The sequence below is a fragment of the Podarcis tiliguerta genome, assembly GCF_965153285.1.
Source record: "Podarcis tiliguerta genome assembly, chromosome: 8".
Classification (NCBI taxonomy): Eukaryota; Metazoa; Chordata; class Lepidosauria; order Squamata; family Lacertidae; genus Podarcis; species Podarcis tiliguerta.
In genome coordinates this window covers 69,166,570-69,227,517 of record NC_139541.1, presented here as the reverse complement: position 1 = coordinate 69,227,517, position 60,948 = coordinate 69,166,570, and the positions used below count along the sequence as shown (strand labels likewise).

The 60,948-nt window shown below is 46.5% G+C and overlaps 1 protein-coding gene across 1 annotated transcript; it reads right to left on the bottom strand.

The window, feature by feature from the left end:
- Positions 1-5,164: 5,164 nt before the first annotated feature.
- On the bottom strand, positions 5,165-44,128 carry LOC310684165 (IgGFc-binding protein-like). Its single transcript, XM_083454669.1, has 19 exons — positions 44,056-44,128; positions 38,360-38,410; positions 35,034-36,251; positions 33,445-34,124; positions 31,538-32,105; positions 29,059-29,636; positions 26,914-27,493; positions 24,553-24,752; positions 23,598-23,739; positions 23,042-23,370; positions 19,927-20,500; positions 18,491-19,092; positions 17,312-17,876; positions 15,142-15,719; positions 12,425-12,995; positions 10,790-10,989; positions 8,419-8,799; positions 6,665-6,991; positions 5,165-5,382 (listed from the first exon to the last, which is right to left on the bottom strand). Exons 2-18 carry the CDS (start codon positions 38,406-38,408, stop codon positions 6,701-6,703), a joined length of 8,106 nt encoding a protein of 2,701 aa, XP_083310795.1. The 5' UTR covers positions 38,409-38,410; positions 44,056-44,128; the 3' UTR covers positions 5,165-5,382; positions 6,665-6,700.
- Positions 44,129-60,948: the final 16,820 nt, after the last annotated feature.

Below are 60,948 nucleotides of genomic sequence, written 5' to 3'. Positions count from 1 at the left end.
TACATTTTCCAATTCTGGTTTCACTCATTACAAAAATACATTAAAATTTAGGTTAAAATAAAAAGGGAGAAAGTTTCTCATTACGAGTCTTCAGACAACCCTGCTAGTGATGTTAAATTGCTTAGAGTAATCTTTCAAATATCGTATAAATTTACTCGAGTCCTTTTGGAATACTTGATCATGCTGGTTTCGAATTTTTCCTGACAGCTTCACCAGTTCCGCAAAGTCCATCATCTTCCCCTGCCACTCTTCTTTCGTTGGTACTTCTTGTTGTTTCCATTTTGGGGCTAAAAGAATTCTTGCCGCTGTTGTTGCATACATAAACTGTCTTTTTATCTTCCCTTGGTATGTCTTCACCCACTATACAGTGGTACCTCAGGTTAAGTACTTAATTCGTTTCGGAGGTTCGTACTTAACCTGAAACTGTTCTTAACCTGAAACACCACTTTAGCTAATGGGGCCTCCTGTTGCTGCTGCGCCGCCCGATTTATGTTCTCATCCTGAAGCAAAGTTCTTAACCCGAGATACCATTTCTGGGTTAGCGGAGTCTGTAACCTGAAGCGTATGTAACCTGAAGCATTTGTAAACTGAGGTACCACTGTATAGCAAAGGTACCTGCATAATGTAACCTGAGGTACCACTGTACCCAATACAAAGGCTTCTGGTTTCTTAACAAAAGTATTTTTAAACATTTTCTTTAACTCATTATCTATCATTTCCCAGAAAGCCTTTACCTCTTTGCAAGTTCACCTCACGTGGTAAAAGATACCTTCCTTTTCTTTACATTTCAAGCACTCAATAGTTCTTGTCCTATACATTTTAGCAAGTTTAGATATCTAAATGTTGTGGTTCTAGGGGTTGCTCGTGCGTAAATCGGCACCACACCTGCGTGGGTTGCCTGAGTGAACCCTTTCTGTCTGGACAGCCACTCACCCGTGGGTGTCTCAATCGCTGGCAGTATCCGTCAGTGGGCGTTTCTTGAACTTCTTCCAGCATAAAAGTTCTTTGACGCCTAGTCTCTGCCTACTCTCCCTGCGCGGAAGCCTTCTGCGCAGGGAGGGTGTGGGCATCGGAGGACCTGTGCTCTCCCCGCTGGTCCCCGGCGAGGAGTCTTGGAGCCACCTCGCCGATTCCCCCATCTGCCCCCCTTCTCCACTGGTGCTACGCTGATTTCCTTCCCCAGAGGATGTGCTGCTTCGCTCCCTCCCGGGACGCTCTCCGGAATCCCTCTGAAGCCCTCCCTCTCCCTCTGGCTCCGATGGCAGTTCCCTGACACTAAACTACAAGTGTTATTCCAATCCTACTAATGACTTTAACTGTTTACAATGGTTTTTAAGATAGATTATAAATTTTCCCATTCCTTTTTAAAATTTTGGTCCTCCTGATTTCTGATTCTTCTGGTCATTTTCGCCATTTCAGCATAATACTCCCGTTCAGTGGTAGAGCACCTGCACCTGCTTTGCATGCAGAAGGTTCCAGGTTCAATCCCCGCCATCTCCAGGTGAGGCTGGCAATGTCCCCTGCCTGAAACATTGGAGAGGTGCTGGGTCTCCAGTTGTCTGAGGACCACAATCCCCAGCTGGATATCCAAGTTTGGGAAACTCTGAAACACTGAGCTAAATGGACTAGTCTGGTTTTTTTCCTTCCAAAAATATATATCCCGAGTCTGTTGATGCTTCTCTGATACATAGTGAAGGGAAAGTTGTGGCTCCCCAGATGTTGTTGGACTCCATCAGCCCCCGCCGGTATGGGCAACAGCCAGGGATGATGGGAGTTGTAGTCCAAGAACACTTGGAAGGCCACAGGTTCTCCATCCCTGTGATAGGAAAAGTAGTTTACCAGGGATAGAGGTATTTAGCAAAGGGAGGACTCATCTACATTTACCTTTAGTCCCGTGCTTCCTAGGCAAAGGTCTCACACTCTGTGCCTGAGCATCTACTGGCTAAAAACACTGTGAGGTGCAGGGCCGGATTTAGGTTTGATGAAGCCCTAAGCTACTTAATGGGGCCCTTTATATGTCCAGTTGTCCTTTGTCGACAACAAATGGTCACTGGTTTTTTGTGTTGAATATATGCTATACGGTAATTTATGGACCTAATAGGTCTCTAAAGCCATTTGCACATGTTGCCATGCAAACAGTCCATGCAGAATGTAGGCACCCCTATAGATAGAAAGGAGCAAACCAGTGATATTTTAGGGAGCAGGCTAGCAGGCGGGGCCCATTACTTACATCATAGGAGCCTACACAACACAAAAGACTGTTGCTGTGTGTGGGTTTTATTTTATTTGTTTTGTATCTTATGTTTTGGAAATGTACATCCAGGTTTGTTTCCTTTAAAAAGTTTTGGGGGTCCCCAAGAGAGTGGGGCCCTAAGCTATAGCTTGTACGTAAATCCAGCACTGGTGAGGTGGAACAGCCACCCGAGCTCCTTTGACAGAAATCCCTTAGAAGAGTAGCCATCCTCTCATAGAATTACAGAATCGTTTCCCTATAGGAGGGCTAGAGACTTTTAAAAAAAGAAAAGAAAAGAAAGAAAGCACACAGTTTGAGGCCTCTGCCCAGGGCCACCAGTTAAAACCTTCGCAGGCACCCTGGTTCCTACAAGCATCAGGTTGGCAAACCCTTCAAAAGGCTGTGGGTCTGCAGGATATCAGGCTGGGGCCTCTCATAGTTCTGGGGACTCACTGGGGGAAGTCATGCATTTCAAATAGCTCAGTTGGTTAGAGCATGGTGCTGATAACACCAAGGTTGCAGGTTCAGTCCCCGTAAGGGACAGCTGCATGTTCCTGTATTACAGGGGGTTGGACTAGATGACCCCCAGGTTCCCTTCCATCTCTATGATTCTATGAAATGTGTGTTAAGTGAACTTCAAATGAATGACATGGTGCATGTGGCCATAGTGCTACCTTTGAAGGTGACCCGGAAACTACAACTAATCCAGAATGCAGCAGCCAGACTGGTGACTGGGAGCGGCCGCCGAGACCATATAACACCGGTCTTGAAAGACCTACATTGGCTCCCAGTATGTTTCCAAGCACAATTCAAAGTGTTGGTGGTGATCTTTAAAGCCCTAAACGGCCTCAGCCCAGTATACCTGAAGGACCGTCTCCACCCCCATCGTTCTGCCCGGACACTGAGGTCCAGCACCGAGGGCCTTCTGGCAGTTCCCTCACTGCGAGAAGCCAAGTTACAGGGAACCAGACAGAGGGCCTTCTCGGTAGTGGCGCCCTCTCTGTGGAACGCCCTCCCACCAGATGTCAAAGAGAACAACAACTACCAGACTTTTAGAAGACATCTGAAGGCAGCCCTGTTTAGGGAAGCTTTCAATGTTTGATGTATCACAGTATTTTAATATTCTTTTGGAAGCCGCCCAGAGTGGCTGGGGAAACCCAGCCAGATGGGCGGGGTATAAATAATAAATTATTATTATTATTATTATTATTATTATTATTATTATTATTGGAGCACACACATCTGTAAATGTCATCCACCCAAGTGACCATGGCCAACTCAGTCCCTAGATTGAGCTGAGTCTCAGCCGCCCATTCCAAACCAACAGATTTCGGTGAGGTTCTTGCCAAGTTAAACAAAAAAGTGTGGAAGCCAAATTTCATGGGTTTGCGTAAGAGGAGGTTCAGGATTCCGCTGGACTGATCCCAGAGTAGGAGTCTCAAGCCTGTATGGACCATTACATACCCCAGAGCCAACATTTGTTCATCATTATTTGCAAGAAGGGGAGTGGAAACAGATGGTGCCCTGAGGGAACAGCTGACGAATAGTGGTCTCCGTTGAACAGAACAAAATAATTTATAATAATTGTGGAAACGAAAGGAAAATGTGAGCAAAGGGGAAGAAATGAATGAAGTGGGACGGTATTTGGGAGACTTAAAGAGATGGATATGAGTATTAATGCACCACTGCTATGAGATGCAGGGGGCGCTGTGGTGTAAACCACTGAGCCTTGGGCTTCGAATCCCTGCGACGTGGTGAGCTCCCATTGCTCGGTCCCTGCTCCTGCCAACCTAGCAGTTCGAAAGCACGCCCAAAAGTGCAAGTAGATAAATAGGTACCGCTCTGGCAGGAAGGTAGAATCATAGAATCATAGAATCATAGAGTTGGAAGAGACCACAAGGGCCATCGAGTCCAACCCCCTGCCAAGCAGGAAACACCATCAGAGCACTCCTGACATATGGTTGTCAAGCCTCTGCTTAAAGACCTCCAAAGAAGGAGACTCCACCACACTCCTTGGCAGCAAATTCCATTTCAGTGCACTGAAATGCCATTTACAGATGTGTGTGTTATAATAATAATAATAATAATGGCATTTCAGTGCGCTGCTCTGGTTTCTCCAGAAGCGGCTTAGTCATGCTGGCCACATGACCCGGAAAAAGTGTCTGCAGAAAAACGTCAGCTCCCTCGCTCAGTAAAGTGAGATGAGCGCCGCAACCCAGAGTCGTTTGTGACTGGACTTAACTGTCACCTTTTACCTTTTTTTATTTTGAAACTGCGATACGTACTGTTGTATGTACAGTGGTACCTCGGGTTACAGACGCTTCAGGTTACAGACTCCGCTAACCTGGAAGTAGTACTTCGGGTTAAGAACTTTGCTTCAGGATACGAACAGAAATCGTGTTCCGGCGGCACGGCAGCAGCAGGAGGCCCCATTAGCCAAAGTGGTGCTTCAGGTTAAGAACAGTTTCAGGTTAAGAACGGACCTCTGGAACGAATTAAGTACTTAACCCGAGGTACCACTGTATTTGTATATGTGCTGCTTATTTTAGGGAAACTAGCATATTTTTATATTGCTTTATTTATATTTTATATTATTTTATATTATTTTATATTATATTATTTTATATTATTTTATATTTTATATTGCTTTTATATAAAGCAATGTTTTGTGGGACACACCTTTTCTGCTTCATTTATACCGTTCTGTTCCATTTGGAACAGTTTGTTTCGCAAATAATTGTAGCGGTTTTGTCTCTTTTTACAACTGTGCATTGTAGTCTTATGGTGAAGAGTAGTCCAACAAGCTCTGTGGACTTAAGGTGGAAGAACACTGCTCTAGATCATATTGCTTCCTTGCCTTCTTGCTTGAACATCACCATGAGTTTCCTACCATCTCTGCATATTCCCATATTTAAAATCATGCCGACAAAGTTTGAAAAAAAAAAAAAGCTTTATTGAATCTTAAGCAAAAGTGCCATCATTTTATTAGGCAGTCAAAGTAAACTTGATAACAGGTTGAGCAACATTGAACTGTGAAGCCAGGGAATATGCCACACCAAGGAATTTTGCCTGAGAACTTAAATGCGAAGTTTCTCCCAGAAGCAGCATAGGGAGGGGTTCATTTTGCTTCAGGTACCTTTTAGGCCTCACTAGAAAAGAAAATTGTGAAGAAGGCAATGTGAGTGTATTTATGTCTCAGTGAGAATCTTCCCAATGCTTCCCGCAGCACTGTAGCATTTTATTTAACCCGTAACGGCTCAATTTGCAATGACTTTGCTCTCTGAGTGTAATTAATCAACTACTCCTGGTTTTACAACTTGCTTATTGCTACCAGATGCTATTTTTTCTGTCTGTAGGGAATAACTGCCTGCCTGCCATCCAGCCTGCTCTCTGGGGAAAGGGCTGCATGACAGGAGCTGCCTTGTCCTCCTGGCCTGGACACTGTCACCTTCTCTGCTCCTAGAATTGATCTGGGATGGAAGGATGCTTCCAGGGAGAGCTGCTCTTTTTAAAAGACAAGAACTTAGGAAACTCCAAGACCTGTAACTCGAAGAGTTGAGTCTGCGTTTGAGTTTTCCATCCTTCCTCTTATTCCTGGTTTCACCCCTTTTGTGCCATGACCTTTTAGACTGCAAGTCTGCAGGCAGGGATTTAATAGCCAATTTTTGAAAACTGCTCTGAGTGTCTTTTTAGTTAATGAGCAACTTTCTATGGCCTTACTGCTGCTAAAAGACTGATACTGATACATTGGAAAGATAATACAGCGGTCCCTTAGTTGACGAACAGCTTAGTTGTCGAACAAATGGGCTCCCAAATGCTGCAAACTCAGAAGTGAGTGTTCTGGTTTGCGAACATTTTTCAGAAGCCAAACATCCGACACAGCTTCTGCTTAAGTGCAGGAAGCTCCTGCAGCCAATCAGAAGCCGCAACTTGGTTTCTGAACAGTTTCAGAAGTCAAACAGACTCCCGGAACAGATTAAGTTCGAGAACCAAGGTACCAGTGTACCATGCTCCCCTTTGAATGAAGAAGAGTTTGGATTTGATATCCTGCTTTATCACTACCCTAAGAAGTCTCAAAGCGGCTCACAATCTCCTTTCCCTTCCTTCCCCACAACAAACACCCTGTGAGGTGAGTGAGGCTGAGAGACTTCAGAGAAGTGTGACTAGGCTAAGGTCACCCAGCAGGTGCATGTGGAGGAGCGGGGAATCGAACCCGGTTCACCAGATTACGAGACTACCGCTCTTAACCACTACACCACATTGGCTCATGAAGGATAGAAGATATGACCACACTTGCAACATGCAAATGGATTGCTTTTAGACATAGAGTATGTATGAATATATACAATGATATTTGAAATCCATTTATTAAAAAAGCAAAATGACTTCTTAATAGGTATATATACTTGTTAGAATAATTGCAACACTTACATGTCCGCTTTGGTCAAAGACCTTTCTCAGAGCCACTCACTTAGCACAGAATTCCTCCTCCTTCCAGACAGCAATGACCTCAGACAAGCTCCTTGCTACCTTCCCACTGGGCAGCTTCAGGTCATCAGCGCGATTTCCATTGAAGTTCCCACAGGAGGCACAGAGCTTTGCTGCCAGGCTTTTACAGACTTGCATCTTCATTTCCCCACGAGGTCCGAGCAGAATTTTTACTTCAGAGGCCAAGTGAATAGTTATCCCGTCTTGAGAGAGGCTCACGTGGGCATCTTCAGAGACCTTTGCTGGGAGCGTAATTTTGCGCCCATTAGCCTGAAGTGCAGAAAAGGAGGGAGAAAGTTTTGGGTTAATCGGTGGAGTAGGGGAGGGAAACCTTTTCAGTCTGAGGGCCACAATCCCTTATGGGGGGGCCACATGCCAGTGGTGGGTGGTAAAAGGTACTCCTGCCCGTACGGGCCAGTCTTACCAGACTCTAGGGTTGTGCGCTCATCTCACTCTATAGGCCGGGAGCCAGCACTGTCCGCAGACACTTCCGGGTCACGTGGCCAGCGTGACAAGCTGCATCTGGCGAGCCAGCGCAGCACACGGAGCGCCGTTTACCTTCCCGCTGGTAAGCGGTCCCTATTTATCTGCTTGCACCCAGAGGTGCTTTCAAACTGCTAGGTTGGCAGGCGCTGGGACCGAACGGCGGGAGCGCACCCCGCCACGGGGATTCGAACTGCCAACCATGCGATCGGCAAGTCCTAGGCGCTGAGGTTTTACCCACAGCGCCACCCGCGTCCCTGTGGTGGGTGGGACCAGAGGCAAAAGAGCCGAGGCAATGAATGGCTGCACACTTATCTTTGTATAAAAGGTAAAGGGACCCCTGACCATTAGGTCCAGTCGTGACCGACTCTGGGGTTGCGGCGCTCATCTCGCTTTACTGGCCGAGGGAGCCGGCGTACAGCTTCCGGGTCATGTGGCCAGCATGACTAAGCCGCTTCTGGTGAACCAGAGCAGCACACGGAAACACCGTTTACCTTCCCGCCAGAGCGGTACCTATTTATCTACTTGCACTTTGACGTGCTTTCGAACTGCTAGGTTGGCAGGAGCTGGGACCAAACAACAGGAGCTCACCCCATCGCGGGGATTCGAACCGCCGACCTTCTGATCGACAAGTCCTAGGCTCTGTGGTTTAACCCACAGCGTAGGCTATAATTATGTTAATTATGGTTTTTTTATATGTTGGAAGCAGTCCAGAGTAGCTTGGGGAACTCAGTCAGTCAGACAGGGTATAAATAATAAAATGATTATGATGATGATTGAATATGATGTCCCTTCTCTATTACCCATCTAGGCAACCAATATGCATTATTCCTGCTGAAGGGCTATGATAAGAGGTGTGGCCAAGGAAGGGGGAATGACCCAGGAAGAGTCCCATGCACCAGATAGAGAGGACTGGATGGCCTCAGTTTACCCTCCCCTGCTTTGGTCAATGTGGTGATCTCTGGATGCTGCTCAACTACAATTCCCAGCGTCTCTCACCTTGGCCAGGATGGCTAGTTGCTTAAAGAAGCCTGTTGCTCTGTTGGTGAAAGCCTAGCAAGGCATTGCACTTGGGCAGCACACATTAAAGCAGAAAGTATTGGGCTGACGTCTACTCAGGGTAGATCCACTGAAATGAATGGACCTAAGTTAGTCCTGTCCATTGTGCGTGACTAACATTGGACACGAACCAGGATCCTGCACCAGGAACTTACCCATGCCTCCTTGTTCGGTTTTACAGTGAGAAACAGGCATTTGAAAAATACATGTATCGTTGTCACCGCTGGCAAATCCCAGCCGTTGTGTTTGTTGACAACTGCCACGATCTTGAACCAAGACGGGTCACTGCCATTGCAAAGGGTTGCAACCTCGTAAGCCCCTAGATATAGAATTTTCCCAGAGACACCGTCAAAGGAAGTCAAGTGTGCTCCAGGGATGACGGCACACTCTCCATTCTGCCTTATGCAACCATGCACACCGTTATGGAGGGCACAGATTTCTCCTTGCTGGCAACTGTTTTCTGCACAAACCAGTTGGCCTGATGGGCGGCAGGTGCATTTTTTCAAGCAGTCTTCTGAGACAATATTCTCTCCAGCCTGCAAGATTTACAGCCCAAGAGAGAGGGAGGGGAGAAAAAAGAATTAAAATTTAAATGCAAATGTTTTAAAATATTATTATTATTAATTCAACATGTACAAGCCTGAGTACTTAGAATTACCTCTATAAAGCTACAATCCAGCACACCAGTGCTGCATAAATGATAAATCGACAGTAAAATGGATATTGAAATAGGTCACATTTTGTACTTTAATGCATTTACTCATACTATTTTCGCATAAACTCTACGCCATGCTAATCAATGGATGTGAAACTGACATAGACCAGAAATAGATAGATATATCTATCCCTGTTAACAGCTGAGACATTCAATGGGGCAGAGAATAGGGAAGAATCTAATCTGGATTCTTCGAAGGGTCCAGATTTATATGCCACAGTGTGCTGCATATAACATTATCAGGATCACACAAAGACCCAGAAGCCTTTCAGATTTTTCTGTCCCCTTGTCAAACTCCAAAATGGAAGCAAAGAACACCCCCTCCCCAAATACAGTGGGCAGGTGTAGACTCAGTCCATCCATCCTCTCACTAACTCCTTTGTGCTCAACATGTTTGGAGGTGAAACCCTGTTCTTGAGGGGTCAAATAAAGCTTTGTTATACAGCTGAGGTTATATAGCTCTGTTGGAGCACAGCCTGGACAAGGAATAGAGTGCCCATCTCTCCTCCTTTGCAGTCCTCTGTTTGAAGGCATACTCTATTTGAAGGCCAGTCTACTGTCCAGTATAAAGAATCATAAAAAGGGAAAACAGGAGTTATTGCCCATCAACAGTTCAGTGCAGATCAGTGGTGTGCTGTCAGTGGACTAGGCTAGTCTCTTAAATGTTCTCCTGCCACCTCCTTCCTGAGTCCCGGGAAGTTTCTGCCCAGCTTAGGGAGGGAGGCATGATGCTCACCTGCGCTATGTCTCCCCCCACATCACCCTCACAAGCTGGCACCTCTGGCCCTAACTGTCCCCCTAAGAAAAAATTCACCACATGCCATGGGTGCAGATCACCTGGTCGCAGCCTCTCCCACTCTGGCGCAATGTATTGTATTCCTACTCAAATGATACTAATTATTTCAGATGTTAAGTTTTCTTGTGTCCATCATCTCCAAGGATTTTCACACAGCCAGTTGCTTATTACAGGTTCCACCTCTTGGCTCCTCAACTCCCCAAGGAGGAAAGTGCTTTTCTTATCAAAGGTTCTCTGCTGTGATGTGCAGGCCTTCTTGGTTACCTTTGTTATAACCTCAGGTCTCCCTCGCCACCCATCTCTTTCTCCTTCCCAGCTGTTCCTCTCACATCTGCTTCCCTCAGCCTCCCTCCTTGGCCTCTGCAACAGCCAGCTTTCTCTCGCTGTCCTCCCTCTCTCCTTTAGTACTCTGCCCCATCAGTTTTGCTGGGCCAGAGGCTGCTTCCCTCTATTCTTATTGTATCTCCTTTGCTCCACAGTCTTGGCCTTTATCAGCAACTCTTCCTCCTTTTCGTCTCTCTGTGTTTTGCTGCTGCTGTCAGCATCACCAGCTGTCCTTTACGAGGCTGAGGTGGGTGTGAGAAGGTGACAACCACACCTTTGACATGGTGTGCTCCTTCAAGCCTCTCACTTACAAGCATGCATATACATTCGCTTATGTTACTGTTGCGAAAATTTGAGTTCAGCACAAAGCAATGCATGAGTGGTAATCCGATGGAGGGAAGAGATACTAGCCCTTGCAGACTCACTAAGGGCTCATGTAGACTTCTGCTTGTCCCTTGCCTAGATGTTTTCCACTTGTCCTGTGCTTTCCACGTTGTTTTGCCTTTGCCTCATCTCTTCCCCTTGGAAAACCCTTTCTATAATGCTAAATTGGAGCAATCTGCAGAAAACCTACCGTAATTGCCATTTGTTCCTGGTGGAAAGCGGCAGGGCAAAGGGAAGTATGGGTGAGCTCCTAAAGTGGCCCACACATACGCACAGACACAACAGTTTCCACAAGTGCTGGACTTACCTTGATGTAGCGCCCATCATGCACGCAGCCACAGTTCTCCATTGCCACGCACCTGTCACCATCAAACAGGTAGCCACTGTCACACTGACAACCTTCAAAGCATTTCTTTGAGCATTGGCCCGGAGTGGACAAGCTGGTGCAGGTGGAACCACAGGTCCTTGTACACAACTCGTAGTGGCTGTTGGGTGGGCAAGTGAGAGCTGAAAAGAAGGAGAGAGAGGACCAGGGGTTATAGGAGGCAGGAACAGTCCAGGTATAGCTAACCATTCTTAAAATCTGAAGCATTTCATCCATATAGGAACCCCTCCACTCACCGTTCCATCTCTGGCTGCTTTACTGTCCCGAATCAGGGCTTATTTTTAAGGGCAGCAATAAAAGGACATAGGGGCTGCATCGTCAAAATGAGGACTGGAGAAGCAGGCCAGATCTCTATTTTCTCCAACCCCGCAGGACAACTTTGACAGGTGAGTGGGACCACCTACCTGCCCATCATCTGATGTCATAATGATGTCAGGTGCTTCACACGTGTCAAAGTTGAAAGAGCTTGCAAAGCACTTTGCCTAGTGTGTCCCAAACACTCAACAATCTGCAAATTGACACGGGACTGGGAAGCACACAGTGCTTCCAGCTGGTGGTGGAGCATTTGGAAAGCACTTGCACAAAGCGATTTGTACCGGTAAGTTCTGTGCTCAGTGCTTCTCAAATGCCAGGCACAAAGTGCAAAGCTTGCAAAGCACTTCTAAAGCTCCTGGAAAACCATGACTCAGATAGCAGTGCCTGCAAAGCCCCTTTTGGCCAAGCCTCATTCTTACCTGTGCCACACCTGACATCATAGCTGATATCAGGTCTATGCAGGGCAAGTGGGTGTAGTTTAACCAAAATGGCATAATAGGCCAAATGGAGCAGTGTGGAGGGTCTCATTTCTCACCCTGATCTAAATGCCAGGCCCTTCAAGTGTCCCTATTTTCCAGGGACAGTCCCGGATTTACAGAAGCCATCCCGGTTTCTGATATGATCCCAGAATGCCTTGCTTTTCTTTAGGACATCCCTATTTTCATCCCTATTTTCATTGGAGGGAATGGAGTTATGTGACCGCCAAGCCAAGGAGATAAGTAACTATACAACCTTTAGAAGACATCTGAAGGCAGCCCTGTATAAGGAAGTTTTTTAAAAGTTTAATGTTTTATTGTGTTTTTATATATGTTGGAAGCCACGTTGAGTGGCTGGAGCAACCCAGGGAGATGGGTGGGGTATAAATAATAAAATTATTGTTATTATTATTATTATGGAGCAGGATATCCCTATTTTCATTGGAGAAATGTTGGAGAATATGAAATGCTGATTTAAATGTTGACCATGTTCTCCCACTGTGCTCCTCCCAATGGCATATATCAAAGTGGCTGTCAGTTCTGATACAGTGGAGTAGCCAATATGGTACCCTACAGTTGGTTTTGGACTCCAGTTCCCATCAGCCCAAGTCAACATGGTCAATGGCCAGAGTTGTTGGGAGCTGTAGTCCAGCAGCATATGCAGGGCAACATCTTGTCTAATATTGCGGAATGAATATTTTAAGCATCAGTGCGAGTGGGTGGAATAAAAAAGAAGGTGGTACTTCAGGTTGCTGTGCAAACTTACGGCAGAAGTTGTTTGTTCTCCAGGCTCCAATTGTAGCTCCTGCAGCCTGACATACAGTGACATAGGCCTGGATGCTCCTACAGAGAGTTTCTCTGGCACCATTGGCTGCACACATGTCATACAGACAGTGGTTGAAGAATTCGGCAGGGTCCACCACGGAGTGACAGCTCCTGAAGGGGCCGGATTTGGCTTGGATCATTCCGCAGGAACTCTCCGGTCGGTACGGCGCTGTCTTGGCTGCATCACAGACGGGGCATTTATCTCCACAACCATCAGAGCATCTGGCCCCATCAATGGGAACCTTCCAAGAGGCCCCAAACTCGATCACATTCTGGGTGCTTTTCCCCGTAGGTAGAGTAAAGTCATCGGTCCTGTCACTGTTGAAGTTACCACATAGGCCAGTGACATGTCCCTGGTAGTTACTGGGGACAGACACCAAGATGTACGAAAAGGTATCAAAAAGGACTTTGAGACCAAAGTCAGACTGGACAATGATATTGTTTCCTTCCTGGTTGGCCCAGAGTTTCCCATCCTTTGTCTTCATGGGCAGCGTGTAGAGCTGTCCATCCACCTGCATTAACCACAGAGAAGGTGACCATGTAAGGTGACAGTTTTAAATTACTATTATTTATTATTAAATGGATTTATCAACCACATTTTTTTGGGGGGGGGGGATATCTCCTAACACAGTTTTTGAACTAAGGTGTCTGCAGGCTGCTACTATTTTGCAAGAGGGATTCAAACATATGCCAGAAATTTAAGTTTGCTTAATTGAAGCAGATTAAAGTACCTTTCTCCCCAGGGCAAGAAATCCACTTTTTTTAAAAAATGGACTTTTTTCAGGTAGGAAAATGATGGGGAAATCCACTGAAATGTGTGGAATGAGCAAATGTTTAACAGGAAGATGTGAAAATGCCCCTCAAGCAAATTAGGATGAATACTCGGTGACATATGACCTGCCTGGAAACAAATCAGAACAAATGCTCAGTGAAGATCAGACATAGTCTAGCCACCGCACAAGACTGTATGAGAAAATCAGGATGGATGATGCGCCTTTGGTCAGGGCGCAGCCTGACTCCCTCCTCTGGCAACCTGCACAGAATTTTGCTTAACGGTTGCCATTAATTTGATTTTAATTAATTTTTATAATGAAATGTTTTTAGAATGTTGGATTATTTGATTATTTGATTGTTGTTAGCCACCCTGAGCCCAGCTTCGGCTGGGGAGGGCGGGATATAAATAAAATTTATTATTATTATTATTATTATTATTATTATTAAGGAGGTCATCTGAAGGAACCCTGTATCAACACAATATTGATGCATCAAGTATGACTATATCAAATATATCAAAGCACAATATCAAAACCCCTTTTAAATGTTTCCTTCAACAAAACCATTAAAAGCGAGCATGAAACATACAATAATAATAATCCAGCACTACTCTAATATTTCAGAGCCAGGCCATATAATACCATTACTACAGCCCAAGTCATAATTTGTTAGCTACTAGAGACTACAGTCAAAAGGGAAATCCTTAAGGTCTATTTGAAAGAGCTGAGGGATGGAGCTTGCCTGTTCTCACTCAGGATCAAATCCCACAGCTATTGTCGAATTGCATGAACACATGTGCAAAATCCATGCAGCCATACCCTCAGTGTCTCCACTTAGCAGGAGCAACAGCTACAGAATACCAAGGGGAAAGCAGAGAGAGGTTTTCCTCTCTTACCCTTCTCCCCTCCCCACCACACTTGCTTACAGTGTGATGGGGCAGAAATTTGGTCTTCTTTGCATTTGAATGGCGAACTCCTGAATTTGCACCTCCCAAAAACAATACATGAAGTGAAATGCAGCTCCTCTAAGAAATGATGAATTCTCCAGATTTTACAATGCAGTTCTCCAACCAATGCATGTATACAAAAACATATATATTTGGGGAAAATGTTCATAAATGCAATTTACTGGCCAGAATAACATATGAAAATACATTCTGTTGGGCAACGTTACTTGCCAAAATGTATGTTATTTATTTTATTATTTAAAGAAGTTATAAACCGCTTAATAGTTTAAAAATCTTTGAGCAATCGAGACTGTGTATCATTAAATGTTGATGGATTTCTATGAGGATTTTTTAAATTAAAAAAATCACATATTGCTGCAGAAATCTGGAGAACTGAACTTGGGGGAAATGAGAAATGGAGAGAAAACAAAATTAGCAGGTTAGTCAATATCTACTGATAGGGAACGGGATGCGGGTGGCACTGTGGGTTAAACCACAGAGCCTAGGACTTGCCGATCAGAAGGTCGGCGGTTCGAATCCCCGTGACGGGGTGAGCTCCTGTTGCTCGGTCCCTGCTCCTGCCAACCTAGCAGTTCAAAAGCACGTCAAAGTGCAAGTAGATAAATAGGTACCGCTCGCTCTGGCGGGAAGGTAAACGGCGTTTTGTGTGCTGCTCTAGTTCGCCAGAAGCGGCTTAGTCATGCTGGCCACATGACCCGGAAGCTATACGCCGGCTCCCTCAGCCAATAAAGCGAGATGAGCACCGCAACCCCAGAGTCAGTCATGACTGGACTTAACGGCCAGGGGTCCCTTTACCTTTTTACTGATAGGGAACAGGTGACAATGGGAGATGAAGTTCTCCCCAGGGCTCTTGAAACTGTAGGTAAACTTTGTCACCATTTCTACCATGAAGAGACAAAACCTGGAACAGGACTTACCTTGAGCTTCCATTTCATCGCCCTCTCAATGACAGCGGTGTATCCATGAAAAGAGACTATAAGCGTCTTGGTCAGTGACCTGTCATTCTCCACCAACACTGAGAAGTTTGCCAGCTGAGAATTCTTCCCTTGCAATTTAGCTAAAGTATAAGTGCAGGTTCCTTGGAAGTTGTAGGCCCGTCCATCAAAGGTTACGTAGTGGGAGCCCAAAGCCAAACTGCATTTCCCGCACCCTACCGCATGGCAGCCTGGGACACCATCCTTCACCCTACATTTTTCGTGGGGCCCACAGGAGATTTTCTGGCACTTGACAGCTCCATTGTCTGCACATTGGCATCGTTCCTGGCAAGAGGAACCAGGGTAGAAAACCTCTCCCTTCTTGTAGTAATTGCCCTGGTGCTCACAGCCACAACTGCCAACAGGGACACACTGGTCCCCACTCAAGACAAACCCAGGCTTGCAATAGCATCCTTCCTTGCAGGACGTCACACACCCCTCAGGAGCCGAGAGACCACGGCAAGTGGCGGGGCAGCCATTTCCGCAGAGCTCGTAGCGAGAGTTGGGTGAGCAGGCAAGGCCTGGAAGAAAGGACAAAAACAGAATGTGGAGAATTTCAAGCTAGCATTTAAGTTATTTTGGCAGACACCTGGTTCTTTGGACACCTGGAGTTGAATATATCTGTTGTGCTCTGTTGCAGATTCTGTCTACAGAGTGACATCTGCTGGTTAGAGCAGATCCTAGTCTGACTAAAAAACAGCTTTCTCATATGGCAAGCTTGCGACTTTGTGCATTTAACTTGTGCACATTCAGCTTTATGCTCTTGGCAAATAAGAATAAATAAATGAAACGGGGGAGGAAAGGGGCCGGGGTTCCAGGAAGAATGACTTTGGCAATCCCACATGCCATTAATAATGTTTGTTTGTTTGTTTGTTTGTTTGTTTGTTATTTATGCCCCGCCCATCCAAATGTGTTTTGATTATACACAATTTGACTTTTGGTGCGATCCCCAGAATGTAATCCCTGCATAAGTTGTGGGCTTACTGTATTTCCCATGTTACTGGAGTAGTTGAAACAACATACAGTGGTGCCTTGCAAGACGAAATTAATTCGTTCTGCGAGTTTTTTCATCTTGTGAATTTTTTCGTCTTGCGAAGCACCACTGTGCATTGACGGTTTCCCATAGGAATGCATTGACGGTTTTTAAAAAAAGGTGCAAGATGTTTTCGTCTTGCGAAGCAAGCCCATAGGGAAATTCGTCTTGTGGAGCAACAACAAAAACGAAAAACTCTTTCGTCCTGCGAGTTTTTCGTCTTGCGAGGCATTTGTCTTGCGAGGTACCACTGTAGATGTCTGTCTGTGCAAATACTACTATTACTACCTGGCTTTGTCCTGCAGCACCTAAAATTGCTGAACAATACCAAGCACAGATGTTAAAGATGTAACACCATTCATAATGTCTGGATGGATCAGACTAAGATCGATAGTGCTGCCCAGCTGTTCGCTGGAATCAAGACTAAAAATTGGACAGATGTGAACCAGGGGCATGAATGATCAGGGTTGAAATGAAATTGATGTGGAGATCAGTAAATTCAAAACACTTGAAATCTAATGTCAAATTTCTTATATGACCTTTTGAACAGAGTGGATCTTTCAGGTGGATCTGAATTCTGAAGTGGTCTGTACATGCCAGGGCATAAATGTTGACTGACAAGTCCAGAGGATCAAACAAACTAAAAAATATTCCAAGTAGTCTTTGAAATCTATACACTACGGGTTGCATCCAACTAAGTTGTACTCAAAGTTTCCCCACTGAAATGAATGGACCTGAGGTAGAATTTCCGATATTTATAGTTAGTCTGCTCTGAGCATGACTCAAGTTAGTACTGAAATAAAAACATTTGGAGAGAGGAGGAATTTTACTTCCAAGCCTCAAATTTTACACTTGTCAAGGTTTTGTGCAATTTCTTTTCAGCTCATGCACCTTTACATTTGGCACACAACTCCCTACAGCAAAACATGGTAGGGGTGAAAGGTACTCAGTTTAATCCCGAGTATATCCAGCTACAACTAGGAAAGGGCCCCTGTCTGAGATGCTAGAGAATGCTCTGACTTGGCATTAGGTTGCTCCTCATATTCCTATGCTAAAGCAGCACCAGGAGGTGATACTTACTGCAGAAATTGTTAGATCTCCATGGTTCAATCACAGCTCCCAAGTCCTGACACGCTGCCACATAAACAGCGATGGCATCACAGAGAATGCTGTGCCGGCCACGATACTGGCAGACGTCAAAGATGCAATCAGTGAAGTAGGGTGTTGGGTCGATGAGCTGATGGCATTGCCTGAATGGTCCGTCCTTTTTGACGAGGATCCCACAGAATCGGTCACCCTTATAGGGGAGTTTCTGTGCCTCTTCACATGGTGGGCAATTCTCTGTGCAACCTGGTGTACAACCAGGGACCTCTGCCACCTTCCAGCTCTCTGCAAATTGGGATATGCTAGACGTTTGTCTCCCATCCTTCATGATGAAGTCATCATTGGGGTTCAAGTTGTTGTTGCCACAGAGGCCACCAACGGCATTGGCGTATGCACTGGGTACAGTGACTCTGGCATAGCTGTTCCAGTCGAAGGTGACAATCAGGCCAAAATCAGTCTTGATGAAGCCATGAACACCACTGATATAAGCCTTTATCTTGTCTCCTTGGTAGAAAGGCAGGTTCACAAAAATGCCATTAACCTGGAATGTGATGCAAAGGAACCATCACCACTGCTGTAGTAAGTATCCAACACTGGTGAACACCAGTCGTCCAAATAAGTAGACACAGTTAAATTAATGAGCATGACTGAATTATATGCATTAATTTCAATGGGTATATTTTGAGCAAAACCATCAATGCTGTCAAAATGCAAGAGCTACTTGAAAGAGTGTTTACATAAGAAAATTTTATTTTGATGTTGCAGCACCTGCACTTTGAAACCTCCCGCCCCCTGACATCAGGTAGGTAACTTTACTGTATCCTTTTTGGTGCTGGTTTAAAACAATTTGGCTTAGGCAAACTTAGTAAGAAGCATAGATGCCGACTTGCTATAAATTCACTTAAGTATACTATTAATTTTAAGTATTTTTAAAACAGTGTTAATCACTTGTATCTAACTGTTCCAATATTTCATGTAAACCACCCAGAGGTTTCATTACAATCAAGTGGTGTGTAACTTCTGTGAAATAAATGAAACGTTTACAACATTGGCAAGCCCCACACTCCACCCTCAGAGCCACAGGCACCATTTAAAAGGATCCTGTGATGACCCAAGGAACCAACACAATGATCCAACTATTGCCCGTATCAGTACCTGAATTCTTTGTGGATACTCCTGGCTCAACATGATGGTTGCATTGTAGACTTTCAGAGTCACCACCTTGGTGTAGGAAACATCTGTGTTGCTGCTCCGGTGGTTGTTCTCCACACTGACAGTGAAAGGCTTGAGAGTCGGGTCCTTAGAGGAAAGCCCAGCCAGCTGGTAGATGCAGGTGCCCATGAAGTCAAATTTCTTCCCATCAAAGGTGGTATAGTGAGGGTCCCCAGTTGCTATGCATGTAGCAGAAACACTGGGGTGACAGCCCCGGACACCGTTGACCACAGTGCACTGTTCACTGGCTTTGCAGCCAGCTGGTTTGCACACCACGATGCCCAGGGTGGGATCACATGTGCAGCGGGAACCACAGGTCTCATCAGCCCAGAATTCTTCTCTAGGTTTGTAGTAGAGCCCATTGTAGGTGCAGCCACAGCTCCCGACAGGCACACACTTGTCGACGCTGAGGACGTAGCCATCGTTGCACTGGCAGGTTTCCACACATGGCTGTTTGCAGGCAGAGGGAGCCTTGCGGTCGGCGCAGCTGGCGGGGCAGGCATTGCCACAGAACTCATAGTGGCTATTCTGAGGGCACGGCAAGGCTGTAAGGAGGAGAAGAACAGCAGGAGTCTAACAACTGATAGAATGTGCTAAAGCTTCACATTGGCAAAAGCTGATGTAATTAATGTTAGACGTACAGGTACTTTGGAAATTTATGGATGAAACAAAGCTGCTCTTTGGTGTGGTAGAGGGTACCAGCATAAAATAAGATTCAGCTGTCAGTGTTGTCAGCTTCTGTATATATACATGTTAAACAGAATGGGGAACAAGATGGAACCCTGTGGGACACCACAGGCAACTCCCATGGCGCTGAACAGAAGCCTCCCATGACTACTTTCTTGAAATGGCCCCAGAGATAGGAGCAGAAACACTGAAGTACAGTGCCACTAAACCTCCCCCTCCCTGTTATGCTGCAGAAGGATCCCAGAGTCAACAGTATGGAAAGTCACTGAGATATCAAAATCAAGGAGAATGAGCAGGATTGCACTCCCTGCATTCAGTGCCATGACCTGGCCTGAAGCCAAACCAGAATGGTTCCAAGTAATCAGCTTCCTCCAACATGCATGAAGCTAGACCGACGCTACCTCCCCAAGCACCTTGCCCAGAAAGGAGATATTTGCTACTGGCTGATAGACATTGTAGAACCTACTTCTGGTACCTCGCCCTTCTCCAGTGTAGCATTAATCGCTCCTTGGACCCACCCGGTCAATCCCTTATGGCTTGTTTGAAGAAGCCAAGATGGGCAAGAGCGAAGGAGGCAGGTGGTCAGCTGTGCTTCTTCAAACAGCATGTCCATATCCACAGGCTGCAATAATCTATAGGCCTTACTGAGACGACTAAGCTACTGTGTTTCTGTATAGAGGAAGAGCACTCACCACAGCCAGAGGTTGTCCTCCAATCGTATATGGTGGCCCCTGATTTCCTACAGGTTTTAGCATAGGCCTCCAAGGCCTGGCAAAGCATGTTCTTGGCTCCTCCATTGAGACACACGTCATAAATACAGCTGTCAAAGAAGTCATCTGGATTCACTTTGGCATGGCATTCTCTGAAGGGCCCTCCTGAAGTTTTGCTGATCAGCCCACAGTAATCTTCCTTTCCATACCGCTCCCTCTTGCTCCCATCACATGTTGGGCAATTCCCTTGGCAGTGATCCCAACAAAAGGGGTCCCCGTCTTTGACTTTCCAGCTGCTGGCCCAGCTTTCGATGGAGGAAGCCTTTGTGCCATTGGGGTAGGCCATGTCATCTGCAGGGTTTTGATTGAAGTTTCCACACAGTCCGCAAATGGCCCCATAGTAACTACTGGGGATTGTGATAAGCAGATACCAGTTATAGTCATATGATACTTGGAGGCCGAAATCTGTTTGCAGGATAGCAGAGGAACCACTCTGGTACAGCTTGATCTTACCATCTTCAAGGGTCAGCGGCAGGCTGGTAACAATGTCATTTAACTAGAGGCAGAATGGCAAGACAGAACACACACAGGAATTATTGGAGGCTTTTTGGAAACCATGCCATACAATCCCACAAAGCTTTAGGTTGCAGTTCTAACTGCACATACCTGGGAGTAAGCCCCATTGAATTCAATATGACTCATATCTGAGTAGATTTGTTTAGAATTGTGTTGTTTGATGTTAAAGTTGTCATGGGGACCAGTAGCAGTATATGCAGTAGCAGGGCTTACTTGACCTCCCATTGCCAGCATCACTGTGGCTTATCAGGAAGGGGAGGGTCAATGGATTAGTGAGGCTACAGTAAGGCAAACACACCAATGGTGCCAATCCAGTGCTCCTGCTGGTGCATTTTCATTGCACTGAGCTTGCTGTGGTCTCAGCCCTCCCATGAAGCCACAGTGACAGGAGATTAGGTCAGTGATGCTGCCCCATCCCACTGACCAATACTGGATTTAGTATTGAACAGAACAGCCTATTTTCAGGAGAGTTTTGACAACCCCTTTGGGTTCTTCTTCTTCTTCTGAGATGTCATCTTCTAAGATGACACTGTTCTATATCTGTAAAAGGTTGGAGTGGGATATTTAACATCAAAGTTGGCTGTTTGTAGGTTGTATTCCTAAAAGAGAGACAGACAGATAGACAGAGACACACAGACAACAGATAAACAGAGAAAGAGAATAGTTCCCTGTATGGAAGGAATTACCCTTCATAATCTAAATCAGGGAACTCTGCCAAATCCAGCCTGGATGTTTTTCTTATTTAATTGGCTTGGCATTGTGCCTTTGTATTGGACTACATTTGTACTTGCTGGTGGTTGACATCATCCTGATTCATGTTTGCTGAGCTGAGTCACAGCCACCTTCTAGTTCATTGACGTCTCTGTTAGCGATGGCTCATTTCATCCCAAGAGACCATGACTTATTTACATGATCAAACAACATTACGCACAACAAGGCCTTGTTTAAACACAGGCTGGGAAATCTGCAAGCATGAGGAACCTGTAGGCCACCCAGATGTTCTTGGACTACAGCTCCCATCAGCCCCAGACAGCATGGCCAATAGTCAAGGAGGATGGGAGTTGTAGTCCAGCAATACTTGGAGGGACACAGGTTGCCTATCCCTGACCTAACCTATTGATTGCAGGTGACTCACAAGGTGACTCAGGTGACTCACAAGGAACTGAGACCTTTGCTAACTACCACTATCCATTGTTCTGCTTCGCATGACCAATTATCTATTTTTGGTAGCTTAAACTGTTCAATGGTCCTTGGGAACATTACTTGGCAAGCCAGACAAGTCAAGTGAACACTTCTGGTTTGGCAGTGCATTCACATAAGGGGGTCCATAACCAAGCCAACTCCAAAAGTACTAACAGTTGCTCATAATCCAGCTTGAACCCATGAGCTCAAGACAAGGATTCAAGTTTTGTGTGTATTTGTGCACCATTCAGTTTTCACTTTGCAGAATTTACGGCCTAGGACCCTCGTACCTACGGGACCGCCTCTCCTGGTATGCCCCACAGAGAAACCTACGGTCTGCAAATAAAAACATCCTGAAGGTCCCAGGCCTCAGAGAGGTTAGGCTGGCCTCAACTAGAGCCAGGGCTTTCTCGGCTGTGGCTCCAATCTGGTGGAACGCTCTGTCACAAGAGACTAGGGCCCTGCGGGACCTGACATCTTTCCGCAGGGCCTGCAAGACAGAGTTGTTCCACCAGGCCTTTGGTCAGGGCCCAGCCTGACTCCCTCCTCTGGCAACCTGCACAGAATTTTGCTTAACGGTTGCCATTAATTTGATTTTAATTAATTTTTATAATGGAATGTTTTTAGAATGTTGGATTATTTGATTGTTTGATTATTTAATTGTTGTTAGCCGCCCTGAGCCTAGCTTCGGCTGGGGAGGGCGGGATATAAATAAAATTATTATTATTATTATTATTATTATTATAGCATCATTATTCAGTGTAATGCAAAGTTGTGTGTTGGCGATTACCACATTTTTCTGAATTGTATAGATATCTGAATTATTGACACTGGCCTGCAACCATTGGCCTCTATTCCCCCTCCTTATTGTTTTTGTTCTACATTAGCCCAATATTAAGGGACGCGGGTGGTGCTGTGGGTTAAACTAAGGGGCTAGGGCTTGCCGATCAGAAGGTCGTGGTTTGAATCCCCGCAGCGGGGTGAGCTCCCGTTGCTTGGTCCCTGCTCCTGCCAACCTAGCAGTTCGAAAGCACGCCGAAGTGCAAGTAGATAAATAGCTATTGCTCCGGCGGGAAGGTAAATGGCGTTTCAGTGTGCTGCTCTGGTTCACCAGAAGCGGCTTAGTCATGCTGGCCACATGACCCGGAAGCTGTATGCCGGCTCCCTCAGCCAATAAAGCGAGATGAGCGCCGCAACCCCAGAGTCATCCGCGACTGGACCTAATGTTCAGGGGTCCCTTTACCTTTTAGCCCAATATTGGGCTTTCAAAGTGCTGTATATCGGAATGAATTCCATTACACTCAGTAGGGTCATTCCCCCCCCTGACTATTTGACATACCCGGATTCTTCCAGTTTCCTGTTTGTGGATGGAGATCTTGTACCCATAGACGTAGATGTTGGTCAGACGCACGTAGGACACAGCCTGGTTGCCCCTGTTGTCGTTCTTCTCATCGATAGTGAAAGGCACCAGCGTAGCATCGTTCCCACAGTACTTGGCAATAGTGTAAGAGCAGGTGCCCATGAAATCAAACTTCAAGGTGTCAAAGGTGTGATAGTGTGGGTCCCCCCAGCCCCAGCAGCTTCCTGAGAAGTCTGGGATACATTTGGCTTGGCCATTCTCAATCCTGCATGTTTCCTTTTCTCGGCACTTCAGGGATTTACATGGATCTGAAAAGGAAGGAGGAAATATGAGAAAGTGCTAAATGCTATTTGGGGATGGCAACTATCAGTGGAGAGGTGGAGCTAAGTTTTAGGCATGGCGAAAGACAACAGAACATCTTCTTGCCAGTATATCTGTGCCATGAACAACGTTCAGGGCTGATGTAAATTGTAGTTCAACAACATCTGGAGGGCCACAGGTTGCCCATCACTCTATTGAACGAATCTTTCCTTACCCTTATTTACACATCTCATGACGCCATCTATGGTTTCACAGTTCTCGTTTGCTGCACAGCTATGGGCTTCGCAGATAGCCCCCTGGCCTGGGATGCAATGGCAGCTCTCCTGGCATAGATTTTGCAGAACCTTTTCGTTGGGCTGATGGGAAATTTGGAAAAAAATAAAATGTAGTAGTGATAGAATATGGGCAGAATCAAATCTACAGATGTAGGTGTGTATTGCTGATAGTATCCACTAGGGCTGTACAAAGACCACCCACGGAATGGGAAGAACTGCCCTGTGTGTCCCCAGGGGCCAACCAGGTGTCCTCTGGTGTCAGGGACTGGAATGAAGAGACGGAGGAGTGGTGGAGATCGCCTCCCCCATCTCCTGTAGCTGACAGGGGAGAGAGAGACAGTATTGAATTACAGCCAAGCTATGAGGGAGATAACGAAGCACAGACTGGTGAGCAGCCAAGCTATATGGAGTAAGGAGAAGTAAGAGGGGAGATAGAGCAGCCAGCGAACACTTCAATAGACAGCATAGAGGACCCTCCGTCCCCTAAAATGCAACAGTCGTTAAGGGTACAAGAGCAATGTACGCAGAGACCTTTGGCAACAGGAGGCTTCCGTAGGGACCGATGCTGTTGAGCAAGGGGGAAGGAGGAGGAGCCAGAGTGAGCAACTCAATCATGGAGGAAAGACTGGAATGCTTTGTCTGTTACCGCAGTGACTGAATAAATCATAAGTAAAAGCTTCCTTGTTTCCTCCTGGCACCTTGAAACCATCGGGATTGGAGGGAGAGAATTCCTCAGGCCTGACATCTGGCTGCTTTCTTCCTAAGCCCTCCTGGCTGTTCACCTCTTTGGAGCTTTGTAGGCTACATGACATGTCCTGCCTCTCCTAAACTATCCTGCTGGAGGATTTGATTTGAAAAGGAAGGGAGGTAGATAAGGTTCGGAAAGCCACCTACCTTGAAGTAGCGTCCATTCTTTAAGCACCCACAGTCTTTTGCAGAGACGCAGCCAACACCATTAAAGAAAAAGCCATCATTACACTGGCAGCCCTCAGCACAGGTCTCCGGACATTTCGTAGAGTCTGTGATCTTGGCACAGGAGGTGGCGCAGAGCTGGGCACAAATTTCATAGTGACTGTTGGCGGGGCAGCGCAGAGCTAAATTGGAATAGAAGAAAAACACTCATCTTAGGCAAAAAGATACCCAGCAATACTTAAGGTGACTGGGAAGCTGGAGAATGAAGTCAGAAAGTGTGACTAATAAACTACAGAAAACACAGCCCTGCTGTGCACCCTGCTTGAGTGTTTCTGCCTGGCTAGAATTATTGTTAATTATTAAAAATTCTTATATTAATTAATAAATTAATTTTGTGCACTGCCCTATACCTGCAGGGTGAGCCACAAGATAAAATCATAATATAAAACACAAAATGCATGATAAAAAGAAGAACAAGAACAAGCTAATAAAGCCACTTCCGAGCTTGAGAGGAGGTGGGGTTGCGGGCTTCACGCCCTCCCCACGTCCGTGGGGACTGGCTACCAGCCTCCACGCCATTGAGGGAATCCTTGGCCGCGTCATCTCCCTAGCCAGCCAATTGGCTGGCCTGGGGGAGGCGTGGTTTGTGCTATTTAGCATCAGCTAAATCTCCCTCTTTTGCTGCTGTAGCTCCTCTGGTTTCCCACCCACCCGCCCTTTAGGTTTCACAAGACCTTGCTATGGACTTTGGTTGGTCGCCATTAAGGGTAGGAATTTTTCCACTTGGCAAATTGGCACCAGCCACTTGGTTTTTTCGCCTACCTCGTAGCAAATCGTCACAACTTCCTGGGATTGGCAGTTAGGCATTGGTAGGGGTATTGTTATGTAGATGAGGGGGGAGGAAGCGCCATCACCTCCCCTGGATTGCGAAGGGTAGTCCGGTAAAGGATTCCGGGGGGCCGTGGCCTGTCCGAAGCCTATGGAGGTGAGAGCCTAAGGCATGCCCCCAAGAGGTGACCCTGGGGGAGTTCCTAGTTGATGTGCATCAGCAGGACTCCCCCTACTGGCGGTTAACCCTTCCTGGTCTTCAAGCAAACAGGCTGAAGCCGAATAGTCGGTAGGACCAATGCCTAAGCCAATACCGCTCATCACCTGTAACCAATAAAGTTGTGGCCGTTTTTAGCCCATTCACCTAAATACTTGTGTCATGTGTCGTTTCCACCGGGGGGAGGCGGGAACTCGCCATGCAATGCCCCCTTCTAAGGGCATTGGATGTCAATCAGCCAAAGGCCTAGTTAAAAAGTAACATTTTTGCCTGATTCCTAAAGGTGTATAATTAAGGCAAAAGGCAAACCTCCCTGGGGAGACCATTCCATAAATGGGGTGCCACTGCAGAAAAGGCCCATTTTCGTGTTGCCACCCTCTGGACCACTCATGGAAAATGTATCCTTGAACTCAAATAATGTCTCTTGCTTGAAGGGGTGCATTTGTGTATGCGTGTATATTAGCCTACTGTGCAATGGTACAAATTACATGAAATGTTCCACCCCTGGAAGGTTACATGACACCATAATATAGTCAATTATAGAGGCTCCTACGTTTGATATGAATGTGAATTCCCCAACTTTCTCCCCTTTGGTGCGACCATTCAATATGACCAGGTCCAGCTTGTTAGACAAGCGCAACAGGCACAGGCCTGCATAGTTGCAACCCTTCTCTTTTGAGTGCCTGATTTGTACAGAATGGGCTTCCTCTAAGATGGGTGATGATTCGCGGAAGACTGGCCAATTCTAGCATTTAAGTCGCCTGCCACTATCACTAAGGCTGCAAGGAACTGATTCATCAGTTTGTCAATGTACGATTCCAGCCTAGACCAGATGTTTTTTATCAACTGCTTTCCTCTTTGAGGAGGAAGATATACTGTACATTAATTAGTACCAGGCTATAGAATCTACATCTCATTAACAGGGCTATGGCCAGGTGGTTCAGTGGCTCCAACTTTTCTAGGTTCGCCCTCAGCCCCTGGAAGGTTTCCTACAAGGTTTCCTACTAGAGAATGGCACTTGAGCTGAAAAATTCTCCCCATCACTGCCTTACACTGCTGGCTCTGACAGGAACTCATTCCTAGCCATTCTCAGCACTCTTAGCAAAGTACGGTTGCCAGGGTTTCCTGGGGGAGGTCATAACTATCAAAGTAGCATATGAGGATTTGAAATGTATTGGGTGCATTTGACCACACACACTTTGGACTGTGTCCCAAAGCCATAGGGAGTCAGATCAGACCCTGCTCTCCTTTCACCTCTCCAGTTAAAAGCACAGCACTGCTCAGTCCCCAGTACTTACGACAGAAGGAAGGGCTCCTCCAGGGCTTGACAGAGACCTTGGCCACTTGGCAGGCAGACACATAGCTTTGGACGCTGTCACACAACACCTTGCTGTCCCCGCCACCCAGGCACAGATCGTAGACGCAGTTGCTGAAGTATAGCCTGGGATCAACCTTTCCGTGGCAAGCGCTGAAGGGGCCATCAGATGCAGTGAGGATCCCACAGTAGTGGCGCTGTTTGAAGACCTCCCTTTTCTTTTCCTCGCAGACTGGGCAGTCGCTTCCAGAGCATCCATCTGAGCAAGATTCAACTGCCCCACGGACCTTAACTTTCCAAGCAGCGCCAAACACAGCTACGTCAGAGGCTGTCTTGCCATTGGGGAGCAGGAAGTCATCCTCCTTCTTCCCGTTGTAGTTCCCACACAGGCCTTCCACTTGGTTCTGGTAGGTGCTTGGGACTGTGACTTTTATGTCATAAACCAGGTCGTAGTTCACAATGAGACCAAAGTCAGTTTCTATCAAGACTTCGGTGCCATGCTGATAGACTCTGATCCGGTCAGCAGAAACAGTTATGGGGAGATTGTAGAACAGGCCATTCACCTGGGAGACAGAAACAGAACACCCCCCGGTTGAGTAGGGCTGGCTTCTTGCAGAAATGTTGAAAGAATGTTCATGAAGCATATGCAGGGACCCTATTTTATCCCACTACTCTGATATATTAGTCCAGGCATAGGCAAACTCGGCCCTCCAGATGTTTTGGGACTACAACTCCCATCATCCCTAGCTAACAGGACCAATGGTCAGGGATGATGGGAGTTGTAGTCCCAAAACATCTGGAGGGCCAAGTTTGCCTGTGCCTGTATTAGTCCCTTTCTGGGTGTTATAGACATGAGAGGAAGAGACTTTGTGTGTATGAGCTTACTGACAAATCAGGGGGCAATAAATATCTCTGATAACAAGGAGAGATTGAAGATCTATATTGAGAACTAGGGCAAGAGAGAATCAAAGGAACCTTACCTGATGTTTGAAGTGGTTATCAAAGGACACAATGGAAGTGGGAGGGTTCTGCTCTGAATCACGCCAGTCAGGTGCAAAGCCCAGGAGACTCCAGAGGGCAGCCCCACCATTTCCTTCTTAGAAGACGAGCAGTGCCTCCTACTCACCAAGAGGCCACTGTAGAGGACCATGGGGTGGGGGTTTCTGAGGATGCATCAGATCTGGCCTTCAAGGAGTGTGCAGCAGCTGTTGTTGCTTCTGCAACAGCAGCAGCAGGCAATGCATTTTTGAAGGCCAGATGTGCTGCCCCTATGAATCCTGCCACCTGAGGCCTTCCCTCATGGGTGAGCTTGCCCTGGGTATTGGACTCCAACTCCTCTCAGCCTTAGCCTGCAGAGTCAATTGTCAGGGATAACAGGAGTTGGTCCCATCTGGAGGGACACAGGTTCCCCATCTCTGCTTTAAGTGCTCTGCCCATTCATAAATTTACCAGAGACAGAATCGCAAGACTTTCCCCTCTCATACATGGATAGCTCCCAGTGCCAATCTGATCTTCTGCATAAGCGTACAATCACACAGAAGCCCAGATTTCATTATTCATTCCTCTTCAAGAAAGGAGGGTAAGAATCATGCAAACAGAATGCTATTCACATGGTGGAAGGGAGGGGCTCACGGTGCTCTTTCCTATGATACTCAATTGGGAATACTGAGGCAGGAGATAAATTGGGTTTGGTTTTCATTTTTATGGAAATCTACGTAATTTGTGCTTCCAGAAACCACAAACAAAACAAAACACCTTTCTGAATTTTGCAATGCAGTTTTCAAACCAAATGTGTACTAAAATACGTACAAGTGACCTTTAATGCATACTTTTAAAGCTTCTTATTAGTGAAAACAACATATGAAATGCATCGTGGTAGGGAAAATTGATTGCGACAAAATGTATATTAAACAAATCTGCATACAAAACTTTGCATGTTAAGAGAACTTCGCAATAACGCAGACAGCTGAACTTAGGACTGGAAAAATTAGAAACTGAGAGGAACAGAAATTGGCAGATGTTTTCATGACTAATTGAATGAATGAACAAAGACAATGCCTTAATGGAAACAGGGGGTGGGGATAAGTAAAGATTTAAAGATTGTCCTCCCCTTTTAGCATGGACTCACCTGCACTTGACCGTCCCTGTTCTGTAGTAATGTGAGTGTCACGCTGTAGACCCTGACCGAGACCATCTTGGTGACAGATGCCTTTCCATCCGCCCAGGCCTCATTTTCCACATTGACAATAAAGGGCTTCAAACCTCGGCTGCTTCCGCTGGCCCTAGCCAAGGTATAGGTGCAGGTGCCTTGGAAGTCAAAGGCCAGTCCATCGAAGGAGAGATAGTGAGGGTCACCTGAAGCAGAACAGGTGGCGCTGCCAACTGGGTGGCATTTCCGAACGCCATCTGACAACCGGCATTCCTGATTGGGGCCACAGGAGAATGCAACGCAGCGCACACTCCCCCCAGTTTGGCATGTGCAACGCTCCTGACACGAGGGGTTAAACGTATCTCCTGCCTGGTAGTATTGGCCTTGGTGGAGACAACCGCACTGGAATTCTGGGATGCATCGATCACCACTCAGCACGAAGTCCTTGTTGCACACGCAGTCTTCCTGGCACTTAGTGGGACATGGGGCTGCAACACAGGTCTTGGCGCAGCCACTAGCGCAGAGCTCGTAGTGGCTATTTGGAGCACAAGAAAGACCTACCAAATCGAAGCAAGGTGGTAAAACACTGGCAGGAAGAACATGGCTGAAAAAGCAAAGTTGACCTGCTAAAAGAGGTTATGGGCGGAGGGACATAAGGAGAGCCCTGCTGTATCTCAAAAAGGCTTCCAGCGTTCCGTTCTATTCTCAAAGTGGCCAATCAGATGACAATGGGAAGTCCACAAGTAGGACAGAAGCACAATAGCAGTATCCTACTTGTAATTCCCCTGCAGGGGTGCCAACTTCAATAAAATATTGGGGGAGGGCAGGTAAGCCCAACCCCACATAACTGATCACAGGTTGTGGTGCCTGCACACCATTTGAATGGCAATTACTGGGGGGGGGGCGTTCCCCTTCAAATATTTTATTGGGGGCCATGGAGGGACTTTGGACTTAGAAGAGGCACCGCGTTCTACCCAACATCATATGCTCATGATGTCAAAAGTGTGATCTCACAGGCACTGGGAAGAGGCTGTGAGGCCTGATTAGGCCTGCCACCACTGTGTGGAGCCCCAGGAGGGCCTGACCCCTCAAGATGGGAGGGGCGGTGGCTCAGCCCGGTCCCCACATATTTTGTGTGGGGAGGAGATGTTCTCAACCCTATAGAGTTGGCATCTATGGCTCCTAGGAGTTGGCTCTTGTGTTCCCAGCATTGTATGGACAGTTTGAAGGCAGATTCCAGGCTGTGAACTAGTCTTTGACCTATTACTCTCATCTGGGTCCATGCCCCACAAAACACATTTACATTCCCCCCCCCCCCTTTTGATGATAGCATGTGCAATTCTTCATAGTGAGTGCCTCTACCGATTTACCAAAGTCCCCTGCTCCTTTGCAGCTGATCACTGAAGAAGTGAATGTTTGGCCAGGGGGTCAGGTGGGGCAATCAGGAGCCCCTGGGGCACAGGCAAGGCAGAATTACTTGCTTGGCTTGCCAATACTGCATAAGCAACGCTGTCCTGTCCTGTCCTGTCCAGGCCATGCCATGCCACTGGCCACTACTAGGGTCATTGCTACATCCCACCCATCTGCTTCAAGGCAGATCATCAGCAGGGAGATTTTTGGACATAAGGTTTTACCCAAAATGGCACAGAAACAAAGTTAGTACAGTGGTACCTCAGGTTAAGTACTGTATTTTTCGCTCTATAGGGCGCACTGGCCCATAGGGCGCACCTTGTTTTTTTTTGGGGGGGGGGGATTAAAAAAAATATTCCCCCCCCGCCACGGGGCTGGGGAGGCGAAAGCCTGAGCTTCCCCGACCCCAGCCCCCAGAACAGGCTGCTATCCGCAAGCCTTGCGAGACCGGCGGGAACTCCCGCTGGGCTCGCAAGGCTTGCGGACATCTGCGCGAAGCACGGGGCATGCTCCAGAGCGCAACCCTGTGCTTTGGGCTGCAGGCTGTTGCCCGCAAGCCTTGTGAGCCTGGCGGGCACTCACTCTCCAGCAAGCCTTGCGAGCCCGACGCCTCTCGCTCTCCAGGCTTCAGCGAAAGCCTGCATTCGCCCCATAGGACACACACACATTTTTTGGGAGGGGGAAAAGTGTGTCCTATAGGGCGGAAAATACGGTACTTACTTCGTCCCGGAGGTCCGTTCTTAACCTGAAACTGCTCTTAACCTGAAGCACCACTTTAGCTAATGGGGCCTCCCACTGCCGCCACGCCACCGGAGCCCAATTTCTGTTCTCACCCTGAAGCAAAGTTCTTAACATGAAGCACTATTTCTGGGTTAGAGGAGTGTGTAACCTTAAGCATATGTAACCTGAAGCGTATGTAACCTGAGGTACCACTGTATATATATTTCAGAAGCAAAAGCAGTGTTGGTAACTTTGTGTGTCATTTCAGATAAATTACCATGTTCTCTGAAGATCTGAGGAATTTAAAAAAACAGCTCTGGGCACTTACTGCAGAAGGTGTCCGATCTCCAAGGATAGAGGGTCACCCCAGCTGCCTGGCACGCTGAAGCATAGCTGGCAATGACCTGGCAGATCACAGCTTGTTGGCCATCAAAGAAGCAATAATTGTATACACAGTCTTGGAAGTATCCTTCTGGATCCACTTTGCTGTGACATTCTCTGAAGGGGCCGCTCTTGGCTAGGATGAGCCCACACTCCTTGTTGAGGCTCCGTTGACGCTTCTCGATGGTCAGCCGTGCAGGGCACTCTACCTTGCCCCCCTCACTGCAGCCTGGCACCTCCCGCACTTTCCAGCTCTGACCAAAGGCGGATGGGCTTGGAGCCACTGTGCCATCTTTCATGGTCAGATCATCCTGCTTATTGCCATTGAAGTTCCCACAGAGACCACACAGGGTGCCTTCATAGCTGCTGGGCACAGTCACAGTGGTGCGGCTTTGCCAGTCAAAGGTGACGGTGATCTTGAAGTCTGTCTGGACCACTGCCTCTTGCCCTTTCTTGTATATGGAGATTCTGCCGTTGCCGATGCTGAAGGGCAGGTTGGTCAGCAATCCATTCACCTAGAGCCCATTTTAAAAGGGGAACATTTCAGAAGTGCCTTTGTGCCTTGCCAGTTAGCTCAGTTGGTTAGAGTGTGGTACTGATAATGCCAAGGTCACGGGTTTGATCCCCGTATGGGTGCGTATTCCAGCACTGCAGGGAGTTGGGCTAGATCAGTGTTTCTCAACCTGTGGGTCCCCAGATGTTGTTCTACTGCAACTCCCATCATTCCTAGCCAGCATGACCAGTGGTCAGGGATGATGAGAGTTGTAGTCCAACAACATCTGGGGACCCACAGGTTGAGAACCGCTGGACTAGATGATCCATGGAGTCCCTTCCAACTCTTTGATTCTGTGATACTGATGTATCTGTAGCAGCTTTGCTTAGCCTTATGCATTCAGAACTCCTATCACCTCTGATCCTTGGGAGATCAATACCATCTGGAAGGCATAAGGCTAACCAAGGCTGCTCCAGAGCACAGAGGTCAACAGCAAAACGTATCATTTGGGGTAGGAAAAATTCAACTCTTATAGTCCATCCCCCTACAGTGCAGGATTTTTTTGTCCAACGTAATACTTCATTAAAAAAAAAATACTGCTGGAAAATAGATTTCATATACCCTATTTTTTGCTCTATAGGACGCACCGGACCATAGGAGGGGGAAAACAGGGGGGGGGGGAATTGTCCCCCTTTCTGCTCAGCGCCCCTTCAGCGAAGCAGCAGGAGAAACGGAGCCCCTTCCATTTCTCCTCCCGCTTCACTGAAGGGGCGCTGCGCAGCTCTCCCTCTCTGTGCAACGCCCCTTCAGCAAAGCAAAGCCTGGAGAGCAAGAGGGATTGGTGTGCACCGACCCCTCTCGCTCTCCAGGCTTCAGGTGGGTACAGAGCAATGTCAGGAAAGGATATACCCTGGGGAGATGTATGGCAGGGCAGGGGGTGCACTGTTGGGAGAGTCCTGAGGGCCAGGAAGACTTGGAGGGCTGCATTTGGTTCCCCACCTCAATGATTGGGCATTTGAAACATGCCACAGAGTGTGTGTGGAGTAGACCACACAGATGGAAACACTGAAGAGATGCAAAATTATCTTTGCATGGTTTAGTAAGAAAACTCCTCTAACATACATCTTACATAGTGTCCATAATCATCACCCATCCATCCACCAGGGCAGAGTAAGCTACATACTGCACATTATACATCATCCACAATTGCTGACACAGCTAATTACAGTGACTTATCAGCACCTGCTACACTTCTACACAGCTGTAAAAACTAGGTCAGGACCCTGGCTTTTAAAGTGGCACACATCCTGTGATACAATAACGAACCCTAACATTTAAACAAACTATTCAACAAAACTCACCATGACTTTTGCAGGGTTGTCTCTGCTGATCACAATGGATGCCCCATCAACCTTCACTTCTACAAGCCGGGTAAAGGACACAGACTGGCTGCCTCGACGGTCATTTTGGACAAGCACCTGGAAGTCAACCAAGCCCCTCCGCTTCTCACACAGCGCAGCAAACTGATACACGCAGGTGCCTATGAAGTCAAACTTCTGGCCATCAAAGCTAAGGTAGTGGGGGCCACCGAAAGCAGAGCAGGTGGCATTCCTGGTAGGAGAAATGGTGGTGGTTGGGGAACTCGGGGTTGTGGGGGTTGTGGGGGCAGGATTGCTGGGGGGAGGCTGTATGAAAGGATAACAGTCCTGGACTCCATTCTGCACCTCACACCGCTCCCAGCTTCTGCAGCTTGTTGCCCAACACCTCACATCTCTGGTTTTTCCATCACAGACACAGCGCTTTGTGCATGTCTTGTCTGCCCAGAACTGATCACCAGGGGAGAAGGCGTCCCCCTCGAACACACACCCACAGACCGTAGTGGGAATGCATTCCCCTTCATCCAGCACAAAGCCCTTATTGCATTGGCAGCCCCCCACACAAGGCAACGAGGAACAGTCCTTGGGCCCAACTGCATCGCTGCAGGTGGCCGGGCATGGAGACCCACAGGCTTCATAATGGCTGTTCTCAGGACAGGATTTTGCTGTCAAAAGAGAGAAGATCCCAGTTAACGGTGCAAGATCAAACTATTAAAAGATAGTCCTCGACAGTGCTCTGAATTCTTTTAGCCTAACACGGGTGGCGCTGTGGGTTAAACCACAGAGCCTAGGGCTTGCTGATCAGAAGGTTGGTGGTTTGAATCCCCGTGACGGGGTGAGCTCCCGTTGCTCTGTCCCTGCTCCTGCGAACCTAGCAGTTCAAAAGCACATCAAAGTGCAAGTAGATAAAAAGGTATCTACTCTATCTCTGGCGGGAAGGTAAATGGCATTTCCGTGCGCTGCTCTGGTTTGCCAGAAGCGGCTAAGTCATGCTGGCCACATGACCCGGAAGCTGTACGCAGGCTCCCTCAGCCAGTAAAGCGAGATGAGCGCTGCAGCCCCAGAGTCGGTCACGACTGAACCTAATGGTCACGGGTCTCTTCATTTTTACCCTCCCAAACATAGCCTCATATGCATCTTCCTGAGTTGCTTGGAGGAAGTCTTCTATGCAGATGTGCTAATATACCCTCCCTTTGCCTTCCTTGCCCATATAACTCAATTCCTCTTCTGCTGCAACATGGAAATGGCCATAAAGATAAATAAGAGCAACTTTTCCTGCTGCTGCTGCTACTACTACAACCACCTATATCAGGAATGAGGAACCTGTGCCTTGCCAGATGTTGCTGGACTACAATTCCCATCATTCCTCACTATGGGTCATGTTGACTGGAGATCATGGGAGTTGAACCGCAACCAGAGAGCCACCGGGTCTCCATTCCTGATTTATACAGTAAATTTTGCCTATAATCATGTTCCATGGGGGAAAAAAGAGCACATTCTGTTCTCAAGTACAGAGAAGATAATCAAACTACTCATTCATAGCACAAATTATATGTGCAACTTAGGATACTTACCACAAGAGCAAAGGGCCACAGAGCCATAGCCATCGGCAGATGCACCTCCAAGGATGAAGAGCCCAAAAGGAGCGCTGGGATGCTCTACAGAGAGGGCACTGGCTTCTTTGCCCAAGCTAACTTGACTGAAAGAATACTCTGTTCCAGAGATGCGTGTCCACTTGGCATTTGCAATGGCTCTCTTCTCTAATGTGATCCCATTTGAATCTAAGGTTTTTGCTACGATGACAGCAAAATTATCAAACGCCTTAATCCCATCAATGTGATATGATGTGCAATAGCTTTTTAAAGCAGGAACATTGATGAGGAAAGGGTCATAGTTCTTGCTGTTACCAGAAAAGAAGAAAAGGACCTGGATTCCTGCATTGGCAGAGAAGAAATAGGACTGAGATGGCTGCATTTGAAACTGGATGACTTCCCCAGCCACCGCGCGGCGGGAGCTTGGAGTGGCCCCAGACTGGTATTGGATCAACGTGTTATCTTGGGAAGCAACGACATACACAATGTCAGTCTGAGTTTGGAAGGGCACTGGGGGAACTATGAAGGTGGTGCCCCAGTTGGAAACAGGCAAGAGCTGCTCAGCAACATGGTCGCAAGATGAGAACTGCTTGGCACAGCTGTGCCCACTCAAAACAGCCACGGGCGCAACTGATTCAACCTTGGTGCCAGACAAATCAGCTGAGCTTTGCAGCTGGATGGCTTGGAAGGCTTTGAGGTCAGCAACAAGCCTGCTCCCTGCAGCATAAACCTTCCCTTGGAATGTCACGGCCCCTTTCAGGTGAATAGTGACTTGAGTGGGGAATTCATAGGCTACAACTGCAAATTCCTTGAAAGTGCTTGCCATATCCCCCACTGGTGTTACCACATAATATGATGTGCCCAACTGATGAGTTGGGTACACAATTGTGGTAGCACTTGTGGAGCTCCTGTAATTGTGGGAAACAACCGAGATCTCTTTGTCGGCTTGAATCCACACAGCTCCATCAAAGATGTCAGTCCCCTTCATCTCCAAAGAGGTTGGGACCTCGACTGACACTGTCTGCTTATTGACAGAAACCTTTTTACTGAATGTAGACTTGTTCGCTGTGACCGTGACGGTTGTTGCAGGATGATATCCAGTGATAAGCAACTCAAACTTAGGATTGGGTTGACTTTCCAAGTAGTTCTGAAGGAAGGCTGTGACAAATTCCTCCCCACAGGAACTTGCTCCACAATACCCTGAAAGGCATAATTAACAAAGTGCAATTAACTTGCAGCTTGCGCAGGGATTACGTTCTGGAGATAGTGCATAAAGCTGAAATTCTGTATAGTCAAAACAATCCTCAGAACCAACTCTTCATGAGAAATCTTACCTTTCCAGAACAGTGCACCGACTGAGCCTTGCCCCCCATGTAGAGCAGATAGTTTCTGAGGTCTTCAAGTTGTTTATTGGGCTCTCAGAGGTTCTCACAAGATCTTGGATAGCCCCACAAGATCTTCCAGGAGCCTCCCAAAGTTCAGTAAACAATGTGGAAAACTTAAAAGCTCTTTCCGCACTGGGAAAACCCAACACAGAAAGGTCTTTTAAGCTCTCCACCTTTTGTGCTTTTAATTTGTGAGGTTTCAGATGGTGACCAAACGTGTAAAGCTGAAATTGTGCAAGTTCAATACAGCTCAATACAGTGCTATAATCACATGGTGTTGTAGCATTTGAAATATTATGTACTCCTCTGACTATATTCTTGTAGGACATGACAGTTGTGATAATGGAATCAAAATTATTAATTAAAGGAATCCTTTAATAATGCTACTTGGTTATATCAAGGATGTGGCATTTCAGGAAGATAAACAAAATGGGTATTAATCTTTTAATAACAGCTCACATGCATGACCTAAACATAGGGGGGGGGGAATGATGACGACGATGATTTATTTATACCCCGCCCATCTGGCTGGGTTTCCCCAGACACTCTGGGCAGCTCTGAACAGAGCATTTTATGCAGCTCTCTACACAAACCACTGCAAGCAAAGTGACTTCTAAGCATCTGAATTAGAAACCTGGATGATTAAATTTTGGGATTTAATAAAGATGGCAAAATGTAAAGATATAATCAGGGCCAGGAAAGGGAGGCAAAGAGATAATTGCTTTATTGAAAAACTGAGGGTTTTAAAAAAATGTCATATGGGAATGAAACAACAACAACAACAACAACAACAACTTATTATTTATACACCACCCATGTGGCTAGGTTTCCCCAGTCACTCTGGGTGGCTTCCAACAAATGTTTAAAAATACATTAAAACATCAGTATAGAACATGATGGAAGTATGGAAGATGACTTGAACCCTGAAATGTTCAACACTCTGCTACAAACACCAAGCCTTAACAGATGAATAATTGCTGCCTCTTATCTGTTAAAGCTTGGTGTTCATAGCAGAGTGTTAAGTGACCTGAAGAAAGACACACTGCAGAGTTATACTTTGTAACTACTTGGCTGCAGGGATGAAGAACTGGTGAGCTCCAGATTCTAATGGACTACCACTATCATCCCTGAATATTGGCTGTGCTGTCTGGGGCTGATCATTATTACTATTCCCACCCTCTGGACCTCTCATGGAGGAGGTGGCCCATGAAGAAGGGCCTCAGATTATGATCACAGGGTCTGGGAGCTGAGCATCATCGGCCATAGGGTCCCCACCACTGCAGGGGAAGGGCATGTTTTTCCCCACAACAAACAGGATATCGGGCTCTGTGCCAGATATCCATCACCATACACTGTATGCTTTTGTCAAGGGGAATTTGCCAGGCTCTGAGTGAGTTACTGTCCTGCCAACATCTCTAATTGCCCCAAAGAGGTCACACCCACACCATGCGTCTGTAGTACCCTTATACAGTGGTACCTCTAGTTATGAACTTAATTCGTTCCAGAGGTCTGTTCTTAACCTGAAACACTTCTTAACTAGAGGCGTGCTTTTGCTAATGGGGCCTCTTACTGCTGCTGTGCCGCCGGCACACAATTTCCGTTCTCATCCTGGGGCAAAGTTTTCAACTCTTCCAGGTTAGCAGAGTTTGTAACCTGAAGCGTTTGTAACCTAAGGCATTTGTAACTTGAGGTACCACTGTACTACTGTTAGTTATGGCTTCCCCCAAAGAATCCTGGGAACTGTCATTTATATATTCTAAGAGTGCTGGGACTCGTACCAGGCGTACCAGGCTGGGACTCTGTGAGGCGTAGGGTATGCAGTTCAATTGTTCTTTGGGAGAGAGTTGTGACCAGGTACAAAACTGGAAGGAGTGTCTGCCCAGATGGGTCAACCTGCAAGTTCATAGTTAATTCCAAACTCACCACATAGGAGTGCCAACCAGGTCCAAAGCAGTAGCTGTTTCCTTGCCATGGCTACAAGAAAGCAAAATAAAGTAGTTCAGATATTATGATTCAGGGTATAATTCAGTCCCCACCAACCTACCCTGGCTCTGACCATCTGGTTCAAGCATCTCCTTTTACCTAACACTGGTAAACTCCACTCCCCAAAGCTCTTGGCAGTAAAGAAATATGTATTTGTTTATGTCAGTCTGCATTTCTTGGTACAGAAAGTATTGATCTGATGTGTAGAGATCTTTCCTATTCTAATTCATTCAAAAGGGTTCTGGGAGCTTCTATGTGTGAAAGAAACTGGTGCTGACATGTAAGTTTCTATTCTGCCTAGAAACAAGCAGACGCTCCATGATGTTTGGGTTATTGCTTCAGAGAAGCTGAGTACAGCTGGCTTAAACTGGTTCTGTTATCTTTTTCTGTCAAGGTCATGCTGGCTATACTAATAAGACCAGAAGGAGCCTGGGTTTCACTTTCTATCTCTCTTTCCTTCTGGTGTGGTGTTCTGTACATAGTATGCTTCATGTTATGGTTTTAGTCTTACTATAAGTTATTGTAAATTTAAGTTAAGTCTGTTGCAACTGGATTTCTTATTGATGGTGCCAATCCTGAATGTATTGGACCTGTGACCATTACGCTCATTTGCTTTCAGCAGCAGTAAAGCTCTGCTGGATGAAATATTAATCGCCTCTGGTCTATTTTGGGAGGAATCCTGCAATGTGTATTACGGTAAGTTTTTACCCTGCTAAAAGTTTTTACCCTGCTATACATTGGAATCTCCCCTATTCAAACTGAAGTCTGACTTGGGCGAGGTCAGTGATTTGTGGGGAATTGTACCAATCAGGAGGCAAGAGACGGAGGCAGAAGAAGCTTCAGAGCTGGAGGGTGGAGCACTGTATTGATCAGAGGAAAAGAAGGAGGAAGCAGGGCAGGCAAGTGAAGGGCCAGGTACTTCCCCACCCAATCCTGAAGCACTTGAACCAGAACCAGGAGGCTTCTCTACTGCTCCAAGAAGAAGTCTCTCTATCAAATATTTATCTACGTGGGGCTTTGAAGGTGAGCCAGAAACTGCAACTAATCCAGAATGCGGCAGCTAAACTGGTGACTGGGAGTGGCCACCGAGACCACATAACATTGGTCCTGAAAGACCTACATTGGCTCCCAGTAAGTTTCCGAGCACAATTCAAAGTGTTGGTGCTGACCTTTAAAGCCCTAAATGGCCTCAGCCCAGTATACCTGAAGGAGCGTCTCCACCCCTATCTTTCAGTCCGGACACTGAGGTCCAGCTCTAAGGGCCTTCTGGCGGTTCCCTCACTGCGAGAAGCCAAGTTACAGGGAACCAGGCAGAGGACCTTCTCAGTAGTGGCACCCGCCCTATGGAACATGCTCCCATCAGATGTCATGGAAATAAACAACTCACTGACTTTTAGAAGACATGTGAAGGCAGCCCTGTTTAGGGAAGTTTTTAATGTTTGATGTTGTTGCTTTTTTATTATTGTTAGTGGTGTTCTGTTGGGAGCCGCCCAAAGTGGGCGGGGTATAACTAATAAATTGTTGTTGTTGCTAAAATATAAAAGAATATTTACTTCACTTATTTATCACAATGGTGTAAAACAATACATGCAGGTACGACAAAACATAGGATACCATAAAAGAATACAAAATCATAAAAAGACTGTTTTTTAAAAAAGAAAATGTAATGAATAAAGCCTAAAAAGTGTCTTCTTTATAAAATAAATGTTCATAAATGTACAAGGCAAACACATATAAACCACATGTCTGAAATAGTACAGGAGAACAATCCTGAAGCCATTTTGACTCTCCCAAATTGACCTCAAATATTTCTCTGCAAGGAGAAAGGAAATGGGAAAAGCTTTCCAATTGTCTTTGGACTGTAGGGGCTTACACCTCCCTGTAAATATAGTCTGGCAAATATCTGTTAAGCTGAGCAACACTATCAATATCAGTATCTGAAGAAGTGGGCATGCACACAAAAGCTCATGCCAATAACAAACTTAGTTGGTCTCTAAGGTGCTACTGGAAGGGATGTTTTTATCAATATGCGTAAGAGATTCAGGAACTAAGTATTTACCATCTCAAAGGAATGGCCTGGCTACCCAGAAAAGGCAATCAGATAAGACATTATCAGGTATCCTGGCAGACAGGAGAGAAGCAACACACTCAAATTTCTGCTGGGGACCACCTCTTTCTGTGATGTATGTGTGATATTTTGGGGGGTGGTCTTGAGCTACAGGGCAGGCAATTTCAAAAGTCTGTGTAAGAGCTTGCACACCAATGTTCTGGGTTCCTCTCCTCCCTCCCTGCATGGGGTGAGTGGGGGACCCTGCTGCAACAGTTTAATAAAGATCATGCTTACTAGCTGCTTTGCTGCTCAATATTCTCTGGTTGGCCTCTGTTATTTTTTCCTACCAATAGAAAACTTACATAAGGACTCTGTAGGGCTCTTGGATACTCCATAAGGGGAAAAGGAGCAGTTTTTTCCTTATAACAGTGTCCTCAAGAGACAGCAGTGGATTTAGGGAACCTCAGGGGTGTCACAGAGGGGTGCCACTACTAGGAGGTAGAATGGAAGGCGAGAGGCAGGGTATTTAAATACAAATGTATGTGAAAGTACAAAGGAACTGACATGAATGGGCAAATGCAGAACAGACAGGGACCTTTACTATTCTTACTGTGCCATTCACACACTAATAGCTGTTTTCCTCTATCACCTCAACCCCAACCTTCATGGCGTTCTTGGCAGTAGGTTACTTCACTCTGCTGCATGGCATAACCGCAAAGCAAAATCAGTTTGCCCTTCTTTCAGGGCCACACTCCTACAGGAGCCAGGTGACTCGCGCCAGAGTGAACGCCACCCCAAAAAATGCACCTTTTGGGAGCCATGCTCTTGCAGGAGCCAAAATGGGAGATCCCAGGATCCAATCAGAAGTCAAGATGGCTTCTGTAATTCTGGGGTGTCCCAGTCAAATCGGGACAGTTAGCAGTATGGCCATGATAGGGAGAGCCCTGATGTGAATCGTTGCGAGGTTGCTCAGTATTCCCAAGCTCAATTCTTCTTCTTGTCTCTAGTTTCATATCTGTGGCTCTCTGGGCCTGGCCACCCTCCAGAATGCATAGGTTTAAATGATGTGGCATGATGCCAAAGACGCAACTGGAGATGGAAATCTGTGCTTGTGGCTGTCGCGGAGGAAAGGAAGAGTGAGTTTTATTAGGCTAGTGAAATGTAGTAATGTTTTCCCAGGACTGAGTAATTAACTAGTCTGCATGCTTCGTTAGCTCTGGAATAAATGGCCCTGCAACAACGGCCTGATAACAAGGAAACTGTTGGACTTCAGTGGAGAAGCATACAGGCAGAGAATGCTTTTTCTGCAGTGTGGGCTGGCACCAAAGATGGTTTGTGGTAAACTTGCCCCCAGCCGCTCGCTCCTCCCTCACCTGTCTTTGCTCTCCGGCCAGATCAGGTTTCTTGAGCAGGGCTGGCAGGCAAGTTTACGTTTTACAGAAACAGGACAAAATAACACCGGTAAGGCTGCCACCACTCCCTTTGTCCCGGGGAACCCAGAGCCACAACCCAGGGAGAAGGCTGTGCCCTGTTATTGCTGGTTACCCCCACTCCACAAGTTGTATCCACAGACTTGCAGACAGAAATGCTACGGTAGAGCACAACCAAGCGTAAGGCTAGGAATTAGCTTTTCCCCCCAAAAGGCACACAAACTAAAACAGTTTCTTTCTTAAAATTTATTTTAAAAGAACATAAGAAAACATGCTAAAATAGCAGGCACTTCTTTTGAAACTTACAGGTAAGAAAAATAAGAACATTGCAAAGTCTAACTAACTTACATACTCACGACTAAATGACAGATAGGATAGTTAGAGTCCTTCTAGTGATCCGCAGACAAGGTAAAAAGGTAAAGGTACCCCTGCCCGTACGGGCCAGTCTTGCCAGACTCTAGGGTTGTGCGCTCATCTCACTCTAAAGGCCGGGAGCCAGCGCTGTCCGGAGACAAAGGTTTCAGCAATTCTCCATCACAAAGGACGAAAGGACGGCTACTTAGGTGGAACATCAGCAGCCGGGCGATTTGCAGATTGCAGAGCACGCTTTCTCAGCCATTTCCAAGATCTTTTATCCCCAATTTGCACGTGGCGTCGGAACCCCCGAAACCAATCATAACTCTTGATTATTTTTAAATTCACCAATGACCGGCTTGCGGGCTAATCAATCTAACTTCTGGCAGCTGGACCAATTAAGAACCCAGAGCCTAAATCAAAGGGGCTTCCTTCCTTCCGTGGATTCTATGCAGATGCACATTCCCAGGCAATCAAAGGCAGATAACATCACTGAGGGAATGCACATAACTTCGGACCCAGGTGTCAAACCTTCCATTAAATCAGCAGTTTCCTTTCCCATAATAAACCTTTCACACCCTGGGTGCCTGTTAGTCTGGGTTAAAGGGACAGAACTTATTTCCCATGGTTCTTGTGGCTTGTTGGTTACCCACAAGGCCTCACTCTCGTTGCCTGACCAAGGAATAGCTACTAAACAAACACTAACTTTACTACAGGGTTGCAGTGTAATATGTGCAGTGGTACAAAAGGGAGATGTAGTCCATAACATTATTGGTTACAACAAGGCATGGGGCTAGTATTGGTGATGAGAGAGCCTGACTGTTATCCGATGCTGTGCCCACAGCCCATTTGCTAGGGCCCCACCAGGGAGCTGCATATTATCTTCCTATATACATGAAAATGTAAGGTGTCGTCATGCAGCACAGTTTGTGTGGCTGCCAGTAGGTGACCACACCCCTTGCAACATGAGGAGAGGCCGGCCGGCCCAGGAAAGCTGTTTAATGGCAGAGGAGAGGCTTTTCACGCAGCAATTATATATTATTATTATTATTATTATTATTATTATTATTATTATTAGTCCGTTTTATATATTTATACAGTGGTACCTCTGGTTAAGAATTTAATTTGTTCTGGAGGTCCGTTCTTAACCTGAAACTGTTCTTAAACTGAGGTACCACTTTAGGTAATGGGGTCTCCCGCTGCTGCCGTGCAATTTCTGTTCTCATCCTGAAGCAAAGTTCTTAACGCGAGGTACTATTTCTGGGTTAGCGGAGTCTGTAACCTGAAGCGTCTGTAACCCAAGGTATCTTTCTCCCAAGTTAGGATTCAAAGCAACATACAACATTTAAAGAAACACCCAATATAAAATACAGAATAATAAGCCCTGGATATGACCCCCACCCACCACTGATATGTAGCTCTTGGAAAGTTGCCTGTGAGTGAATATGACACTCAAGCTGGAGAAGGTTCCACATTTCTGAACTTTGGGGTTGTGTTTAGAAATACTGTTTTGGTATGTTGAATTACTACCATCATTGACTTGCTCAGGAAGTAGAGTGGCAGAAGTCTTTAAAAATAATGAAGCAAAGAAGCAAGCATTATATTGTTGCAGTGAAAGAACTCTACAGTGTTGTTGCTGTTGTTGTTGTTGTTATTTTAAAAATGAATTTAAAATTACCTTCTGGTCACCATAATTATAGTTAATGGTGGCGACCAGAAAAGGTCCCTTAGCTCAGGTACGGCCTTGGTTGGCTTCATTCAGCGGAGGTGGTTGACAAAAAGAACCCAAAGCAATATCTTACCTTCAGCCCTTCAGTAGACCTGTTGCGGCACAGCGAAGGAGAGAAAAGGAGGGTTCTGCCCACCCACCCCTCTATCTCTTCACCATTCATTCCCTTTTTATAGGGACGAGGTGTCTTAAGTAAGTCCAGTTCCACCAAACTGTAGAGGAAGTTCTTCACTAATTTAGAAGCAGCCGTAGGGACACTACAAAGGTCAGATAATGGTAGGATAGAGAATATGAAACCATTGTTGCACATATAATTCAGTTGTGAACTTTGGCTGATCCTGCCCTCCACCCAAAATCTTATCTCTCTCTTCTTTCTGCACACACCCAGTTCTAATTTGTGTGGCTTGGTTCAGTTCTTTGCTTCAGTGTGTGTATATATATGTTGTTGTTGTTTAGTCGTTTAGTCGTGTCCAACTCTTCGTGACCCCATGGACCAGAGCACGCCAGGCACTCCTGTCTTCCACTGCCTCCCGCAGTTTGGTCAAACTCATGCGGGTAGCTTCGAGAACGCTGTCCAACCATCTCGTCCTCTGTCACCCCCTTCTCCTTGTGCCCTCAGTCTTTCCCAGCATCAGGGTCTTTTCCAGGGAGTCTTCTCTTCTCATGAGGTGGCCATAGTATTGGAGCTTCAGCTTCAATGGATCCAGTGAGCACTCAGGGCTAATTTCCTTAAGAATGGATGCGTTTGATCTTCTTGCAGTCCATGGGACTCTCAAGAGTCTCCTCCAGCACCATAATTCAAAAGCATCAATTCTTCAGCGATCAGCCTTCATTATGGTCCAGCTCTCATTTCCATACATATATATATTAAAAAATATTGTTTACCGTTTGTGAGCTGTGTTGCAAGGATCTGAAAAGGCAGGATATTGAGAAAGAGATGGCAGGGACTGCTCATTCACCTTGATCTTTCAGCGACTTTTGATACTGTTGGCCATTGTATCCTACGGATGCATCCCAAGGGTTTGGGGGTTGTGGGAACTGTGCTTCAGTGATTCCGTTCCTGCCTCCAGGGCCGTTTCACGGAACTAGCTATGGAGCTAGAGATGTTCTGCAGTGTCCTACATAGTTCAAAATTCTGGATTCAACACCGTCACTGAAGGCTCAGGTGAGCTCAGTGGCTAAGGATGCCTATTTCAGCTCTGGCAGATTCACCAGTTGTGACACTATTTGGACAGAAATGACTAGGTCATTGTACTTCCTGCTCTAGTAACTTCTAGGCTTTTTATTATTATTATTTTTAATGCACTCTATGTGGGGCTGCCCGTGAAGATGACTTAAAAATCTTCAATTGGTACAAAATGCAGCAATCAGATTATTGGCCCATCTCACATAAACCCTGTTTGAAAACAGCTGGGCTGGTTGGCAGTTCATTTGTAGGCCCAATTCAAGGTGCTCACATTTGTGTTTAGGGCTTTAGAAGACTCAGAGCCCAAATACCTAAAAGGCCACCTCCTGCCGTACAGGTGGAGCGCACAGGTGCTAAGGTCAGCAGATGGGGCCCTCTGGGTTATCCCACTGCCCTCAGAAGCTTGGGGTATGGTGACCCAGGAGAGGGCCTTCTCTGGGGCAGCTGTTAAGTTTCCTCAGAAGTGCATCTGGCACATTCATTATACAGCTCTTGGCAAATGCTCAAGACATACCTCCTTACCTCCTGACCCCAACTTTTGATACTTGAGTCCACAATACCACGGACCGCCTCTTTCCATGTGAGCCTACCTGCAGGGGCGTAGGATGGGGGCAGGGGGTGGTCTTCCCCGGTTGTTATCCCAGAAAGGGGTGACAAAATCCACCCTGGGCGGATTGCTGCATGCCGCGCACCCCCCTAGGTGGGTTGCTGCATGCCAGTCACCCCCTGGGTAGATCGCTCCTGCCCGAGTGCCGCTCTGGGTGCCCAAACAGCTAGCTCCGCCACTGCCTTCCCGGACCCTGAGATCATCTTCTGAGGCCTTCTTTGTATGCTTCCTCCTTGAGAGGTCCAAAGAGTGGCAACACGAGAACAGGCCTTCTCTGCAGTGGCTCCCCATCTGTAGAATGTTCTCCCCAGGGAAGTTCACCTGGCACCTTCATTATACACCTTTAGGTGCCAGGTAAAAAAAATTCTTTTTAACTAAGCCTTTGGTTTATCTGATTTACATCCTATGCCTTTTTTTAAAAAAATTGGGGGGCAGGGGGCTATTGAGTTGTTGTTTTTGTTTTTATTATGTATTTAGTGATTTTATATCTTGATTTTATTCTGTGAACTGCCCTGAGACCCCCAGGTATATGGCAATATATAAATTAAATAAATAGAGTCAGTGTGGTGTAGTGGTTAAGAGCGGTGGGCTCGTAATCTGGTGAACCGGGTTCGCGTCTCCGCTCCTCCACTTGCAGCTGCTGGGTGACCTTGGGCTAGTCACACTTCTTTGAAGTCTCTCAGCCCCACTCACCTCACAGAGTGTTTGTTGTGGGGGAGGAAGGGAAAGGAGAATGTTAGCCGCTTTGAGACTCCTTAAAGGGAGTGAAAGGCGGGATATCAAATCCAAACTCCTCCTCCTCTTCTTCTTCTTCTTCTTCTTCTTCTTCTTCTTCTTCTTCTTCTTCTAGTAATAATAATATTTTTAGAACCCACCTTATTTCTGTAATTTAAAGTTGCTTAAAACTGTTTTTAATGTTGTGCTTTGATTGTTGTAAGCCGCCCTGAGTGTTTTGAACCCATGGGTGAAGTCAGATCTGTAATAGATAAGTGAGCCATTTTGTGTTATGCCATGAACCACAGAGCAGCTATATTGTGACACCCACCAAGAGCACTAAGGACAGATTCCAGTCAGACAAAAAACACTCAAGAAGAGCATACCCTCCGACATGGAAAGGTGTGTATCAATGCCGGGGAGGGGTGTGGCCTGGGGAGAGCCTCCATGCCAGATAGAGAGGCCTGCAGGGTGACACCCCCCTAATGCTTGAAGATCCCAACTCTGGTTTAGAGAAACTGTGAAAGTACAAGAGGTAGAGAAATATTCTGCCTGCCCCTTGTGGCCATTACAGTTCCCCATTGTCTGTGGCATTATCCCATGTGAAGGTGTTTAAGTTCCAATCGTATAACCATTGATTTTCCATGGAATGCCAAGCTTTGGGGCAGAGCATTTTGGCATCTCCATAAGGCAGATCAAGAAAGTGTTAGGAAGAGGGCTTACAAGATGTCAGTCATTTAGGCTGACCCGTTTCTTGGACCTTGCTCACCTGAGCCCTGTGACTGCAGAGCTTCTTGTCAAATCTCAGGGGCTTGGCCAGATTTTCCTTCACATCCCCGAAGCCTTAAAAATTACTTGTCCAAGTCTTGGGGGTAAGGATGTGGAGGCTAGTTGAAAATGATGGGGTGATATGGGGTGGTGTGGGGGGAGATACCTGGCCTGTTTCTGAGCATTCTGCAGTGAAGCATGCAATTGGCTAATCAGATTCCAAATCGAGTCAAAAGGTAGCTTGCCCATCAAGTGTCAACTCCAGTGCATTGTGTTCTTTTCGGAGCAGTTACTCATTTTACAGCCTAACTATTGCAATACTATATGAGGAAGGCCCATGGCAGAATGCAGATGGTCTCAGGTTCCATCTTCAGCAACTCCAGGTGAGATTTGGAGTAGCCACTGACTGAAACTGTGGAGAACTGTTACTAGTCAGTGCAGACAATAGCTAGCTAAATGGCGCAATGGTTTTATTTGGTAGAAGGCACCTTCCTGTGTCCTCATGCCCCAGGGGCCTGGTGCGGTTTTAGGGACTGTACATTTCTTTGGAATGAGATGTTGAAACTTGAGACATTGTGGTCCAATTTGCAGAAATTGTGGTATTCATTGGAAGGGCCTGCTGAAATGCATTATTAGACCAGAGACCCACAGCCAAGAGTTGGATGTTTTGTTCAAATCAATAAGTGAAATCCAAATTATTTTCCCTCTCCCTCCCCAGTACGTGTCCCTATTTATGAAAGGCAGTCTCTACCTGTGGGTCTGAGTACAGGGGAGCCACATGCAGTGGGGTGAAGGCAGGGGCGTAGGAAGGGGTTTCGTTGGGGGGGTGTGGTCTGCCCTGGGTATCATCCCTGAGGGGGTGACAAAATGGCACACCACAGGAGGTGGCACTTACTGCGGGGCCTGGCTTGCAGCACCCCAGGCCACGCGTCTGTCTCTCTTTTTTTTAAAAAAAAATAATTTTTATTGAATGATTTTATGTTACAAAAAGCATTACAATCATACTACCACAAAATATAATCAAGAAATAAAAATTACACACATCAATATTTTGTTTGTTATTTTTTATTTTCTGTCTTATTTCCTCCCAAATATTCCATTCAACACACACACACACACACACACACACACACACACACAAATAGTGATTTTAAGGGAGTGACATGGTGGCTTGGGGCCCCGCTCTGCCCAAAATGGCAGCTTGGGGCTTGCATCCACCAGGCAGACTCTGTGGGCAACTTGCCATGGCGCCCCCCTGGGCAGATCACTCTGCCCTCCCTGCTCTGAGTGAAGCTACGCCCCTGGGTGAAGGCATGATAAAGATGCCATAGCCACAGGGCAACTAAACGGGATTTCAACAGGTCACAACTTTGTTGATTATAGATGTTAGCACTCTGTAGCATAGGCATTGGGTGTGTATCCTGAATCAACCAGCCCCAAGCTGCCATTTTGGGCAGAGCGGGGCCCCAAGCCACCATGTCACTCCCTTAAAATCACTATTTGTGTGTGTGTGTGTGTGTGTGTGTGTGCCCCTCTGGAATCCAGCGACAACTGAGGCCTGGGCTTTTATAACCAGAGAGTGGATCTTGTTTCCTTCTGGTCTTCTTCCAAAACCCTGCCCTCTGGCTCACCTGCAATGAGCTACAACCATGGACAAACACCAGCAGCCAGCATGGCCAGTAGAGGAGTCTGTGGTGAAGTCAAGAGGCCACCCTGACTCACTGTGGCTGTGTCGGACTGCAAGACCACTCCCTTAGGCAACTTGGGCTAAGCCGTCATTTCTGCTCCTGTTTTTAATTAAACGAGAGAGCTGTAGCTGTTTGCCAGACCGGCCTGTTCTGCTGCCAGAGCCTTCATCTGCATCGCCGACCCCCCAAGTGCTGCTGTTTTTCAGGGTGGTTCCTGATTTAGAGAAGCCGTCCCAGTTTCTGATTTGATCCCGGAATGTCCCAATTTTCTTTAGGATGTCCCTATGTGGCGCTGTGGGTAAAAGCCTCAGCGCCTAGGGCTTGTCGATCGAAAGGTCAGCGGTTCGAATCCCCGCAGCGGGGTGCGCTCCCGTCGTTCGGTCCCAGTGCCTGCCAACCTAGCAGTTCGAAAGCACTCCCGGGTGCAAGTAGATAAATAGGGACCGCTTACTAGCGGGAAGGTAAACGGCGTTTCCGTGTGCGGCTCTGGCTCGCCAGAGCAGCGATATCACGCTGGCCACGTGACCCGAAAGTGTCTTCGGACAGCGCTGGCCCCCGGCCTCTTGAGTGAGATGGGCGCACAACCCTAGAGTCTGTCAAGACTGGCCCGTACGGGCAGGGGTACCTTTACCTTTACCTTATGTTCATTGGAGAGATGCTGGAGGTTATGGAGTTATCCGGCCCCTGAGCTAACTGAAGGCAATCCTGTATAGCGAAGGGGGGTTTTCTGTTTGTTTCTTAAAGTTTAATGTTTTATTATGCTTTTATATATGTTGGAAGCTACCCAGAGTGTCTGGGGCAACCCAGTCGGATGCGTGGGATATAAACAGTAAAATTATCATTGTGGAATGGGACGTCCCTGTTTTCATCACAGAAATGTTGGAGGGTATGGCATTGGCCTCTGCCCACTGAGGAGATGACTGGTGCCCAGTCTGATTCTAAGCCAGCATGGCCACCCCCTCCATTGCCTGGGGCATGGAATGCCAGTCTCGTCATGAACTCAACCCCCACCCCCATGTGGGTTTTCATTTGCTTGCTCAATCCAAAGCTGCCTCCCTGCTAAAGCCCCATTTGCCCCACTCATTTCTAACAGGAATGCAGGGGGCATGTCAGCTGGTGGATCAGTGCCTCCACTCGCATAGCCATGTCCTGCACCTGCTGCACCAGTGCTCCTTGCTTTGTCTGTGCATCCCATGGATATGAGGGATAGTACTGCCTAGCAGGGGGTTGGACTAGATGACCCTTGCTGTCTCTTCCAACTCTGCAGCTCTACAATTCTGTAAAGTTTTTAGCAGAAAACCAGATCTGGATCCGAGTCCTTTCTCCATCAAGAGCCAGGAAAATTGAAATGAACTAATAAGGATTTTGGCAGTCTAATAGGATTTCCAATACCAGGGTTAACCCTAGGTCATTGCGCTTAAAATAGCATTTCCATTTTAATGAGAAACTACTTATTTCAGCACAGAGCCTCTGCAATTGTTGTTTCTTTTTTTTCTCTTTTAAATGTTTGATACCATTTTAGGGAATAGCCAAAGCAGATGAGGCAGGTTTAAAAAGAATTCATCCAGGATGTGGTCATGATTTCAGAAAACTGCCGTTTTATTAAGAAACTGCAATTTATCTGGAAGAGATTAAAGAGCAGCAGCCAGGGATTTGGGCGGTTCCTTTAAATTCATACAAACCTCAGGTGGGGTGGGGGGTGGGGCTGAAGAATAGATGCCAGTGATTTTTGCTTTCCCCCCACCTCTGCCCAGCCAGGTGATACCAGAAAGGGATGGAGCTCAGAGTCTGAGAATGGGAAGCAGGTCCAACTCATCTCAGCCACATTTCTAGTTGTGTTGAGCGAGGATCCCCCATGTTGCTGCCCCTGAAGGCCCAAGCTGTGGTTTAGCCTTCCATCAAGCTGGTACCCTCAAGATGTTGCAGAATTACGAGCCCTTTACAAGCTTGCAGTTGGAAGCAGTAAGAAAAAAGCTCAACAACTTTTGTGTCCGGAATTTCACTTTTTGAACTCGTTTCACCCTTGGCCATTGGCCGTGCTTTGCTAGGGTTGATGGGAGTAGGGATTGAGCTCTTGAAATTTTAGAATTCGTTGGCTTTCGAAATCACCTTGTGCAAAATGGGCTTGCTAAATCGTTCAGTTTGCCAAATACCTTACAACCAAACCCCAACTAGTTTATTGTGAAATTACTGCAATGGACCTTGACCTTTATTCATCCCCAAAATTCCTTTCATGATTGAAAGTGCAACTTAAGTTCGACTAATGTTAATCATTAATTCTTGGCTGCCAACTCCATAGGTGGTATTTCTCTGCACCCAGTGTCTTGTGTTGTCATTGTTCTGAGAAAAACAATGTTCTCACCTTACACTTCCCCTGGGATTCACACCTTCCTGCAATCTTTCTCCTCCTCCTCTAAAGACTGATTGCTCCACTCAACTTGAAAGGACCACACATTCTTGGTGTCTTTTGATAGCTACAATGTTCTGGGATATTCTTTTGTTTGTTATTGTTATTGTTACTTTTTAATAAAAAAGAATTGGGATGTGTGTGTTGTGTTGTTCACATTGTTAAAGGATCTTTTATACTTTTGTCCTACCTATTGTCTTCCTTAGTTATTTTGTTTTGCCTTCCCATTTGTATATTACTTTCATGTCTCATTTTACTCACCAACAATGTCCTCACTGACCCCTGCTCACCCTACCAGTCCCTGCCTGCTGTCCCCAAAATATTATCCTGAGGCCACAGACTACCTCGCATCATTTTTGTTGTCATTTAGTCATTTAGTCGTGTCCAACTCTTCATGACCCCATGGACCAGAGCACACCAGGCACTCCTGTCTTCCACTGCCTCCCACAGTTTGGTCAAACTCATGTTAGTAGGCTTCGAGAACACTGTCCAACCATCTCGTCCTCTGTCGTCCCCTATGCAATTTTTTTCTTTACAGCACTGGACTTTCCTTTCACTTCCAGGAACATCCGCAACTGAGCGACCTTTGGCTTTGGCCCAGCCGCTTCATCAGCTCTGAATCTACTTGTACTTGTCCTCGGCTCTTCCTCAGTAGCATGTTGGATGCCTTCCAACCTGAGGGGTTCATCTTCCAGCGCCATAACTTTTATATGCCTGTTGTTTTTGTCCATGGAGTTTTCTTGGCAGGGATACAAGAGTGGCTGGCCGGTTCCTGCTCCAGGTGAATCACGTTTAGTCAAAGCTCTCCACTATGACCTGTCCGTCTTGGGTGGCCCTGCTTGGCATAGCTCATAGCTTCTCTATTCAAGCCCCTTCGCCATGACAAGGCACTGATCCATGAAGAGGTCACATCATTTACTATAATTGCCAAAAACATTAGGTTTTGCTACAATCTCCCCTGCCTTGTCCTGCAATGTTCTGTTATGGGTTTGCAAGGGGTAAAAAAGATCCCTTAAAATTCCTGGGTGCCAGGTTCTCCCCATAATTTCTGAAAGTAGTAAATGCGGGGTTTGATCGAAGGATTTCACAAGGGCTAAAAAATAAGTCGCGCCAGCTTCCTCAGGAGATTGGCTGAGAGAGATGCCATAAAAAAACAACACAGGTGATGGCAGAGCCATAACCCTGAGAAAAGGTGTCACACAAGAAGGGAAGATGTGGTTGGATTACAGTTCCCATCATCCCTGTTCATTGTCATGCTGGCTGGGGAAAAATTGGAGTCCAATGATATAGCCACTTCCGAGCTAGGGAGGAGGAGGGGTTGCGGGCTTCACACCCTCCCCACGTGCGCGGGGGCTGACTCACAGCCCCCGAGAGACTGGGGAATCCTCGGTTGTGTCATATCCCCGGCCAGCCAATCGGCCAATCGGCTGGCCTGGGAGGCGTGGCCCGCCCTATTTAGGGCCAGCACGACTGAGGATTTCCCTCTTGCCGCTCTACAGCTGGTTAGGTTTTCCCACCCCTCCCACCCATTAGGTTAGGCTCTCTGACATTACTATGGACTTTGGTTGGTCGCCGTCAAGGGGCCTGGTAGGAATTTTTTCCACTTGGCAAATTGGCACCAGCCATTTGGTTTTTCGCCTACCTCGTAGCAAATCGTCACAACTTCCTCGGCATTGGCGGTTAGGCATTGGTAGGGGTATTGTTATGCAGATGAAGGGGGGGAGGAAGCGCCATCACCTTCCCCAAAATTGAAGGGTAGTCTGGTAAAGGATTCCGGGGGGCGTTGCCCTGTCCTAAGCCTATGGAGGTGTGGGCCTAAGGCACCCCCCCGAGCGGTGACCCCGAGGGAGCTCCTAGTTGATGTGCATCAGCAGGACTCCCCCTACTGGTGGTTAACCCTTGCCGTTCTTCAAGCAATCAGGCTGAAGCCGGTTAGTCTATAGTACCAATGCCTAAGCCAATACTGCTCAATTCCTGTAATCAATAAAGTTGTGGCCTATTTCACCCATTAACCTAAAATACTGGTGTCTTGTGTCTTTATTTCCAAGGGGGGAGGCGGGAACTCACCATGCAACTAGAAAGCTCCAGGTTTCCATCCCTGGTTTGAACAAATAGACCCATGGTTTTCAGGCCTTTGGCCTATTTGGCAGGCAAAGTTCTTCTAACTGTAGCCACTGCTGATCAACGCTATGCAGCCATCATTTTAATTTTTTTGCAGTGTCTGAGCATGTGCAAAGGGCCTTTTTGTCATCACCATGTTACTTTAGCCATGCATCCTATTCTACTGGCATCCGAAGACATGAGTTCTGGGTGAGGTGAGCTGGACCTTAGCAAGGGAACTGCTGGCAATTCTCGTTCTTTATTCCACATTTTATCAAGCAAATACATTAATCAACTGCTTTGTGCTGCAGGTGTTCTTGACTCCCCGAGAGAGCAGTTAATCAGCGGAGATTCCTGGGAAATGATAGGGCAGAGAACAAATGATTTTTTGGCCTTTGCTTACTATCTCATCTCGATGAGAGAACTTGTCATACTTGGATCCTTTTTGCGGACAGGCAACTTTTAATAACTATTTCCAGAGAAAGGGGAATTAGAACTCTGGAGGTTTCCTTTAAAAAATGAAGTGGAAACTATAACTGGCCTCCAGTTCCTCTTGTTGCTGGCCAAAATGCAGAGAGCATTTGACGGCTGTCAAGTTCCAAGGCCTTGGTAGCTCAGTCAATAGAACATGAGACCCTTAATCTCAGAGTTGTGAGTTCGAGTCCCATGTTGGACAAAAGATTCCTTAATGCACGGGGTTGGACTAGATGACACTTGTGGTCCCTTCCAACTCTACAGTTCTATAATTCTAGGACTCTAAGGCCATGGAAGCACATGGAAGCAGCAGCCCCCCCCCCTACTTTTAAACATAAGAATCCCCTACCATAATCTCTCTTTGAAGGTTCCCAAAGTGAGACATGCTTGCAAAAGACAAAGCACAGTCATATGTATGGAGTTTTGTGGGGGTTTCAAGCCCACAAAAAGCAAAAAAATTAATCGTATCTATTTAGACAGGTTATTGTGCCTAAACCCAGCAGCAAAACAGAGTCTAATCATCATGCCAAAGATGTGGTGTATAAATTAATTGATTAAATAAGCAAGCACTGAATCAGAGCAAATGGGTGGGGCCCCTGCTCGTGAATAATCTGAAGTATGAAGCCAGAGTTTAGAGCTGAGTTGCAGTGCTTTGGGCCAGATGTAATGGAGCAAGCTGGGAGAAGACAGAGAGAAAGAGCAATATTTGATGTATGTTTGAATCCAAGGAGGCCCATTGGGGTGTTATTGCTGTGAGCCCCTCCATCATAGGCTCTGGTTGTATATATGTGTAAATAAACCATCTATCCTAAAGACACCACAGTCTCCATTGTGCCTCATTTCCAAAGGAAACATGAACCATGGGCAAGCTCCTGGAACCCCTGAAATCTCTCACCGTTCAGGGATTGGGGTGACATGCAGCAGTAGGTACGAGACGGCCCTCCTAATAGCGTGTGAGGAGGAGGAGCCTTTTGTGAGGGTGACTAAGATGGCTGCTGAAATTAACTGCAGTGAGAGGTTCTGAGTCTCCACAGGTTTGCATCCAGAATAAACAGGCTGGGGTTTCTCCTTTGCCGGAAACTTCTGGAACTGAACTGCAGCAGTATATGGAGGGGAATGGCAGCTCTCTCTTCTTGTTCTCATGAGAAAGCAGATCCCACTTCTCATCCCCTCATGAGGTAAAGCCGGCGTTCAAAAAAAGACTTCTCTGAAGCCCAGCCGTTCAGGAAAAAGAAACACAGAATGGATGAACAGCTCTGTGTGCCTCCTTTGCTTTCTCTTCTCCCTCATTATGAGGAGCAGAGCTGGAGTGTATCAAGGGCCTTGTCTTTTAAAGAAGAACAAAACAGAGAAGGATGGTAGCTTCTACTCTTGGCATGAGGCTGAGGAATAAGCCTGGAGCTTCCCAGAAGCTGAGGCACATATTGGAAACTGAGTTGAGATGACTGAATATGCCAGTTTTCCAGTTTTCTAGTCTTAAATTTCATTCTCCACAATTCTACATTTGATTTAAAAAAAAAAAAAAAGTCCACATGAAAATTCATCAGTGCTTTAGTGCAAATTTCTCCCAATTTTCACATGTGATTGCAATTATGCTCCATAGGCACAATACTTGGCTGGAGAGCTTCTTTGAGAAATTCAGAGAACTGTGAATTTTGAAGGAGGATTGTGCTTTGATTTTTAAAAAATTGTTTCAGAAAGTACTGATTAGGTAGGTTCACCTTTGAATGAAAACTGAATTTCTCTTCCATACCTAAAACAGTATATCAGGAGTGGGGGGACTCAAATGGTAGTCCTCCAGTTGTTGTTGGATTACAACTCCCATCATTCCTGTCCATTGGCCATGCCACCCGGGGTTGATGGTAAAGGTAAAGGACCCCTGACAGTCAAGTCCAGTCGTAAACAACTCTGGGTTGCAGTGCTCATCTCGCTTTACTGGCCGAGGGAGCTGACGTTTGTCTGCAGACAGTTTTTCCGGGACATGTGGCCAGCATGACTAAGCCGCTTCTGGCAAAACCAGAGCAGAGCATGGAAACGCCATTTACCTTCCCGCCAGGGTGGTACCTATTTATCTACTTGCACTGGCATGCTTTCGAACTGCTAGGTGGGCAGGAGCTGGGACCGAGCAACGAGAGCTCACCCCGTTGCGGGGATTTGAACCACCAACCTTCCAATTGGCAAGCCCAAGGCTCAGTGGTTTAGACCACAGCGCCACCCTCATCCCCTATGGGGTTGATGGTAGCTGTTCTCTAAAGCCATAAGAGGCATAATGTTTACGCACTGTCCTCTCCGATCATTTTGTGGGAAACTAACCTGCTCCCAACTGTCAGGGTTTTTAATTAATGAATGAAGCCAGTAGCCAGAAAAGAATTTAGACTGTCTTTATTCTAGGGAATGAAGTATAGAAACCAGGGCAAAATGAACACCACCATCACCCTGGCAACTGGAATAATGTCCACGCTGCATCTGAAAAGTCTGATTGCAGGGATTATTCAAACAATTCAAGGTATGTGTGTGCTTAAACAATTTCCTATCCACTCCACCTCTCTTTGCTGATGTGAAAAATGTGCACCAGATACGGGGTGTATTCCACAAGTAAATAATTGTTCAGCTATTATTGGAAGGGATGACAAAATGGTAATAATGGTAATCTCCAAGGCTGGCAGACAAATAAAGCTAAGAAAATCCCATGTAACCAATGAACAGAGTACAGGGGAGGACAATGAATATTTGTGCCAGAAACAGAGTTCATAATGCTACAGCTAGAGACCCTATTCTAAAATCTCTGCTGCTGCTGAATAAAGACAGAGAATAGGGATGGGGAGCCTGTGACCGTCCAGATTTTCTTAGACTACAACTCCCATCATCCTGACAGTTGGCCAAGCACAGGCTGGGGGTGATGTGAATTGGAGTCCAACAACATTACAGGGAGGGGCACAACTTTCCCATCACTACAAAAGAGGCAGGTATCATCTGACATGTGGGGAACTCAATCTGGTTTTTGGAAGGGAGGGGGTAACACACACAACTTCAAATGATATTAAAACAAACAAATAAAAAACCTTCACATGCAGAAGTACAGTGGTACCTCAGGTTAAGAACTTAATTCATTCCGGAGGTCCATTCTTAACCTGAAACTGTTTTCAACCTGAAGCAACACTTTAGCTAATAGGGCTTCCCACTGCCGCTGCACCGCTGCTGCGCGATTTCTGTTCTCATCCTGAAGCAAAGTTCTTAACTCGAGGTACTATTTCTGGGTTAGCGGAGTCTGTAACCTGAAGCGTCTGTAACCTGTGGTACCACCTGTGGTACCACTATATCAGAAATCTTTAGGAGGTAAAAACCCTAAATGGGGGAGGCAGAGGGAAGAGAACTCTCAGAAAACAACTCAACATGGAGTGTGCTCAGTGATCATGACAGACTGGTCCATCTAGGTCAGTGTTGTCTAGAATGACAGGCAGCAGCTTTTCGAGATTTCAGGCAGGGGATCTTCCCAACCCCACCTGGAGATGCTGGGGGTTGAATTTAGGACCTTCTGCATGGAAAGCAGGTGCTCTTGTGGAGGAGGGCATGAATGAATGACCGGCACAGTAAACATGAAAGAGCCACATTGCAGTTTCCACTTCTGCTATGGTTAATGGGTGTTATTTCTAGATGTTCAATCTGATTTATTTAATTTTTCAGGCAAGGCCATGAGAAAATTGCAACAGCTACCCACCCTGCTTCCAAGAGGGAAGAAAGGAATAATTTGGTTTGGTCATTGGGTCTGGGAGCCTTGAGATGTATATCTCCAGCTTCGGTGGAAATCTCCACATACGTGAGTAGGCAGGCAGGTGTTTTATTTGTCTAACACCTTAAGCTAACACAGAGAGGTTTCTATTTAATGCTGTCGTCCGGTAATGTAAACTTACACAGCGATTTGCAAGCAATGTAAATTCCCTATTGAAAGCTTTGGCTGCGAGCCACAAACTACAGAATAAAAGGATCTCTGAAAAGTGAGCGATTAAATTCCAGTCAAAGACTAATATTGCCTAGTTCTCTAATAACCCTAGTTCTCAGGTTAATCCATTCTCCTCTGAGTAAATTGAATATATTTCCATCAGAGTATTCCCTCTGCCCCAGGAGGGCAGTTCAGGTGGTGTTCTTTGTTTATTACATGTGCCTAGAACAACACTGGACATTTATGCTACAAACTAACATGCAATGGAGGCTGCTTGTGCATGCAGAGCAAATGTTTTTCTCCTAGGAATGCAGGAAGATGACATGCTCAGTCTGACCATCTGGTTCACCTAGCTCAGATCTGAATGTGCAGACAAGTACAGTCATACCTCATGTTACGTTTGCTTCATGTTACGTTTTTTCAAGTTGCATCCCGCGGCGACTTGGAAGTACCAGTAAGGGTTACTTCCGGGTTTCAATGCTCGCACATGCGCAGTAGAACTAAATCAAACTTCGTGCATGCACACAAGCGCCAAATCATGCTACGCACCTGCGCAGATACGGCGCTTCAGGTTGCAGGCTTTTCATGTTGTGAACGCGCATTTCCATTCCCAACCAGAGGTACCACTGTATATCCATCAATGGGCGAGGTGCCCCAAAAGTGACTGAAAAAGAGTACGAGTTCACGTGCAGAGTTGTGAAAGGCTGAGTGGTCCACACAACATTCCAACCATTACCACGTTAGAAACATTTTAGATCAATATAGCATTCACAGAAAAGAGAGCAGAGCATCATAAATTGTGCTGAAAACAGCACATGAAGACCAAACATGGTTCCGATGAAAGGCCTGGAAGAATATAAAGGTCATCTTATGGTACCAAAATAGGTTAATGTGCACACCTAGAGGGCTGCACTTAGGAAGAATATTGTGCAACTGAGGTGCTACCACCAAAATTAGGGTTGAGATGGGAAAGCTGAGGGCCAAAGGCAGCTCCCCAGGCCTCTCTATTTGCTCCTGTGGGTTCCCCCCAGGCCACACTCTCCTGGAAAGAGGATGGAGAGATGTCAATTGGGTGTGTGAGTGTGTATGCACCACCTCACGCTCCTTGGAAGAAGAATTAGGTAAAAATGCCAGAAATTGAGCAGACAAATGTCTTTATCTACTTGATTTATGACTGGGGCAGAAATAGCTCCACCTACAGAAAGACCCCTGTGTATCCCTCACCCTTAGCATTTAGTTCTGCCTGTAATCTGCAATTCCAAACTGTTCCAACATTGGAGATTTACTGTCACCGTTGTTTTTTTAAAAAAATGCAGGTGATTTCCCTGTTATTATAGTTCAATGATGCCCTCTGCTGGAAGATTTGTATGTTGGCACTTCCAGTCACTTTCCAGGCATGGGTGAAAGCTGCATGGTTGATTTCCCAAGGCTTCCCCTGTGGGCTAGATTTCTTTCATGAGGTTAAGACTTCCCCCCCAAAAAACTGTACCCATAGTGGAGCTCCTATGTGGCCTGGAGGTCTTGAAGCAGAGGCTGGACAGCCACCTCTTGGGGATGCTGTAGCTCTGGGTTTCCAGCATGAAACAGGGAGCTGGACCAGGAAGGAAGTCCACAAGTCATAGGGGTGAGGGACCAATTAAATTCAGTTCACATCTAAAGGCGCAATTTACCTAATCCACACTTTCCAAAACAATATGCGAACCAGAACACAGTTACCCTTCAAATTTCACACTTTTCTGAATTTTGCAGCTTAGTAATGTGCCCTACAATGTAAAGTGTGTATTAAAAAAATGCAGATATTTGTGAAAATATACAATGATGCATGTATTAGGGCAAACATAAATACTGATGGAGCGGAATACAATGGAACCTCGGGTTGCGAATGTGATCCGTGCGGGAGGCATGTTTGCAACCCGCAGCGCCATGTCTGCACATGCGCACGCGCATGTCGCGATTCGGCGCTTCTGCACATGCGCAAAGCACAATTTAGTGCTTCTGCACGTGTGCAAGTACCAAAACCCGAAAGTAACCCATTCCGGTACTTCCGGGTTAGGCGCAGTGCGCATCCCGAAAACGCGTAACCTGAAGCGCCTGTAACCCGAGGTACCACTGTATGCTTTGCAAAAAAAAATATTCTTGTATGCTATGCCAATCTCCAAGTGGTGCAAGATTCCAGGGATTCCAGGCATTTACCCAGGGTTCATATTTCCTTTGGAGTGAGACCCAGTGGAGACTGTAGTGTCTTTAGGATATATGGTTTATTTACAAATATATGCATGCTTTCCAACGGAGCTATGATCCTTCCCCAGGACAAGAGGGTGCTGAGAAGACCAGATAGGGTTGCCACATTTCTTTACTGTGCCTTTAAAAAGGGGGGGGCAGTCATTTTGGACTCACAGCTGTCCATGGAGGCGCAGGTCAATTCTGTGTCCAGGGCAGCTGTTTATCAGCTCCATCTGGTACACAGGCTGAGACCCTACCTGCCCGCGGACTATCTTGCTAGAGTGGTGCATGCTCTGGTTATCTCTCATTTCGACTACTGCAATGCGCTCTTCGTGGGGCTACCTTTGAAGGTGACCCGGAAACTACAACTAATCCAGAATGCGGTAGCTAGACTGGTGACTGGAGGCAGCCACCGAGACCACGTAACACTGGTCTTGAAAGACCTACATTGGCTCCCAGTATGTTTCTGGGCACAATTCAAAGTGTTGGTATTGACCTTTAAAGCCCTAAATGGCCTCGGTCCAGTATACCTAGAGGAGTGTCTCCACCTCCATCATTCAGCCGGGACACTGAAATCCAGTGCCGAGGGCCTTCTGGCGGTTCCCTCATTGAGAGAAGTAAAGCTACAGGGAACCAGGCAGAGGGCCTTCTCGGTAGTGGCCTGTGGAACGCCCTCCCATCAGATGTCAAAGAGATAAACAACTACCTGAAATTTAGAAGACACCTGAAGGCAGCCCTGTTCAGGGAAGTTTTTAATGTGTAACATTTTAATGTATTTTTAATCTTTGTTGGAAGCTGCCCAGAGTGACTGGGGAAACCCAGCCAGATGGGCGGGGTACAAATAAATTATTATTATTAT

Bases quoted from the DNA above. Each gene is read 5' to 3' on its own strand.
- LOC310684165 (XM_083454669.1), bottom strand. From the start codon at position 38,408: ATGGCAAGGAAACAGCTACTGCTTTGGACCTGGTTGGCACTCCTATGT. The intron at 36,252-38,359 runs GTGAGTTTGGAA...TATGCCTTTCAG, and splicing joins CTGGTTGGCACTCCTATGTG to GGTATTGTGGAGCAAGTTCC. The intron at 23,740-24,552 runs GTAGGTGGCTTT...ATTTCCCATCAG, and splicing joins AGAATGGACGCTACTTCAAG to CCCAACGAAAAGGTTCTGCA.